Source organism: Papaver somniferum, chromosome 1 (assembly GCF_003573695.1).
Source record: "Papaver somniferum cultivar HN1 chromosome 1, ASM357369v1, whole genome shotgun sequence".
NCBI classification, from domain to species: domain Eukaryota; kingdom Viridiplantae; phylum Streptophyta; class Magnoliopsida; order Ranunculales; family Papaveraceae; genus Papaver; species Papaver somniferum.
The window spans coordinates 38,406,760-38,478,848 of NC_039358.1; the positions used below are offsets into that span (position 1 = coordinate 38,406,760).

The window sequence follows — 72,089 nt, forward strand, 5'->3', positions numbered from 1 at the left end:
AAATAAGATTATGAAGATTATTTTTTTATTGTAATTTCAATTATTCCACTAGGGATATTTGTAAATCATGTTAGGGATATTTGTGAAGGCCCGTAAGAAGTAAGGACAATAATTCAATTTCCACAAAATATTCGCTGACAAGTCATTCCCGCATAGTCCCTAGAGTTTTCTCGGAACTTGCTTTGATACTAACTATGACGAACCGGAAAATTACGCCTGGCGCGCCTGGGCGCCATGTGATGCTACAAACCATGCCTTAACACTTGGAAAATGCACGTCCATTTGCCCTTGCAAGCACGCACGTGGAGCATGATGTGGCTAACTTAGCTTTCATACTGTTCCAACTTACCATAGGACAAACGCATAAAGACTTGCCTCAACATAGGGAATCCATCATTGAATTTCCTATCTAGCTGAGTAATCATTGGCAGATGCACCCTAAATGCATCACTGGCTAATGTTGTACTATCCTTAGGTTTATGCAAGCTCCGCTACTTGCATACAGTTGTAGCTTACCTTCTTGGCTATGCCAAATTCGCAATTGATGTATATGCCAACTCCTTGTAGCTTGATAGGCACTGTGAGCATCTAGTGAATGGTATACAACTAGCCTCATCAAGTTTTGCCACAATTATCTTTTGCATCGCAATACCGAACTAGATGACATGAGAGGCCAATGTGCCGCAATCATCTCCCAATTAGATGATATGAGCGACAAAATGCTGGACCGGCAATGCTGCAACTCATTGCGGCTTCCCACGTATCCTTCCCTACTCAAAAGGATCAAGCACAGTCCGTAGTTCATGCATCCACGAAGGGACATAAGCTTAAGCCAACTCGTTTGCAAGGTTGTGGCCAAACAATAATGATAGTGGCCTGGTCCGCATAGGCCGTTCCGTCAAAATGCACAATGATTATGCATTATCTAGTCCGCTATATAGAATAGTGATTCCCTAGCATCAAACGACTTATTTTCAAGGCTACACAACTATAAGTGAGGCTTACGCATCATTTATACTCTTTCGGCTAAGCTATGAAGCTTACTTGGTGCATGGTCCGCATATGCACTTTCAACCAACTACCCCTCCCTATATATGTTTAAAAGACATTTTTACAACTTAGATTAGGGAAGCAAAAATCATTCATCAACTCCCCAAGGCCAGGTCGTTGTCATGTACTTCTGAATAACCAGCAATGATTGCCGAGCCTACTTGAGTGTTGCACAATGATTGTGCAGCATTCCTCTGTCATCTCGCTCCGGCGTATTGCACAATGATTGTGCAATAGTTACTCTGGCATACTGTCTTTACAGGAAAAATATACATCTACAACTGGAGTTTTACAACTCTTTACTAAACATCGTAAAAATTCCTATGTTTTACAACTGGTTTCAAAGGAAGAGTTGTCGTATCATCACTACCAACCCTTAGGAACAAGGGGTTGCGCTAAGAAAACAAACGACAACTCCTTAAGAAAAAGAGTTGTGACGACATTTAACTATAACAACTTTGTTCCATAAAGGTAGTGACTTAGCCTATCACAATTCTCACAAGAATTGTTGAAGAACACCAAAATATGATAATGAAAAATAGTGTTAGAGGGGAGATTCAAACAAGAACCTACTGCATGGATGTCTAGCTCATCAACGATCCTTACAGTTCACAAGTTTTGCTTTTTTGTGCTTTGTTTAATAAAAAGGTATAACAACACTTATAAGAGTTGTTGAAGTAAAAATATAGAATATTAGAAAATGAGGTTGGGGGGATTCGATCCTCAACCTCTTGCATGCAAGTCTACACCACTAACCATACCTACATTGTCACAAGTTTTGTCAAGTTTGTGGTTCTTTATATACTAATTTTATGATAACCATTTTTAAGAGTTGTAAAACAAAATATAATGTTCAAAAATAATGCTCAGGTAACTGAGCCGCAAACAACGTGAAGCCTTCTCTGTAAACAATCACATACATTCTTCTCTATAAATAATAACATACATTCTACAATGACAATGCATATTATTTCATATCTATTAGTTGATGAAAGCATGGGATGAAACCTCAACTGCACTTTTAAGCATTGGCATCGCATAAGCCAAGTTGCAGCTCGATCTGTGAAGGAAAAAAAAGTTTGAAATGGATAAGGAAAGAATAGATATGATGTAATATGGAAAATAGGATTATTATAAAGTCTTAAGGAAAAATAAATTAATTAATGGACGACTGTAGATGGAAATGGATGGTTGTGATGAAAGTTTTTCTACATCCCCTTCCACGACTCTTAAGAAAAGTCGTCGTAAGGATACGGCAAATTTTTCTCACTTCTACAAAAATTTTCTCACTCTGGCAAAATATTTCTCACTTCTGCAAAAAAAAATTAGTAGTCCACTTACCGCCAGGTTTCGATCTCAGAGCCAGATTCATGCCTCGAAGTTGACGAAAACGGATATGTTTAAGGTTTGGGAGAATATTCCAAAGGAATCTTTCCTGTATATGGTTGGATTTATCGTTCTTACGAAGCTTTCGACTTATAGTAGTTCACTTACCTCCAGGTTTCGATCTCAGAGCCAGGTTCATGCCTCGAAGTTGACGAAAACAGATATGTTTAAGTTTAGGGGAATATTCCAAAGGAATCTTTCCTGTATATGGTTGGATTCATCGTTCTTACGAAGTTTCCGACTTATAGTAGTCCACTTACCACCGGGTTTCGATCTCAGAGCCAGGTTCATGCCTCGAAGTTGATGAAAACAGATATGTTTAAGGTTTGGGGGAATATTCCAAAGGAATCTTTCCTGTATATGGTTGGATTCATCGTTCTTACGAAGTTTCCGACTTATAGTAGTTCACTTACCGCAAGGTTTCAATCTCAGAGCCAGGTTCATGCCTCAAAGTTGACGGAAACGAATATGTTTAAGGTTTGGGGGAATATTCCAAAGGAATCTTTCCTGTATATGGTTGGATTCATCGTTCTTACGATGCTTCCGACTTATAGTAGTCCACTTACTACCAGGTTTTGAGCTCAAAGCCAGGTTCACGCCTCGAAGTTGATGAAAACGAATATGTTTAAGGTTTGGGAGAATATTCCAAAGGAATCTTTCTTGTATATGGTTGGATTCATCGTTCTTACTAAGTCTCCGACTTATAGTAGTCCAATTACCGCCAGGTTTAGATCTCAGAGCCAGGTTCATGCCTCGAAGTTGATGAAAACGAATACGTTTAAGGTTTGGGGGAATATTCCAAAGTAATCTTTCTTGTATATGGTTGGATTCATCGTTCTTACTAAGTCTCCGACTTATAGTAGTCCAATTACCGCCAGGTTTAGATCTCAGAGCCAGGTTCATGCCTCGAAGTTGATGAAAACGAATATGTTTAAGGTTTGGGGGAATATTCCAAAGGAATCTTTCTTGTATATGGTTGGATTCATCGTTCTTACGAAGTTTCAGACTTATAGAAGTCCACTTACAGCCAGGTTTCGATCTCAAAGCCAGGTTCATGCCTCGAAGTTGAGGAAAACGGATATGTTTAAGGTTTGGGGGAATATTCCAAAGGAATATTTCTTGTATATTGTTGGGTTCATCGTTCTTACGAAGTTTCCGACTTATAGTAGTTCACTTACCTCCAGGTTTCGATCTCAGAGCCAGGTTCATGCCTCGAAGTTGACGAAAACGAATATGTTTAAGGTTTGGGGAATATTCCAAAGGAATATTTCCTGTATATTGTTGGATTCATCGTTCTTAAGAAGTTTTCGACTTATAGTAGTCTACTCGCGGCTAGGTTTCGAACTCGAAGCCAGGTTCGGTATCGAAGTTGACGAAAAGGGGTGTATTTAATTAAGGTTTAGGGGAATATTCCTATGGAATCTTACCTGTAAATGGATGAATTCGTCGTTCTTACCAAGTTTCCCGTTTATAGTGGTCCACTCACCGACATGATTCGATCTCAGAACCAGGTTATGCCTCGAAGTTGTCAGAAGAGGGTTTGTTTAAGGTTTCAGAGAATATTCTGACAGAATCTCGCCTGTTAATGGATGGATTCATCTTTCTTACCAAGTTTCCGGCTTATAATGGTCCACTCACGGTCAGGTTTCGATCTGGGAGCCAGGTTATGCCTCGAAGTTGCCAGAAGAGGGTTTGTTTGAGGTTTCAGAGAATATTCCAACGAAATCTTACATGTAAATGAATGGATTCATCATTCTTACAAAGTTTCCATCTTATAGTGATCTACATTGAGCTTCATATTTATCGGTTTTGATGATGTATCATGCTAAGTTTGAAGTCAGAACCCTCCCAAAGCTTATTCGTTCATAGTTTTTATGTCGTTATACCACATTTGAAGTTCGAATCGACACAGAGCTTCATATTTATCGATTTCGATGATGCATCGTGCTAAGTTTGAAGTCAAAACCCTCCCGGAGCTTCTTTGTTCATATTTTGTATGTCGTTATACCACATTTAAAGTTCAAATCAACATTTGAGTTTCATATTTGTCGATTTCGATGATGTATCATGCTAAGTTTGAATTCAGAACCCTCTCAGAGCTTCTTGGTTCATAGTTTGTAAGACGTTATACAGAATTTGAAGTTTGAATCGACACTGAGCTTCATATTCATCAATTTCGATGATGTATCATGCTATGTTTGAAGTCATAACCCTCTCAGAGCTTCGTGGTTCATAGATTGTATGTCATTATACCGAGTTTGAAATTTGAATCGACATTGAGCTTCATATTTATCGATTTTGATGATGTATCATGCTAAGTTTGAAGTCAGAACCCTCTCAGAGCTTTTTGGTTCATAGTTTGTATGTCGTTATACCACATTTGAAGTTCGAATCGACACTCAGCCTCATATTTATCGATTTCGATGATGTATCATGCTAAGTTTGAAGTCAGAACCCTCCCGGAGCTTCTTTGTTCATATTTTTTATGTCGTTATACCATGTTTGAAGTTCAAATCAACACTTGAGTTTCATATTTGTCGATTTCGATAATGTATCCTGCTAAGTTTGAACTCAGAACTCATCAGAAGTTTCATGGTCCATCTTTAGTAATCTTATAACCTGAGCCTACCAGTGTGAACTAAATCTACTTCATGACCTGTATGACTAGTCGAAATTACTTCATGACCTATGTAACCAGTCAAAATTCAAACCGGAAGCATAAAGAGAAAGCACAAAAGCACAAAGAAACACACCAATTACTGTATCAAATCCATTTCTTATTTTTCAGCTTCATTCTTATACATTTTTTGGATTTTTTTATATCAGAATGTCGATAACAATGTCCTAAATTTATTAATATTTTTTTGGATTTTTTTCGTGTCGAAGGTTGATAATAAACCGAATACATGAGTTCGTATTAGCACAAAGAGAAACACATGCTTCCCAATCCGTATGAGCATCCCAAATACAATCTCAACCGTCCAGATCTTTTCTTAATCCGTATGAGTGGATCAAACGAAACATGGTTCGTCCATCATTTTCATTCGGATTCACTTTTTGTTTTTGTTTTCGGAGCATGGTTGTATCACCAAACCCTCCCTCAACCACTCGAAGCCACTTCCTATCTGTTCTTCTCTCAATCACCACCGCTGAAGAATACCTCTCCTCTCCTCTACAGATGACAGTCGGCGCACCATCACCACCGCTGCTCTTCTCTCAATCCCTTTTCTTCATCATATTCTCTCAATCTCTCTCTTTAACTCCCCCTTTCTCTCATCCGCAACAGTCAACAATATCTCATCAAATCCAGATATGAACCAAATTCTAATCAACCCCATCACTGGCGGTGATAGAAAGATGATTTTGGAGATGTTAATGATGAATTAGAAGATGGGTTAAACTCAGATTTGAGTTTGGTTTGATTTTGGTGGTGTTTTCGAATTGCTGGTAGAAAGATGGATGAGAGGTTAAAGGCTGGTGAAGAATCGGAAGAGAAGAATTTGAGAATTTCAGGAGCGAGGGTTTGGGAATAAATTGGGGGTTTCTCTCAATATGATTGTTGTTGTAGACAAGAACAGAAAATCTAGGGTTTGATGGGGAAGAGTATTGTCTCGGAGTTGAGATCGATGGGGTTTCATATCTGTTCAGTAAAGAACAAAAGACGAAGAAGATACAGATGCTGAGAAGGTGGATCTGTCATGAGGTCAAGAACAAGGGTAAGATGAAGTTTCAGAAACTCAAATGGAGTGAATTGGATGTATGGTTAGGACAGATGTAGCTCCAGAATGTGATTCTATGTGAGTTGTAAGCAGTATTGCAGAAGACCTAAGAAGAAGAAAATGGCAGTGGTGTTGCTAGAAAATATGATGAATAAGGTCAGCTCTTTGAATTGATTCTCTCTTTTTGATTTGGTTGATTTTGATTATAAAAATTTAATTTTGGATTTGTAAGTTTTGTATGTTGATTCTATAATTGTTGGTGTAAACAGGTGAACCAAGTGGGGGAGGATATATAGAAGGGGATTGAGAAAAAGAAGGTGGTGTTAGAGCATAGCTCGGTCAACCTCGCATGCGTTGCTATCTCAAGCATTTTTGTCAATGTTAGTGATCAAAACTATAAGTCTTTATTTCTAGCCTACATAGCTAAGTCTCGGACTAGGATAAAAAAGTGTAGTTGAGCTCAAGGACTTCATGGCGATTCATAATACAACAACGAATATCTATACAAGGAACCGTGGAACTTCATCAACAAAAAGGTATGTGGAGACTTGAACTTATCTATCACTCAAAAGTCTATCTCTTCTATCTCCTACTTCTTATGAGACAAAAGTCGTATGCTATATATACTAGATCATACACATTTGACATTTCGAGCTGAGCATTCATTGCTTATCTTTTATCTCGAAATCGTGTGTTGGTAAAGCATTTCTCTTTGATCAAGTTTATCTTCACCTAGTGACGAAAGTCATGAAAAGTTTCAATCACTTTGAGAATTGCTCTGACGTGAATCGTTCTGTGAATAATAGCTACATAGCGTCCTCTGAGAATGTCTCAATGATTTAAATGAGAGTTTAGATTACATAAACATGTATTCCTTGAACCGAAGTTTTCGAACTTTGTTGATCAAGAGAAACCGGGAGGATTATGGAATTGGCTTTCCAAGTCCGCGAACCCAGTCCACAGACTCAGTCCGTGAACTGTCGGAAGTTCTCGACCGAGAATTTCTGCTGGATTTTCCAAAATTCGTTTGTGTGCTAAGTCCGCGAACTCAGTCCGCGAACCCAGTCCGCGAACTGGCGGAAATTCTCTTTCCGAGAATTTCTGCTGAGTTTGGAAAACTCAACCGATTAACTTAAGTCCGCGAACTTGTTTGTGAACTTAAGAGGTTATGATCTAAAGATGTGCTCTGAACATGAAACATTAAATTACTAAGGAATGCTTTATGCAAACCGTGGCTATAATTTTCATGATCCGATTCAATCGAATCAAATCATCTTTGTTTCAATTGTGTCTTGTGTAGTTACATAAGATCTCATAGCAATTGAACAACTCTTTAACTAGTTCATTTGAGTCAATTGAACTAGTTATGGTGAACAACTCTAAAATCAAGTTAATGACTTAAAGACTTCATTGGGATTGTGAAGCCAGACCGATACTACTTTATCGTAGTTGTGTGATCTGATCTTGCATCTTCTATCGTACGAGTACAATCGATTGATTGGCTTGAGATCGTGAGAGTTCTCCGATAGGCAAGATAAAGAAGTCACAAACATCTTCGTCTCACTGTTTGTGATTCCTCGACAATCCGCTTGTGTAGTCAGGAAGGATTGCAGAGAGGTGATTGATTAATCTAGGCTGTTCTTCGGGAATATAAGACCGGATTATCAATTGGTTCCTGTGCACCTTGATTTTATATCAAAAGATGGAACAAAACCTAGGGTTTATCTGTAGGAGACAGATTTATCCTTTGATAGACTTTTCTGTGTGAGACAGATCTGTTTATTATCAAGTCTGTGATTTTGGGTTGCAACAACTCTTGGTTGTAGGTGAGATCATCTAAGGGAATCAAGTGCGCAGTATCCTGCTGGGATCAGAGGCGTAGGAGTACAACTGTACCTTGGATCGGTGGGAGACTGATTGGGGTTCAACTATAGTCAAGTCCGAAGTTAGCTTGGAGTAGGATAGTGTCTGTAGCGGCTTAATACAGTGTGTATTCATTCTGGACTAGGTCCCTGGGTTTTTCTGCATTTGCGGTTTCCTCATTAACAAAATTTCTGGTGTCTGTGTTATTTCATTTTCCGCATTATATTGTTTATCTTTATAATTGAAATAATACAGGTTGTGCGTTTGTGATCATCAATTGGAAATCAGACCTTTGGTTGTTGATTGATCCTTGTACATTGGTTTTTGGTACCGTCCAAGTATTCCTTGTATTTGATAAAGACTCGCTATTGTTTTTAGCTTGAGTAAAAATCAAATCAAGAGAGAGATATTAACTCCTTGAGATACTTTTATCTAGATTGAGTTTGACTGTCTGGTTGATTCTCTAACAAAGTATTTCGGAGTTAGTCCATATAGATTTCTAAGCGAAATATTGGGTGGTGTTGTTAGACCCCCGTTTTTTCAATTGGTATCAGATCAGGAAAACACGTTAAAGACCTTATAAGTCTGTGTTTGTAGCGATCTGATTATGGATGAGTCTATCTCTAATAACATACCAGTTTAGAAATTATCAGATGATTCTAAAAGCTTGGATTCACATGAGAGAACTGTCACATCTAAGTCAATATCCAAACATTCTCTTGATGTAAAAACTGTTGATTGGGAAACTCTCCTAGAAGAACAGTTGGATGAACTTTCTGATGAAGGTGATTCAGATATTGATAGAGATGTTGATGAGGAAGTCTCAGAGTATGTTAAGTTTTTGGATTCGTGGAATATGAAGAAGATTACAACTTCTCATGTCACACCTCTTCTGACTCCTCTCTTTCGAGAAAACAAGAAATTGAGAAGATGTTACGCATGTGTTTATTTTTCGAATCGTTCTACCGAATCGATCCTCAAGGATTCTGAGGAAAACCTACGTATGAAGTCACTTGAATGTGATATTCTTTATCAAAAGTACTTTTTGTTGGAAGAGAAACTTGCAGAATCTGAAGCAAGGTTTAACTCCCAGCAAACAAGTTTTGACGACAGAGAAAGCGCTTATCTCACTCGAGAAAAACGCCTTGAGGATGATTTAGCTCTTGATAAAATCAAGATGTTGGAAGATGACTTGAAAAAGTTCAATACTAGTTCAAGCAAATTAACCACTATGCTTGGAGCAAGTAAAAATCATCGTGATACACGAGTATTGGGCTATAAGGGAATAGATGCTCCAAGTACTAGCAAAGAGGTAAAATTTGTCAAGGCTAGTGATTCTTCTCAACAAAAGGTTTCCACTGATGGCAAAAGTGAAATACCTTCTCCGGCAGTTAAGGTTCAAAAGAGCAAAGTTTATCAACCTCCAAAGTTAGCACACACGGATCGAGGTAAGAACATTCCTTATGTTTGCCACTATTGCGGAAATAAAGGTCACCTGGAAAGGAGATGTCGTTTCCGTATAAAGAATGAGAAACTTCATGATGTTCGTGTTTGAGAATCACAGAAGTTGTGAAACCAAGATCATACGTTAAGACTGATCCTCTTAACGTTATAGGTTGTAATTGTCCAAACTCTAGGCAAAGGAATCAGTGCTATGATAGACCGTAGATTTGCCTATAAACGTCGTACGAATTATTTTCATAATCGTAATGGTTATCAAAAGGATAACTTCGTAAAGACGAAGACAAGATCCGATGCTCCCAATTGGAGAAAGACTAACTTGCAATAGAATAGTCAATCCAATTCTCTTCCAAGAATTCTAGAAGAGAGTGATGGGAAGAAGGTTCCGACTGTTCCTAAACGTACTCAGAAGTGGATACCGAAGAAAGACAATAATGTTTTGAGTGTGAAAAGGAATGATCTTCCAGAAAACTCCATGACTATGGAAAAAGCAGTATCCATGATGTTTGAACTTAACAAGTTTTTTTGGAAAAATGGAATTGGATGGGAAAGGTTCTAAAAGTGATCTCTTTCATGATAATCCAAAGGTCACTTGTGGTGAGCAAGACTTTGTTCACCCCAACGCAACTTGATTGTGTTGGAAGTGCATCCTCACCAAGGAATGCGCTGCTTTGTATACGGTGAGGGAAGCACAAGAATTGGGGCACAAATATTATGTTCGGTAAGGCGGTAGAATTCGATTGGATTCATCTAAAAAGGTATGTCTATAAACTTGAGCAAGATTTGTACTTTTATTTGCTTAGAATACTTATAATAATCTTGCTTATCGTTAATTTCTACCTAACTTGATCTGTGTTTAAGGTTCTTAAATGTTTAGGTTTGAAAATAATAGTTCTCGATGTTTGGACTACATGGTACACATATCAAGTATGCATAACAACATTTAAAATTAAAATCCAGGGGTTTAAGTTCGCAAACCCGTATGCATACTTGACGTCGATATTCGGTAAACTTGTTTTGTCCGTAACTTCTTCGTCCAAACTCGGAATGACCTCATTCTTTTTGCATTCTATTTCTTTTTGAATTCTATTCAAAATGAAGTTGAGAAACCTTGAATTTGGATGAGTTAATATTGGTATTTGTCCCATCTTTTGTTTTGAGTGTTTTGCTCCATTTCATCGCACTTGTTCCAATTCTCTTGGACTTGAGCACTTGGATTCTTGGAGTACTACTCTTCTAAGCTCATTTGTAGCTTTAATAAGAATATTTTTGGTGAATCACAAAGAAGGAAGTTCAAGAATGGGCAGTAGTACGCATTACTATGGAATTCTTGAGTGTTCACAATCATCTCATGTGAACTATGGTGCATAGTCGTCAATGACTTTGTATGTTCTTATCTGTTAAGGAAATATTTTTATACGCTTTTGGTAACCACTCTTGGTATAAATCCATGCGAAAAAGATTGATTCTACCTTCTAAGGGCAAAGATTGTTATTGTAGTATTAATCTGTTTGATTTGGAAGTGTTGCAATATTTTTATGGGATATGTATTGTTTACGTCCGTGAACTTGAAGGTCCCATATGTTGTCAAAAGTAAAGTCGTTCATGAATTAGTTTTCGTATTGATGAAAGGACGAATGGACTTTTGACAGATACAAAAGTTATGCCTATGCAGTCATTATTTGATGGAAAATAGGATAAAATCTTTTGTGTGACAAGGATAAAGTCTATTATGTCATTATGCATATAATGATAAAAAGATAGAATAGATCCTTGTATGTATTCCACGGTATTGATCTTCATTGATCCATTCTTTTTGTATTACCGTGAAGGCTCCATTGTGTGTCTTATGTTGAGCACGATACAACTAAGTCGATTATTCTTATTGGCTTTGTTGGTTGTTCCATAAGATGCTATATGTTGAGCATTATGAACTAAATTAATCATCTTGGTTGGTTATTTAGTTATTTGCTCCGAAAGTCTTCTTTAGTCGAGCAAAACTTTTGACAATTAAATTAATTACCTTCGTGATTAGTTTGGTTGTTTGTATTCCAATTAGATTAATTATGGGTTCTCTTGAAATTAGTCTAGTTGAGTTTTCATATATTCCACAAGTTCTTATGTTGAGTATATGAACGGCTATACTAACTATGTTCTATTGGTTGATGTAGTCGTATATTCTGTAAGGTTTTCCTTATGTTGAGTATGTGAACGATTAAGTTAGTCATCTCCGTATGATTACCTTAGTCGTAGCTCCGTAAGTTTACTTATGTTGAGCACAATCAATTAAATTGATCACTTTTGTGGTTTGATTTAGTTGCGTATTCCAATTAAATTAATCATGGTTACTTGTGATTAATTTGACTGAGTTTTGGATACAGAAAATCATTTTCCTATGGTTTTTGGTGTCCAATTAAAAATCCTTCTTTTCTTTCGAAATTAAGTCTCTCGGGAATGACATCAAATGGGGGAGAGTTCTTTTGAACTTGTGCTTAATGGTAATATCTTGCGGGGAGTGCGGCTGTGGAATTTTATAGGGGTTATCTTGTATCTTAAAACTCCTTGATGAATGTTGTTAACTTCGGCTATTAGATTGTCTAAATTAAGTTGGTATGTATTTTTCTTTTGGTCATGAAATGTCTCTTGTGGAAATTTCATTATGATCCCCTTCTTGTACCTTTGCCAATTTTATTGACAAAACGGGGGAGAAATATTGTAGTTCACACTACAAATACATATGGTTTTCGGATCATTGTGTAAGAGGGAGTGGTTTCCATGATCGAGATGGAGTATTGACTAAGGGGGACTGATACATATCACCGTAGTATTATTGTTAAAGTCGTGATACAATTGGACTTTGATGTTATATAATAATACTATGACACTGTATGATAATGATCGATAATCTCGATTTCTCTCATTGTTATAGCTACGGATCTTCAACAACGATGGTACTAAACTTACAACCTTTGGTATCATTGGAGTACTTGGAAGGACGAAGATCTCAAGGAACGTTGAAGATTAGACTATGGAATAAGACCCACTAAAGTTTATCTTTTTTGTATTCCATATGTATTAATAGTTTTGTCACTAAAATTGACAAAGGGGGAGATTGTTAGAGCATAGCTCGGTCAACCTCGCATGCGTTGCTATCTCAAGCATGTTTGTCAATGTTAGTGATCAAAACTATAAGTCTTGATTTCTAGCCTACATAGCTAAGTCTCGGACTAGGATAGAAAAGTGTAGTTGAGCTCAAGGACTTCATGGCGATTCATCATACAACGACGAAGATCTATACAAGGAACCGTGGAACTTCATCAACAAAAAGGTATGTGGAGACTTGAACTTACCTATCACTCAAAATTCTATCTCTTCTATCTCCTACTTCTTATGAGACAAAAGTCGTATACTATATAGACTAGATCATAAACATTTGACATTTCGAGCTGAGCATTCATTGATTATCTTTTATCTAGAAATCGTGTGTTGGTAAAACGTTTCGCTTTGACCAAGTTTATCTTCACCTAGTGACGAAAGTCATGAAAAGTTTCAATCACTTTGATAATTGCTCTGATGTGAATCGGTCTGTGAATAACGACTACATAGCGTCCTCTGAGAATGTCTCAATGATTGAAATGAGAACCATGTATTCCTTGAACCGAAGTTTTCGAACTTTGTTGATCAAGAGAAATCTGGAGGATTGTGGAATTGGCTTGCCAAGTCCGCGAACCCAGTCCACAGACTCAGTCCGCGAACTGTCGGAAGTTCTCGACCGAGAATTTCTGCTGGATTTTCCAAAACTCGTTTGTGTACTAAGTCCGCGAACTCAGTCCGCGAACCCAGTCCGCGAACTAGCGGAAGTTCTCTTTCCAAGAATTTCTGTTGAGTTTGGAAAACTCAATCGATTAACTTAAGTCCGCGAACTTGTTTGTGAACTTAAGAGGTTATGATCTAAAGATGTGATATGAACATGAAATATTAAATTACTAAGGAATGCTTTATACAAACCGTGGCTATAATGTTCATGAGCCGATTCAATCGAATCAAATCATCTTTGTTTCAATTGTGTCTTGTGTAGTTACATAAGATCTCATAGCAATTGAACAACTCTTTAACTAGTTCATTTGAGTCAATTAAACTAGTTATGGTGAAGAAGAACAAGGTTAATATGAAATGCTCATATGGTTAACCTTTTGGGTTACTATGTTGAACCAACATACACGTACACGTTTGGGCATGGTTTTCACGAAACCAGTAAACGTCTACCCAAGTGTGTGTGACAAGCTAAGTTTTCGATCTAATGGTTGAGAAATATTAGCTTGAATCTAAATCCGGTTTTCATCTAAAGGTGAATAAGGATTGCTTTATAACTAAGGCAAGACCATGATTTGAAGGCTATATAAAGGAGACATGTAGCATTGTGCAAAACTAATCCCCACACGTCTGTGTGCTACTAGTGCGCCCGCTAGAGTCGATATCCATTAACCTTTGATTTTCTTCTCTAAAATCAGGTTAACGACTTAAAGACTTCATTGGGATTGTGAAGCCAGACCGATACTACTTTATCGTAGTTGTGTGATCTGATCTTGCATCTTCTATCGTACAAGTACAATCGACTGATTGGCTTGAGATCGTGAGATTTTTCCAATAGGCAAGATAAATAAGTCACAAACATCTTCGTCTCACTGTCTGTGATTCCTCGACAATCCGCTTGTGTAGTCAGGAAGGATTGTAGAGAGGTGATTGATTAATCTAGGTTGTTCTTCAGGAGTATAAGACCGGATTATCAATTGGTTCCTGTTCACCTTAATTTTATATCACAAGATGAAACAAAACCTAGGGTTTATCTGTGGGAGACAGATTTATCCTTTGATAGACTTTTCTGTGTGAGACAGATCTGTTTATTATCAAGTCCGTGATTTTGGGTTGCAGCAACTCTTGGTTGTGGGTGAGATCAGCTAAGGGAATCAAGTGTGCAGTATCCTGCTGGGATCAGAGGCGTAGGAGTACAACTGTACCTTGGATCGGTGGGAGACTGATTGGGGTTCAACTATAGTCAAGTCCGAAGTTAGCTTGGAGTAGGATAGTGTCTGTAGCGGCTTAATACAGTGTGTATTCATTCTGGACTAGGTCCCTGGGTTTTTCTGCATTTGCGGTTTCCTCGTTAACAAAATTTCTGGTGTCTGTGTTATTTCATTTTCCGCATTATATTGTTTATATTTATAATTGAAATAATACAGGTTGTGCGTTTGTGATCATCAATTGGAAATCCGACCTTTGGTTGTTGATTGATATTGATTGATCCTTGGACATTGGTCTTTGGTACCGTCCAAGTATTCCTTATATTTGATAAAGACTCGCTATTGTTTTTAGCTTGAGTAAAAATCAAATCAAGAGAGAGATATTAACTCCTTGAGATACTTTTATCTAGATTGAGTCTGACTGTCTACTTGGTTCTCTAGCAAAGTATTTCGGAGTTATCCCATACAGATTGCTAAGAGAAATATTTGGTGGTATTGTTAGACCCCCGTTTTTTCAGGTGGAAAAGAGGGAAGAAGAAATTGGAGGAGGAATTGAGGAGATGGAGGGTTTGGTAGGAAAAGGAGAATCAGATTCAGGCATCTGTACAACGTAGAATCCAAGTATTGCAGATGAGTTATCAATTTATTAACTATAGGATTTACGATATAGAATGTGTTGTTGGATTTTGATTAATTATTGTCTTACAATTGTTGTTTGTTGTTGTTGTTGTAGTACCCAGGTCTGGAGACCGTGATGGATGGTTTTCTTCCAGAGAAATCACCATGTGATGGTGTTTTAGAGATGGGTATGCTGGTAGTGATTATGAACTGGTGTTGAAGGTTCGGAGTGACTTGTGCTCGAAGGATTAATGGAGGAGAAGAACAAGCAACTTGCTGCCTATGGAAGTGAGACGATGTAGAGGTTGTTTGGTGCGAATGTGCTTTATATTGGGATGAACACATTTGGGGAAGAAATTGGTATACATTTTGACCTTCTTTTCCTTTTCCTTCTAATTTAGAGCTCAAACTTGTAGATACTAGTTTTGTTAATGCTCATGTGTTGGTCACTTATGAATAGCAATTGATTTGATTTGTTCTTTGAATCTAGATTCTTGTCTTCTTGAGCTTGTTCAGCTCGATTTGTCATGAATTTATTTTGTATAACTGAATATGTCGGATCATTTGTTCTTTGATCATTTTAGTATACCTAGTATAATGTTAATGTTTAACATCTTACCTACAAACATGTGGAACTCTCTTTCATGTTTACAAGAACTCTCTTAGAAATAAGTTTTATGCTGCTAATGTCATTTATTATGAAGTGCTTTTAGGTACTAGGAATAGGATTAGTTAGTTTGTAGAGGAAAATGTAAATGTTGAATTTGAGTGCTACAGAACAATCCTGTTACTGAACTAATGTTGAAAAGTCGATGAGCCTGTGACTGGATTAGGGACTTCAGGTGAAACAACTTAGTTTGAAGAATCTGATGTGCAAGTTGTGACATGTACTGTCATGAGAAGATTATATGGGTTTGAACAGGAATCAACAAACTGCTTCGCTACTAGGATTAATGAAGGAAAAGAAGGTCGATAATAAACTGCATGATTTGATTATAATTCAACTTTGTGAACCCTAGAATCTATGTTTTTAGTTTTAAAGATACCTTTAAATTCAGCCGTTGGAATACGATGAAATTTTAGTATGTTGTGTTTCGTTAACTCATAATGATACAGTGAAAATTGAATGACGATCAGGTCTTGTTTACTACTGCCAAGATTGCATAATCTATGGCTACATTCTGCAGAATATATATCATGAACAACCTATTCTCAATGGGTACGTCTCATTATCAATATATCGGATGAAGCTGAATTTTTAACATGTTGTTTCTCTATATGTAATAAACCTTCTATAAAAATTTCATGAAGTTCTGATAAGTTTAGGTACCCAAAGTGTGTTATAATCGTAACTGAATTTTGTGTGTTATATGCTGAAAGCAACCATGTTGAAGTGTGTATATCTTTTTAATGAACCGTTAAAATCAAGTGAATTTTGGATATGTTATGGTTGGACATGTCAGGAAAGCTTTTTTCAATTTTCAGGGAAATCAGCTTAGGGAAAGTGGTACAATGTGTGGTAGTACATAGTACTTTTCCAAATTTTATTTCATAAAGTCTGAATTTGTTTGATAGAATGGGAGTTAAGGGTTTTTCAATTTTGTCCCTTTGTTTGACTTTGGATTTTGGTGAGATTTGAGATTTTGTTTTTTTTTTTCCTCTGGTTATTTTAGATCACATTGGGAAAATGAATGAACTCTTAGAAAGCTGGTTATGGAGATTAAAAAAGTAGAAGAGGAAGATGAAAGCTATATGGATGGTAAAAGAGAAGACCAAACCTAAGGTTCCATGGATGGCATCCAAACTCCAAGGCCAGTTTGTTCCAGCGGTTTAGAAATTAGGAGAAATTCCCACCCGGACTCACCCAGAAACATGTTGACATTCACCTGAAGGTCTTGTTTCTTGCACAAAAGTTGTACTTTTGCTTTTAATGCTTATAGTGGAGACGAGCAGGATCTATGTGAATAGCTGCTGAAATCAATTGTATTGCTTTACAAGGATCTGGCTGCTTTTGAAGTTCTTACTCATGTTAGTAAGCATTTGCATTTCTTTTCTTAGCTAGGTAATGCAATTGGAGTGGCAGATTAACTTGAATGAATGTAAATGTGTTACAATGGCAGGTTAATGTGAATGTAAATTACTTTCGGCAATTCGGTTTCAGCCCTAATTTTTTTTTCCAAAATATTTTAATGCACACAACTCCAAACAAAAGTTGTAGTTACACATTCATCTACTGAAAACAGATGTATTTACTTCCAATATTACAACCTTAAGGATGTTGTATTAGAGATTATGACTACACTAGACAAATGCCGTAAAAGAATGTATCATAATATAAATAAGAGTTGTGCAAGATTTTTCAGCCACTCTAACAAGTGTAGTAATAGTATTATTCACAATACCTAGGGAAGTTGCATTATAGAATTATACTACACATATATATTAAAGGTTGTGAAATCAAATCTTACAATATAAATAAGGGTTGTGTTAGGCTTTCAAAATTTTTTTGAAAGAGAATCACAATATTGGCAAAATATTGTCGAAACAGGAATCACATCACCCTTTACAACTCTTAGTCAAATATTGTAGAAAAGTTTGGACTTTCTACAACCCCCCTTCCACAATGTATGAAATGGAGTTGTCATAGGGGTACTATAACTCTAACTTGTAGTCAATGTTGATTTTTCCCGTAGTGTGTATAATGATTGTGCAATATTCATTTGGCATGCCCGCTCTGGCATGATGCATAATAGTTGTGCAATATTGGCTCTAGGCCAATAGCCATCATAATGCGCAATGATTACGCTGCAACTCCCAACATAGTGCGCCAATACTTGACGCGACATTGGCCTTTGGCCAATATGCCTACGCGATGTGCTTTACTTGACACTCTATTGTCCCTTGGACAAATGCATCTTACTACATAACTGAAGCTTTGTATGAAGCTTCATTTCAAGCCATGACGCATCATTTTGCATGCGCCATGCTGAAAAACTGGGTGTTACACAGATTCACGAACGTACTTCCTTTAAACAAATGTAAAACATTGTTTCCTAGGATGAAATCTTCACCATAACCTATTCACATAATCATAAAACTATATACAAGATTATGTCGATGTCATATCTACGAAGTTCAAAAGATAAGCGTTATACTTCATAATATCATTCCTAAATATTATGACTATAATGTTATGATCATGTTCATCTATTAGAGTATTTTATACAGCTTCACATGTTATGTTTTCAATATAGCACGACTTGAAAGATACGTTAGGAATGAAACAAGTTCAAGTCAATATTACTAACCTCAAGTGGAAGATGATATCGTCGTTTTAGTTCGTTACTTCTTCTCATTCTTCAGGTCTTAAGAGTAATACTTGTATGTCTCAACATTCCTAGACTTTCTAGTCTAACCTAAACGAAGTTGACTCTAGTATTTAATCAATCGACTTTAGATGAGTTTTGATACCAAAATATGACAACCAAACTTGACATACCAACACTTGGTGACTTCAAATGAGCTATGCTCTAACAATCTAGGATGAGTCACGTGAAAAGGCATATAATGCCTCGGAAATCGTGTGTAAAGTGTGAGATGAGATGAGGTTAAGATTCCTCTCTCCATGACCAGTCACATATGTTACGTGGAAACTGTACTATTATTTGAGGGTCCCTTTGTTGAGCATGCAGAGCTCAAGGGAGCTTATCCACGTCTTTTGATAGACGTGTACAGTTCAGGTCCCATTTACTAGCCGTGAGTGTGTTTGAGATGTTGAGAAATAGGTTTGAGCCTTAGGTCAGGCTTTTGCCTGAGTCTTATGCATGTATAAGACTCTTCATACATGATGGCTCAGTTCGAATGAGGCCATCTGAGGTTTGGATGACGCGACTGAGGCTATCTGAGATTTTCTAAGGCTGTCTGAGACTTTGCTGACGCAACTGAGACTGTCTAGGACTTGGCCGACACGACTGAGTCTGTCTGAAACTTGGAATACGCGATGTGACCGGGTCTCTCTGAAGTCAGCTGGACATATTTATGAGAGAAAGGGGGGCTTGCACGCCTAATAATGTCTCTGTGAGACTTCAGCTCACTTGTCTTTGACCAACGTATCTTGCAGAGATGTGCTAGGAGTCAATTGTGTCCGTATAATGGGGCCGACATGAATAGTGTATCTCGAAAGGATGTTATAGGAGTCTGTCGAAAGGGCCCAAAGGCAGAATAACTAACGTATCTCGCGGGGATGCCCTAGGAATTATTCATAATCCTCGGTAAGTCGAGTCAGAGCCTAGAGTAGATATGACCAGTGTATATCACGGTGATGTACTAGGAGTCAGTCATTGATCTCAAATGGGGTGAGTTGTGCTTGAAGGATATATGTATGTCTCGGCTATGGGTCATAGAGTCTACCGAGAATGTTTTTACGCATCTATAGAGCCTACATGACCAACAATATCTCATCGAGGATGTATACTAGGAGTCATGGCATCACAATCAGTTGCGTCTCGCGAAGACATGCTGGAATTGTGGTTGTTCTGGTTCATAAATCTGTCAGGGATGTTTTACGCTCTACAGAACCTATGTGACCAATAGTACCTCGTCGAGGATGTGTGCTAGGAATCACGGAATCACGACCAGCAGTGTCTCGCAGGGACCTATATTAGAACTCGTTGTTATGGGTGCCTTGGGGGTTAAGGGCTTAATCTCTTAAGTGAGAGTGGAGTTTTGGCCTATGGTCTTGAAATGACACTTTCCCCCTTATCCAAATTTCACCATCTACAAAGGGACACTCGAATTTCCCATGGCATAAGATTTGGTCTCTCAAAATTCTCCTGAGAATTAGACTATTTCTTTCGAATCTAGTTAACAACGCTCTGCTAACTGCGGTCATAATAACTCCTTATTTTCCATAAATCTTCTTCATGTATTCTCTCCGACTTCCAATCACCTGAATTTAATCACCACCTCTTCATGAAGTGTCCTTTCCCAAGCGCATTTTGGTTTTCCTTATATATATAAACCCCACCCCCGCGATCTATCTTGGGTTGCCTCTTGGATTAAATCCTGAAATTCGTTCCATTTTCAAATAAAACTGATACCATACTTTAGCCCATTTAAAAATATAGGTGCAACGTCCACTTTGAAAAATCACACATTCTCCCATAATTTTGACTGAGCAAACAAATAACTATTTTCAATCAACCCCAAATACTCCCATTTCAAACAATTCTCTTACACCACATGCACAACTTGTTCTAAAATTACCCTCAACTCATCATCTAGAAGATCTTTCCTACCTGCGTACTGGATACTATTCTGTGATGCGTCTTTTAATGTAAAGGACCTTTCTATGGGATACACGTTTCTTCTTTACTCAGCCGACCAAAAGGCTTTTATTCGTGGCTAGATCAGAGTGAGCTTCTTTAGATCTTCATGTAAAATCCCAGTCACTACTTCATGCAATAACTTGGGTGGCGAATACTCCGTTGTCAACAGTAAGCATAGTCACGGATAGTCAAGAACTATCGAATATCATAAAAAACAAAGCAACCAGTTCCAAATGGCAAACCGAAACACCATCAACCAATGCAAAGAGATTTCGAGGAAATCCCCATTAGCTTAATACCTATATATATTAACAAAAGTCACAACTCAGCAATAGATGCCCGACAAAATAGCTGGAATTCGAAGATCACAACATTGTTCAAGCATACATAAGAAAATAATTGACAAACTAATAATTTATGTAATGTTTTTGATAAGCAAGATATTACTAACTTGTTGTATTACATTCCTTAGTTTTATAAAGATTTCTTTTCGTTAATAAGCAACATAATTTTATGACATACAAAACCTTTTATTTCAAGGCAGATTAAGTTCACAAAACCTGTCACATAACTCAAAATAAGCCATGGAACTCAAAATCTGCACCGTGACTCAAATCTGCATCCATGATGTTATATTGACGCCAAGTTGTCTAAAATTTGCCCCATGCACCAGAAATGTTAACGATCCAAAATTTGGTTAGTGACATATTATGCAAATTGTTTTTACCTCTTTTTTGTTTCGCCATATCTTTCCCACTGTGCTCATAAGTGAATTTTTATTCATGAAAGAATTAAAATGCTGACGAATTTCGACCGACCACAAGGGACTTTCCACCCTGCTAGAACGTGCACAACTATCTATCCTTTTATAGTCGGTCTCCTCAGTATGACAATCTATCCTTTTGCAGTCGGTCTCCTCAACATGACAAAGTGGCCAAAACTAGAGATTAGATAAGTATCTCCCACACTCCGTGTACCAGATCCTTTCCTTATAGGGTCAAATCCAGACATACCCGTATACCTAATAGTCCAATACTTCACAACCGTTAATCCTTCCTCAATCTTATCAATCCCCGGTGATAAAACAATCCAACCGCTATAACACACACAGACGACACCCTTATAAAATACACCCCCGGCGTACCACATTCTCAATTCACAAAAGTCGAAGGAAAAAAGACGAACGAAAATCTAAACCTAGGGTTTTTCAAGTTCTCCCAAATATCTCCACTGCTACTACTGTAAGAAAAATTACCCAAACAATCTAGGGTTTTTGATAATAATTCTCGAAATCTTCTTGCGAATTGGTTCTTGAAACCCTAGAGTGATGGATTTTGATGATATTGAGTATTTAGAGAAAGGAGTAGAAGATCCAGAGAATTCAAAATCTGAAAATCAATCATCAGGCGGAAGAAAAGAAGGCGAGAAGAGTTATAGAAGTAGTAGAAGAAGAACCGAAGATGATGAAAATGGCGCTGATGAAGATGATGAGAGGGTAACGGATAGTAAGAGAAGTAGTAAGAGGTCTAGAGGAGAAAATGGTAGTGAAAAGAGAGGAGAGGTTGAAGATAGAGATAGAGAAAGAGAAAGATCTTCTAGATCTGAAAGACGAAGCGGTGGTGATAAAGATAGGCATAGAAGTAGCAGAGATTTAGAGAAGGAGACTGAAAGAGATAGAGGTGATAGAGGAGAAAGACGTGAAAGAGATGGTGGAAGGGGGGATAGAGGTGGAAGGGAGAGGGAGAGGGAGAGGGAGAGAGAGAAGGGAAGTAGCAGAGATAAGGAGAGGGAGAAGGAGAAAGAGAGGGAAAAGGAAAGATCTAAAAGAAGCAGCAGTCATTCGGGGAGACATCGTAGTGACACTGAGAAAGATGTTGAGAAAGAAGCTGTGAAAGAAGTTGTTAGGGGGAAGAGTAGAGATAGAGAGATTAGAGAAGCTAGAGAAAAAGAACGAGAACAGCGTGATAATGAAACAAGGGAGAGGGAGAGAGAGATGAGCAGGTAATTATCAGTTTTAAGTTTATAATTGTAGCTCAATTTATGATTTGTTGTTGATTCTGTGCGCATTTTAAGTTGTCTTAGATGAATTTATGATTGAAGTTTTGCACAATCTCATATTGTGTAACTTAGGGCTGAGAATATTAATTGATGATGTGCACATTACGAGCTAGCTTAGGTGTTGGACAGTTGACACTGTGTGTTTGAATTATGAATTTGTGAATTCTTTCGGTTGTATCAATAGTCTAGTGTGTCTTGTATCTTATATTGAGGCCAACTAATTTCATGTGCTTACCAGACACAATGGTGTATACGAAGATTACTATACAAGGGAAATCGTGAAAAATGCCTTGCTGGTGGGAACGATGAGGATATAGTATGTATAGCTTCTTAGACGTAAGAATTTGGCATTGAAAGACTTTATGGCCTTTCACTGAAGTCTTCACCCTTTTTTAATTTTGGCGATTTCATCTGTCTATGAAATTGTAAATGGTTTTGCTGTCAATTGAGAAAGTTAATCAAAGAGCTGGAGAGTGTAAGTTCCGTATGAAAGATTTTGCTCAAGTTAGAAATGGGTTTGGAGTAGAGCTATTAGCGACTAGTAGTCAAATATTTTTTTATTAGTTTTTCAAGTATGAATATGTCATTTTTTTATATAATTGAACGTTTTCGCATGCAGGAGATTTAAGGATAAGAAAGAAAATATGGAGCCTGAAGCTGACCCAGAGAGGGATCAGAGAACAGTTTTTGCTTATCAGGTATTATGACATGTGTTAGTTCATTACGTAAGTGTTATCTCGATTTATGCTGTGCCTCTTTTGACACTTAAGATTTTAAACCTTATGTGAATTTTGATGTTGCAGATGCCTTTAAAGGCGACCGAGAGAGATGTTTACGAGTTTTTCTCTAAAGCGGGGAAGGTTAGAAAAATTAATAGCACATTTGATTCTATCCTGCGAAACGTATTTTCTTGGTTTAGTTGGTAGTTCTTTTGTTATCCTATATAGTATATATACTTGCATAAAAAGTTCTCTACTGTATCAGAATCACAGCCCCTGCTGTGGTGGATAATCATGTTGTATAATCTTGCATATCATTAATTGAATTGGCTATTGAAGATGTGTATTGCTTCCTTAATTTTTAGACTCTTGATGCATGAGACACCTCTCAAATTAGTGTGGATGCATTTCATTGAGATACATTTGCTTCTTATTGCAGTAAAGCTCCTCTGCCTTCCTTGAGGCGTAGTATAATGACTTTTTTGTGGCTCAACATACTTTATATTTGGTGAGTCAATATGTACATATGAATTGACTGATGATCATGTAGTCTGCCCTCCGTAGGTGGTACATTGTGTACCAAACATGTAAAGTATCGCTTTGTAAGTTTTAGCTTTCTATGGTTCTTTTTCTCTTTATGCAAAGACAGCATTTGAACAGTTAACTTTTACTTTTCAGGTTATCAGATGTAACATTGATCATGGACCGAAATTCTAGCTTTCTATGGTTCTTTTTCTCTTTTTGCAAAGATATCATTTGAACTGTTAACTTTTACTTTTCAGGTGAGGGATGTAAGATTGATCATGGACCGAAATTCTAGGCGATCAAAAGGGGTTGGGTATGTATATTTCCTACTTTTAAGTTCCGACTTTATGGCGTTATGGATCTTTGTGGGGGAGCTGTCTTGACAGTTGCTGCTCTCTCGTAATTTGGTTGTACTCCTGACACAAATTAATACTAGCAATATGATAATGCTGATAAAAGGTGCTGAGCTGTCTTGTGTCATGTTGTGCATTGTTCTGGCACTTGAGACCATAACCACAGCCATGGCATGGCCTTAAAATACCAGTAGTAGTTCTGTATGTAATTGGCGAGTGATCAAGGACCATTAGCATCAGTCTTTCGACATTTGAAAATTTTAGTTTACTATTCTGTTTTTCTCCCTTCTATCGACTTAAATTTATGAACGGGTGCTGGGTTATTGCAGGTATATTGAGTTTTATGATTCAATGTCTGTGCCAATGGCAATTGCACTTTCTGGTCACCAGCTCTTTGGTCAACCTGTAATGGTTAAACCTTCAGAAGCTGAAAAGAACCTTGTGCAATCTACTGCTACTCCGGGAGGATCAGCAGCTCTTGCTGGGCCTTATGGGGCTGTTGCTAGGAAACTCTACATTGGGAATCTACACTTTAACATGACTGAAGAACAACTTCGTCAGGTATTTTTAAAAAAACACTGGAGTTGGTTAAAAACCAAAAATTCATTTGATATGTTTATGTATTGTCCAGTCATCAGTGTGTTGAAAAATTATTGATGTTGTTTCTAGGTTTTCGAGCCTTTTGGTCCAGTGGAGCTTGTGCAGCTACCTCTTGATCTTGAGACAGGCCAGTGCAAAGGATTTGGTTTTGTGCAAGTAAGGATGGACCATGTTAATTTTTGTTAGTCAAGTTAATTGTGGAAATTTGTCCCTTTCTAAACATCCTTTTCTTCCTCCAGTTTGCTCAGCTTGAACATGCTAAAGCAGCTCAAAGTCTCAACGGAAAATTGGAGATCGCCGGGAGGGTTATCAAGGTCTGTGAGCATGTCTGTGAAATTTCTGATTCCCTGCATTGATTATTTGAATGTCAACTTAGTAGCAATTTGTCGTGCTTCTTGTGTAGGTTTCTGCTGTTACAGATCATGTGGGAGTCCAGAATGCTGGAGCTAATGCAGCTGACTTCGATGATGATGATGGTGGTGGCTTGGTGAGTAAATTTTTTTGTCAATTGTTGCTGTTCCAAATTTCGTAGTGTACTGTTTCCTGAGTTTTAGCCGTCTTTAAATGCTCAATTGAAAGATAATGCTGTTTCATTTCTCCAATGCAGTCATTAAATGCCCAATCCAGGGCAATGCTGATGCAGAAGTTGGATCGTACTGGTGTTGCTACTAGGTTTGTCTCTTTAGTTACCTCTTTCTTTTTTCTATGTATTTATGACTAAGCTGACCCTGCAAACATAATGCAGTATCGTCGGGTCTCTTGGAGTACCTATGGTTAATGGGCAAGGACCAGTTCAGCCAATTGTAGGCCTTCCTTTAAATCTGCAAGCTGGTATTGTTCCTGCACTAGCTGTCCCTACTCCCAGTGAACCCATTGGTAATCCTTCCGAATGTCTGTTGTTGAAGAATATGTTCGATCCCGCCTCTGAGGTTTGTTACCTTTCTTGTTTTTCTTGGTTGTTTTAGCTTTGACTCGAGAGTCACTGATGGAATCCATCGGACTAACACTATCAAGTTTCACAGACTGAACCAGATTTTGATCTAGACATCAGGGATGAAGTCCAAGAAGAATGTTCTCAGTTTGGCCCGGTGAAGCATTGCTATGTGGATAAGTAAGTATTTTTTGGTTTCCATATTTGGTGCCCATTGATTTCTTGTTTTTGATCTGTATTTTGACTATCTACTCTGGCATAAAACTATTCACAGGCACAGTGCTGGTCATGTCTATTTGAGGTTTGAAACGGTAGCAGCCGCTGCTAGTTGTCAACGCGCAATGCATGCACGTTGGTTTGCTCGCAGATTGATTGCAGCCATTTTCATGGTATATTTAGTTATTACTACTAAACAAACTAATCATCCACTATTGCCACAACTGACATTTTGTTTGCTTTTGCAGCAACCCCATGAGTACGAAGCTAAGTTCAGCAGCAGTGGTTGATCTGAAGAGGGGTTATGCTTTAGAATTCTTTGCCAATTTTGGATTAAGTTTTTTTTGTTTTTATGTTTGAAGTTCAGAAATATATATATTAAAGGCTAGCCGAAGGTGCAATGTCGATCAACCTGGTGTACAAATCTTGCTAATTTGTGATTAGTTGGTAATGCATCATTCAGATTATTGTTATTTTGTGGACATGCTGTTATGCTTTACAGGTTTTTCCCCAGTCGCTGTTAGTAGCCATCTAATCTTACCCTGTGTGTTACCTATTCATGTTAGAGTAGCAATGCATTTTAAATCCTTGGTTGCTGTTGCTAATATCCATGAGATACGCAACAAATGTTAGCTTTCGATTGGTTGAGCTAAACTGTGATAAGCTAAGTTTTTGATTGATTGAGTTGAAACTGTGAACCCAATCGTCTTGCCATATATCAATTGAGTTCCTAAGTATCTTGTAATGATTTCTTGCTTGCTAGTATTCTATTTATGGTATTGCAGTGGAATTATAGAATTTTTGGTAAAACAGTCTCTTTGAGGATTTCCAGTCTACCTGCTGAGCTATCCCAACCCGGCAACCCTCCTCGAGGCACCATCCTAATTCTGACCAAAGAACTTGGTCATGAAGTGATGCTTCGAAAGGGATTTTACATTCATTTGAAAGTGGGAAAGTGATGTCTTTCATAATGTGGTGTTGGTAGTTTTCAATATAATGTCGTGGATGATGATTTCTGTCACCAGGCTTATAAATATCAGTTTATCGATCAAAGCTTAATCTTGCAGAAAAGGATGACGACTTAAGACAATAACCGTATTTTGTCTTTCAACGTGGTTTGGACACTTAATAGCAAATATAGTACGGCTATTTAAATCCTCCTAGCTTGTTGAACTGACGGACAACTCACCCGTGGAATGTAGAAAACACAGCTGTACTGCAGAAGCGCAGCTTGTTCAGTTTCTTTTGGTTTTGGTTTATCATTTTGTTTCTTGGAACTCCAAATTAAGATATGTTGACTTGCCCGTGATTTGCATGATCTGGGCGTAGGTTTGGATTATTTGGTTATTGAAGTGGAGAGTACCGCGTCAGGTTAGCTTCACTGAGTAGCGATCCCCCCCACCCCACCCCCCCACCCCCCCCCCCCCCCCCCCCCCCGAGTCGATTTTCCCTAGGTCCAACTCATCCTAGTGAGCTAACCCAGCTGAACAACAATTTAATTTTTGAATTTGGAAGAATGTTTCGTGGCAGCGTCATCAGTAAATCAATCATCTTTGTACAAGTTCAGCACGCCCTAAACTTCAATTAATCACATCATGGTTGGAAATTTTATGCTTCATATGTAAGATCAATGGTTACTATTGCGGAGACCAGAGATTATGATGTAGGTTTTCGTTCTTTATCTTTGTATACCCCCAGAGGCTTTAATATCCTAGGGATTTCCTTCAAAGCAATTTTATTTGCAAAACCCTAATTCCTATTCTTCTTTTTCTCTTTCTTTTAATCATTGTTTCTGTTAGTTCCAGTCTTCTTATCACGTGTTCTTATTTTCTCTCCACCTTGTTTGCATATCTTTGCAGTGGCATCTAATTGTGCTCTAGACAGCCAAAGAAACTCTTCTTCTGTTGTATATGCCCTGTATCAGCCCTGAAAAATGAATTGATGTAATCCGGATTTTCCTCTCTCTTAGCAGGTGTAGATGTGATAATTTATGATGTTTGGTGCTTATTTTTGTGATTTATGGTTGGGGTAAGTGATTTCAAGGGAGAAGACTGAAACATCACTATTTCCATGTAGAGAAAATAGGTTTACTTGCATATACATAGCAGGTCAGTGCACACAAGCCTTAATTTTGTAGTTCTATAAATTTATTTAGGAGAATCCATTTGTTAATGTGGTTGAGTTGAAATGTTGTTTCGTGAGTGGTGTTTGATAATATTTCTCATGTTCACAAGAGATTTCTCAAATCTCAACCATGGTCATTATAATGTGCTTTGACTGTTGTTTATGCTTCTTCTGTAGTATGCTTTCCATTATATAATTTATCTTCTCATGATAATTTACGTGCTCCTATCTAGGCTGTTCTCAATAAGTTGTGCGGGAGCTAAGAGCATGAAGTCCGATAGAAATATGCTAGGTGAAGGTTGCAAGTGGCTTATATTCTACTCAACTTTTTGCAGTTATATATTGAAGGTACTTTTTTTTCATAGTGACCAGTTTCTATAATGAAGGTTCAAGTTTGAGGGTGAATGTTTGAACTTTTTTTTTTCCATAACTTGAATGCCTCTTTTTCAAAATGAACTGATGTTGCTCATCTATGAAAAACATAAACTTTGGTATACTGGTATAGTAGACTCACTCAATCCCTCTATTATTTTTTAGATTGGATTACTCATTCGTGCAGGTTGCTTTTGACATTTAAAAGAATTTTGTTCAAGAGGGTGCAATTTTTTTGAATGTCTCAATTACTTTTTTGATTTTTAAATATTCTTTTCAATTGCATTATATCAGATGTATTTCCATGTAAGAATTGATAAGGTATCATTTCATTCTGTACCTTTGGACATGATGTAGATGAGAAGGATAATGTCCAGTTGACGTGCACCATTTAACTTTTGTTGGAAGCAAATAGTGAATTTTCGGTATTGATTCTTGACTTATGTGTCTACACTAAATTTTGTTTATAATGACTTGCGCACCTTAACCTATTATGGTAATGTATTTATGAGTTATATAGTCAATCTTCGTCCATGGTTGCTTTACAACTTCAAATATCACAATTGTAATGTTCGTTCGAGATCCAGTAGTATATATGTATATCCCAGACAGATATATTGTATTTTTGGTACACCCATATTGTTGTGGGAGCACCACCAGAAAAGAATGTTGTACACTTACGCTGTTGTTATTCCTATTAGCAACTGATTCTTGATACTTTTCACTTTGCGAATAATTTTAACTGCAGTTCATGAGGTTTCGGGAAATGCTGGGTACAAGGAGGATGGAGGAATATTGAACGAGGTTATTGAAACTCTCGGAAATTTGACTGAATTTTTTGTATTTAGCTAGATCTTTAGAGGAGTCTGATTGCTTATACAAATTTGCAATATTTAGTGAATCATGGGTTCATGTTCTCTTTCAGGTCTCAAATCTGGCACAAACTACTCAACAACTGTTGACAAATGGTCAACTGTTATGAAGTTCTGCAACAAAGAATGCTCCGAGACTTAAGTTATGCGAGTTGGTATAGTACAACTTCGGAAAATTAGCTTCATGCTTTAATGGTATGGTAATGTATTGCATATGAGCTGGTTGATAATTACATGTTGGTTAGTATTCAATAATGTTGCTTTAAATAGGTGGATGTTGATATTCCGTAGAAGAAACAACGTCGACCAAACTCCTAATACACCTAGCTAGATATGCTCAGTTCAGTTTGGATGAGGTGAACTGAATGTACAAAATAAGCTTACTGTTTGAAAAGGTACACATTCGAGTTTGCATCATCTTATAGAACTCTGTTGTCGAAAATGTTTTGCTAGCCTGTTTTTGCTTTTATCCCCAATACTATTGCAAAAGTTTAGCTGTGTTATTTGACTTTGCAGAATTTTATTCAAGAGGGTGTATATAACTAAGGTGAAGTACTAAGGTGTTTTTTATTTAACTTATGTTTTGTAGCTAGGTAAAGACATCTTTCTCTCCAATTTTGTCAATATCAGAAGATCATTTAACTTATGGACAGGAAAATTGTTGAATGGTCGAGGGCTGATGTTTAGGTCGAGATATTCTAATAGATTTTGTATCAAATTTCTTCAAATTAATGTAAGAAATAATTTGCATGGCTAACAATTGTCTTAACAGGTTTATTCATAGGATGCACGACAGATATTTCAGGTCCCACAAAGTGAAGATAATTCAAAATGGGGCTCCATTGATTCATACTTGAGGTAGATTGATGATTCTTATTGCCTTCTCCTTTTCTTAGTGTTTGTGTTTACAATTAGTTTTAAGTTTTTAACCTGCACTATATTTCATGGTCTTGCAAGTAGGAGAAGACACATATAAACTGATGCACTGCTTATATATCCTAAAATTCGAGCTTCCGGTATCAAATGAAGTTGAGTAAGTTGCATTAACTTTTAACTGTTTGCTTAAGTTCCAGGAAAATAAGAACATATTTGAAGTGTAGCCAGTACTTAGTAGGCTCAAAGCCTCTTTTTGGTCGAACGTTCTCATTGGTAGTTCTGGCAACTACTTAATTCTTTTCCTACCTATATAATTTATATTGGCTGCTTATATCTAACTAACTGGGATATTTTACGGACACCATGATTGTGACATGTACTTTAAGGCACGATAAAGGAATGATCGGCGTCCTTAAACATGACTTTTAACGAAAAAGCTCTAAACCCATTTCTTATCTCATCTTTGTTTCCGATTAAATGTGTATAATATGCTTTACGGACGCAAGGTTGAGCAAAGATAATTAGGTAGCTGGATGATTAAATTAGGCATGGAATGGTAATGGAATGTGACCAACTTTTAAAAATGTTAGGTCATTATGTTTGATCTAACGCCATTACATAGGTAGTTCTTTTTCTTAATCAACTACAGCCTATGCAATCCAATGCCATATCCATTTCCTAGGGCCTCATGTTGGGGATTCATATCTAAATATTTAGATGATCAGCATCAAAAATGTTTGCAAGTGCGTGTTCCAGCTGCAGACCAGGGAAATACTTACTCATTATAAAAATTCTAAGCATTGACAAGTATTGCATGGACTGGTGAGAATTCCAAGGACCTCTAAATAATGTAAGGTATAACTCATATTTATGGCATCAGTTATGGCATAGATGAAGCCGCCACAACGGGTAGTGATGTACGCCGCATTGACTTTATTGGTGCATCTGATCATGGCTCTTCATTTAGAGAATCAACAACTCTATAAAAATTGTGATGTGAATCCACAAGATATATTTTGGAAGGTCCATTGGTATATGGTTAGGGGAAACTGGTACCGAGGATCGCAGATGCTCTATATTTGCACATTGATAATGAAGCTATTAGCTATTGTCTATTTTTCTAGAAGGAAGGTCCACTTAAAACTCTCAACTTGCATTCCGCTGATTTTCTTGGGTATATTCCCTATCTAAAGATTGCTTCATTGATACATGCCTCCTTTTTGTTTACTGCCGTTGAAAGTACTATGATAGCATCATATTGGACTTCTTTGTAGGTGGAAATGATTATCATGTTACATTACTGATGGGATTATCTGTTAAATATCTGGTAAGGTACACTACCTTTTTCATCATTATGTACACCATATATTTTGGATTATACTGTTGGGGTAATATGTGTGAATGAAGCCGAGATTAGGTAAACTCTTCGTGATATGCTTATGACTTGCTCATGTGCTCTATTATCATTACATTAAAACTAATCACATTAAGAAATGGTTCTTGCTGTCTTGGCTCAAATGGAAGAGCATATGACTTTCGACCATGATACTATATATTTCTTTTGTTGCTCGCTGCACCGAACATACGAATAAATCCATCAAAAAGCATAGAAGATGTGAGAAAACAATTTTATTGAGAGATTATCTTTAAGTTATGTAGCATTGTGGCTCTTCAATCCTACATTAGTTTGCTCTATCTATTATCTATAGTGTAATACTGTAATTTCTAAACCCTCTTGTTTATGGCTCTTCAATAAGAATCACCTTGTAGGAATTACCAATAGGTACTATTATGGTAGTCTTAGTTAGTAGCAGGTCCACCCACTAAAGCCCAGTAACCAGAGGTCCATAATAAAAAGAAAAAGAGGAAATTGGACCAAAATTTTTATCTCCTGGTCCGGTACACGTGCGGGATGTCATAATCCACTTTTAAAAATACCCAAACTACCCATTCCCTGATAATACATATATGTTTCTTAAAAAGAATCACCATTTTTTACAGATCTGAGTTCCGCTCTCCTCCTCTCTTTCTTCATCTTCTCAAATTTTGCTCCTGCTTTTGGGTTACGAGCTAGAGTTTTTATGAAGATCTCTTTTAAGATTTACAGGTATGTTATATAATATCTCTTTCTGTTTTTTTTTTTTTTTTTTTTCAACTGAATCTGTGAAGATCGGATCGTTTTGATTACGTTTCACCTTCTTCTTTCGGTTTTTGTTTGTTTTTTGCATTTATTTTTGTTTTGGTTTGTTTTTTATGAATCTTGATCGTAATTATTTAATTTTTTGGCTAGATTATGATGTTTTTAACATATTTGAACTTTCGATTTGATTATCTTATTGTTTTCGCTTCTTCATTTTATCAAAATCGTGCTTGTTTGTTGTTTCAGGGGTATTATCCAACAGTACATATGTTGAATACTGATACAAATTGCTTTTGATTCTGTTTTGTTCTTAGTTTTATCACTTGTTGTTGTTTGATTCATAAGTACATATCTTCGATACTGAAATAAGACTCTCTCGATTTATGGTCTTCTTCAATATCTCTCGCTTCTACCAAATCAGATGAAAATTTCTTTGTTGCAATGTTTATATTAGGGTTTTCACGATCTAATCGTGGTTGTATTTGATTTCGTCTTTTATCTCCGTGTCTAATTTGTTGATTATTTTACTAGATCTAGATGAATAATCAGATTGTTTGTTCATTTCGTTATTAGATCTGATTATACCAGTTCCATTTTTGTTGGTTTTAGATTTATTTCAGTTTGTTGTTGTGTATGAACCAGCCGTACTGACGGAAACCTAGTCTACTTTTAAGAAGAAGAAGAACAAGATGGTGCATCATTATGATTTACGTGGAGAATATTTGTTTTCTGTTTCCAGGTATGCTTTCTAATCATCTTGTTTGATTATTTTGTTCGGTTTTTTTTCTTTTGATTTGTTTTTTTATTGTATTATGATAATCAAATCGATTTGATTGACGCTTTTATGGTTTTTAGGTTTTTTACAGTTGTTTTTCGTGTATGAATTGACAGTACATATATGGCGTACTGATATAAAACTCTTCTAATTTTGTTTTATTTGAAGTTTTTCCAATTTTTTGGTTCGATCCATGAGTATGTATGTATAATACTGATAGGAAGTGCTATTTGCTGTGTTTTTGCTCCTTTTTTAGTCTTACCCTTCAGTACTTGTGTGAAATACTGTAATATGTCTTTCGATTCTCTTATTTTTCATAGATCTGTCACCTGTTGTTGTCATACTGTTGATTTGTAGTTCATGAATCTTCAGTACATATATCGCATACTGATAGGAAGTGCTCCTTGTTATGTTTGATTCAGTACGTATATGAAATACTGAAATAGATGCTCTTTGTTACGTTGATTCAGTACTGGAATTGGATATGGAGATGATCTGGAGCTGCAGTTCAGAACTTATTGCAAGAAATGACAGATTTTGAAATTGGTTCAGATTTGCAAGCTTGTGAAATTGGTGGTGGTCTTGATGAAGTTACAAATTGGTTGTGATGTGTGTTTGAAAGAAGGTGTGCTGCAAATGGATTTGGAGGAACATAGAAGGTTGGGTTGCTGATGTAAACTGAAGATACAGATGAGATAGAGGAGGAATTGTAGGTGGTGATTACTGTGAACAAAATCAGTGGATGAGATGTTCGTCTCAATGAATTTATGAAGATGGTAGTGCTGTTTAAACAGGGAAGAAGAACAAGTCTGTGTTGCAGCTATTTTGAAATGACAATGGTGTTGATGTAGCTGTTGCAGTTGTGGTTTACTGAAAACTGTGTATGTTTTCCACTGCTAGTGTTATTCTTTGCAGTATTTAAATTATCTTTCTTCAAATCAAATTTTGTTCCTTTGATAATTTTCCCTTCTCTCATTTTAAATTCAGGTTGTTATTAAGGACTTTGTCTCCGGAGCAACTGTATCGCAATTTAGAGCTCACACAAGTCTGATTTCTGCACTATGTTTTGATCCAAGCGGAACCCTTCTGTTCACTGCCTCGGTATATGGGAACAGTATAAATATCTTCCGCATTATGCCTTCCTTATTGAAAAATGAATCAGGTACTCCAAGCTATGACTGGAGTAGTAATCACGTGCATCTTTATAAGTTATATCGTGGAATGACAGCAGCTGTAAGTACTGAAAGGCTTAATATTCAGACCCTTTTTTTCTTGTACTCTACTTTTGCATTTCTCACTCCCATTTGTTACTTTTTGGTGACAGGTCATTCAAGATATAAGTTTTAGTCATTATAGTCAGTGGATAGCTATCGTTTCGTCGAGGGGGACTTGCCATGTATTCATCTTATCCCCTTTTGGTGGTGAGGTTGGTCTTCAAACACAAAATTCGATTAGTGATGGACCAGTCCTCTTACCAAGTCTAACTTCCCCGTGGTGGTCTACTTCATCTTGCACAATAAATCAGCATTCCTTTCCCCCACCATCACCTGTCACCCTATCTGTAGTATGCCGGATAAAGAATAACAGCTCTGGCTGGCTGAACACAGTTACTAATGCGGCATCCTCTGCAACAGGAAAGGTAACCCAACCACCAACTGGTGCTGTTGCCGTTACTTTTTACAATTCTTTATCCCGTCATCTTCTGCCCAATGCAGCAAGATAGAAGATTACTGAGAAGATGGAGCTGAAGGCAGTGGTGAATGGTTGACTGCAGAGGTGCTGGTGCTGCAATAAAGTAAAGTGAATTGAGGAGTACTCAGATTCCTAAGTAGTGTAGCAGATATGTACTCATATTTGTAAGCAGTGTGGAAGTTATGTACTCAAATCTATGGTCCTTTATATGTTTTAATTAAATTTGGACCTCCAAATAAATAAAATTCCGATTTGGTAGAAGTATGTTATTTCACACGTACTTAAACAGTGGGGTATATTAGTCATTTCCATGTTTTCAAATAACTTTGGACCTTAGAATAAAAGTAAAATCTAGTTGGACCCTGCTATAAATAACCTTATGGGTTTAGGACCAAACAAGAAATTACCAATAGGTACTATTATGTTTTTCTGATTTTTTCTTCCAAAGATATTGGATAATTAAATTAATACACAGATATAGGTTTTTGTATCAATTTTACCCCCAACAAATAATTGTATTACTTTTATGTTCTCAAAATTAGTGGACCGCCACTACTATTACATTATATTTTTAGTCTTCTTAGATGTATTTATTGATAGTCATATATGGTTGCTCTAAAATTTTGTGAAGACTAGTAGGTACTAGAAGATATTATGATTATGAAATAGTGGTGCATTACTTCTTTTTGAGACATTTTAATATTAATGAAGAAGGAAATTTCGAACACAAAAATATAAAAGATATGTGTATTACTTAAAAAAAAAAGTGTATTATTTTATTGTAACCATCTTTGATGCATTTGGATATGATCTTAAGCATTAATGAGTCAGTTATCTTTCCTTTAAAAATTAAAGTAAAAAAGTAAAGGAAGTATTCTTTTTTAATCAGGAAGGTCCAGAGTTCTATCTAGATCATTGTAAAGATTTTTGTTATAGGAAAAGCCAAAAATTTGAGGGAAAAGCTGAATTCGATCTAAGTAAGTTGACTCATATAAGGGGATAGAAAAAACACAATGCCGCCCCTTAGCTTTGGTTGGGACTAACACCACCATTTGCAAAGCATCACCACTAATAAACTCGTCGACTTGAGCTGTTTTTTTTTTTGTATTTTTGTATTTCTGTCATTTGAAAGATACCGTCAACCTGCATTTGATGTTTACTTCGTGTATCAAACCATTTCAACTGGTTACAATGGACGGTGGAAACTATTGTTTATTAAGAACTATTGATTATGCTTAATAAACAATAGAGGATTTTGGACAAGTAAAATCATACATAATAGTTAGGACACATACTCGTATGATCTAATTCTCGTCTTTCTCTTTTAACTCTGTGATGTTTCTATTTCTATCTAATCGCATGTTCTAATCTTCATGCACTATTTTTATCCTACATGCTCTTTAATGATATAGTTTCTTATTCATTTTATTCGTTTTCTCCATCTTTCATGGTTCCTGAAATGAGGGATTGTTTTTCTGATAATGAATGACTAAGTATCATATCGAATCATCGATCTTAAACTAGTCAAAATACATTGATCATTTAGGAAACATGAGAATTCATTTTATTGATGGAGAAACATGAAAGATGGAAGAAGAAGAAAGTCATTTTATATTTTCCCCACATTGACTAAAAGTCAAAGGGATATGACCAAAGTCAGCTTTCTCCAAAAACAGTTTGGCTTTTCCTATAGCAAAAATCATTATAAATTATCAAAAGTATCGTAATTGGAATTCGTTTCTATAAAATAATGTCAAAATGGTCAGGAATTTTTTTCACCGAAGTCAGGACGATCAAAATCCCCAAATTATGGGATGCCACATATATTCCATACAGATTCAGAAAAGTCCGGACTATCAAACCTAGAGCCTGGACCATAAATGACAGATAAGTGCCATGTAGGTTCATGAAGGCGCACACCTTTGAATCCAAATTCTGTACCTCGCAGTGTGGTCATCAACCCATTTCTCTTTTCATACCTACACCTCTCTTACACATCTATCTCGTATACCCCAAAGGCTCACAAATGGACTTGTGTTAGTTATTTGTTTGAATTAATGATGAAGATTAAGAAGGATTTGATGATTTTGGTTGAAATGGAGTTCCTCTATTCTCTTCTATTTCATTAAATTTTCTTCCTACTACATTCTCTCTCTTTTCTTGGTCCATATATGACCATAAAGATAAGATGACACATGGAATTCTATTGTCCATACAATTCTACTACTACAATTAATTAATTCTAATACTACAAATTTTACTAATTAATTTCATCACATTACTCAACATTCTCATCCTTAATGTGATGATCCAAAACTCCCACTAATTATCTAAAATTTTGAAACCTGTATTTGGGAACTTCCTTGGTGAATATATCCATCAACCGGTCTTTCATTCTAGCGATACTTGGACTCTATCTCACCATATTCAAACGCTTCACGAATGAAATGATACTTGAGTTTTATGTTCCTGCTTTACAATGCTCAACCGAATTTTGGACATAACAATTGCAGATTTGTTGTCATAAAAAAATTATGTGCACCCTTCTTGTTTCTCTTGGATATCTTCCATGATTATTCTTATCCATACAACATGAGATGTGGCTATTGATGCCGAAATGTACTCCGCTTCCATCGTGGATAGAGCTACGGTTTCCCAAGAAAATATACTCTAACCAAGAGAAAAAGCATATCCTGGTGTACTCTTCATGTCATCAATACATCCTCCCAAGTCTCTATCACATAGCCAACTAATTTGACATCCAAATTTCTAGAATACACGATTCCAAAATTCATTGTTTCTTGAATATACTTTAACAACCTCTTTGCGCGCCTAGATATAGATGACTAGGTAAACTCATGAACCTAGAAAGCATACCTGAAGAAAACATGATGTCTGGTCTTGTATGTGTAAGGTACAACAAGTTTTCAATAAGACCTCTATAGTAAGTCTCATCAACTTTTCTTCCTCCATCATCTTTCTTGAGTTCTCATTCACTACAAGTGGTGTTGATGTGGGGTACAACCAAGCATACCAAATTTCTTCAACACCTTTTCAGCATACTTAAAAATGAACACTCCATCTTCACTTTGATGGACTTCAATATCAAGGAAGTACTGAAGCAATCCCATGTTACTCATCTCATATTTCATCATCATTTCTATCTTGAAAAGCCCGAAATAGAACATCACATTAAGGAGGACATTGTTAGTTAATGTGAAGTTAAATATCTAATTAATATTAGTAGTAGAAGCTCACATTAAGGAGGAGATTGTTAGTTAATGTGAAGTTAAATAACTAACTAAGATTACTAGTAAGTTAATGAGTACACATGAGTGTTCCACATGCTTTGTATTAGGTCTTATGTATACCTAGTATATAAAAAAAGAGAAGAAGAGATAAAATGTAATCTAATAAAAATAGAACTCAATAGAAGAGGTAGAGCGAAGCTTATGCCCTCACCTCTTCAAGTGAAACATATATTAAATCCACACCAATCTACTCTTATAATTAATCATAATATCCAGCAAAATTCTACATCCTGGTTTTCTCATTCAGTGGAATGTTTCAAAAGGTAAAACGGTGTTAATTACTTCATTTTGCTCGCATCAAGAAAATATGTACCTCCACCAATTTCCCGTGGAGATACAAATGGTGGTAATTACTCCTTGTGAAGAGGGACTACTACTATATTTAGTTTTCAAACTTATATAAAATTAACTAGCACATACTCGGAGTTTGTAGGGATTGTTGTTCATTCATTTGTTATTCAATTCATTTTCCCGCAATAAGTTATTGCGGAGTCATTGTTGAAGTGTTCATGGAAAGAAGTTTTTTCATCAGCTTAACATGGATATTTTTTAATTGACCTAAACCAAGGTCGATCTTTGCAAGTTTCTTCTAAGAAACGTAAACCAAGGTCCACAGAGCTGCAATATTAAAAACGTAAACTGGCTCCAATATATGGAGATGATTTTGGCTGAGGACAACTATTTTATGTGGATCTAGGTATGATTGCTTTAGCGGGTATGTATTTTTTTTTTGGCTCCGAACTCACCTAGAAGCGACAATGGTTTTTTGCTTAATTATTTCTTGGAGTCTGATTATCATATGAATCTTTTTAAAGAGTACTTTTATGAAGATTTTAATTTTTCCAAAAGGTGATAAGAAAAAATTAATAAATGTTGTAAACTATTTCATTTAGATTTACTGGTCTTCGTTTCTTTTCTTTTATTTTTCTTTTAGAGGTTAAGGCTCACGCCCGTTTCCTGTTTTTTTTGGGGTTTTTTTCTTTCTTTAATTAATTGTGTCTACTTCAAAGATAATCATAAAGTGTCTCTAGTTTAAAGATTTTTGTTGTAACACTGAAGAAATTAATTGTAAAATCGTACGGTGATGATACTAGAGAATAGTTCCAAACTTAGTTCAAAGGAAAAAAAAACAAGAGAATTTAAAAGGCATGGTGTTTGTGTGATTAAAAATGGTATTCTTTGTAACTTGAAGATGGTGTTCATGTGATTATATGAAATAGCATATTTATTGTCAAGATCCAAATGACTGAATACCTCTTCTTTAATCTAACATTGATAAGTTAGAATATATTCCCTCTTATTTTATCTACCGCTGATGAGTTATCTTTAGTTGCAAATACTTCTGATAATTCCCAGGTCCGGAATTTGCGTTATGTGCATTTGCATTTTAACGCCTCGAAATTGTTAAATCAGAAAAATATGGTTGTTGGTTTTCCTTCTTGTACTTGATGATAGTGTTTTTGAAGGGTGAGTTTATGAAAACCTACACCGTTTGCCGTTTCGGGTTGGAAAATCTACGATACCTACCAAGTCTTTCGAATTGGTTCATTCTGATATTTGTGGTCCTACAAAAACCCCGATAATCACCACCTTTCGTGAACATAACCACCATCTTCACTCTAACATGGCATAAATGTCTACCACATTATACAAGGTCATCCTCTCGGACATCATCACTGCCACAAATCAAAGTTGTCTTATACTTTGAGTTGGACCACCACCAGAATAGATATTTCCGATCTTCTAGCAGCACCATAACATCTTGTCATATAATTATACAAGCTCTGAATGACTTGAATCAAACTACCTCGTTTCCATGATCACTTATTATCCCACCTTTTGTAGAATACTTCTTCTTCCTCGACACATCACTAACACTTGACATTGTTTACTGTGAGTTATCAATCAATTCCAGACGGATTTCAACAACTTCAAGAACCCACATTCCTGAGTGGTCTTCCATGTAAATAAAACATGCTACAATATTCATATGTTGTATGAACTATTTTACATACCCCCATGATGATTAAAAACACCCTCTTGGAAATATTTGAAGACGCCAATTGAACCAACAAACGATTTTCTCTTGTAAAGAAAATACCTTCAACACGAATCGTATTCACATCAAGTACAGTTGTCGAATATTTCTTCATGTATACCATTATTTTTTCGACCTTGACCGGCTCATCATCTTCACGAATTATATCCATCCGCTATGAACCAAGATTTTCTCTTCTTTAAAACCTCTTGTTCAAATTACCGAATCACTGTAATATTTGTCTATTCTTACCGTACCACTTGCATGCTTCCTTACATATAAGTTCCATGAAACATGCTAATTTAGATAACTTAGCTCGAATCCTTTACGTACATCTTTATATTAGAATGATTGATAATACTAGCAAGAATATAACAAGTACGATAATCGACAATCACACAATACACAAAGATTACGCGGTTTCCCTATCCATTGTAGGATACATCCATGGCCAAAACCACCTTGAGAATCTTTAATTTTCATAACAAGTTATATATTACAACGACGCACTTTCTATAATCAACTAGTTATGTAACCCATTAGCAAAAAAAAAACAACAACTTGGAAACAAAAAAGACATATTAAAAAGAGTTTACCTCTTCCTTTGTTATTCTTTCATAAACTTGCACAGTCATGGTTGCTTCGAATTCAGAAAAAAAATATAGATTCTCCCAGATGAACCCTACAAATCCCAGAGTTCTCCCATACCCGTTGTTTCTACAACTCACTCCTCTCACCTGGATTTTTCCTCATTACCAACCATTGTAGGACTTAATGGTTGTGACCCTCACCCCTTGTCAATAGGAATCCCATTGATAATTTCAACTCATCATATAAGCCCTCTTATATAATAGATACACGCATTAATTAGGAAAACCTAAACTTGAAAACCACATAACCTAGGAAACTCCTCATGTTAGGTTCTGGAGAATTGCGAAACTTTATGAGACAAGACCAACATTCACAAAATGAATAAATTGCTACATTTGCAACTACCTGTTGAGCAATTTAGATGTTTATACTTGAAGACTTGCACCAAATTTAAGCTCAAGGGACAGGATGTGATAATAGGGCCACTATTTCGATGATAAAAACCATGTTTTCCATGAAGGATCAAAGCACATTGAACTTCGTTACCATTTCGTTTGAGACGTTGTTGCAGAAGGTTCAACTGTGATTACATTTTGTCCAGCAGAACATCAAGTTGCTGATGGGTTTACAAAAGCTATTTCTTTCCAAAGTTTTCAAAATTCAGGTCTTCTTTAGGTGTCGGCGGATTTTGTATCAAGAGGAGTGATATATTTATTGAGAAAATTAATTAGCATATCTTTTAACTCATTCCAATACTGGTTTACTGGCATTGAGTTTGTTATCTAGAGTTTAGAATTTGTGTGAAAATCGAACTTCCTACTAAATGTTTGTTTTTATGTTATAAAAAAAGTGGAGTTTGTCAGTTTATCTGTATAAGAATATAATTCCAAATTATCTTACCACAATCTGATTTCCTCCATCGTGTTTTGTGTCTCTTATATCTTCGCAGTTTAAGCAATAAGAAACAAATCCAGTTATGACCAATTTACAACTAACAACTTGTTTGTTTTCTTCTGACTCACCTGACTCGTTTGGATCAGACTCCCCTGAATCTGACTAAAACAAATGACCCATCTGGATGTGACTCAGAAATATGAGTCGGAGGTTTGTTCCCATAAATCATAGATATTTTATAACCTGACTCAAACGGTTCGAATCATGGATTATGCCTGACTCAGATCACGAGTCAGGTCCGACTAAAAAAACACACACTCAAACATCTGACTCGGGCCGAGTCAGGGACCAAGTCAGAGACCCTGAGTCAACAGAAACATGCTCTGGCTATACCGAATGGTGAGAGTGTGACACGTGTTTTATCTGACGGTTTATGTTACATCTAAGCCAAACTTTTACTGCCGCCACCACACCTCGTCCATCATTTGCTGGTCTGCTTAGTTCCGCCGAAGAACACTCATTGAAGAAGAAGAAAAACTTGTCTGAATGGAGATATTCCAGGGGTTCCGCTGGAATTAGTAGCTCAGTGAGTTACGATTTCATTCCTAATTTAAATTTCTGTATGTAATTTTGTTATTTAATGCTCTTAATTTGTTTCCTTAAATAAATTTGTTACTTAGTGCTCTTAATTTGTTTGTTTATCAATTGAAATCCTCTAGTAATCTTTGCTGTGTGTCAAATTTCTAGTATCTTTTGAACTTTCTACTCTTATTTGTATCTTATTAGGGTTTTGTCAGTCCCTAGAAATGAAATTATGGAGGAAAATCAGAGTTTGGGTTTTGTTTTGTCTTCTATATCTATGCTGTTGAATGAAATTATTGAGTCAAATGGTGGTCCTAGGGTGTATAAAAGTTGGGTTAATTTTTTTAATTGCTTTGTTTTCTGTTCTTTTGTCCTGAAATTGGGGGTTAAAACTAAAAGTAGTTCAAATTAATTTGAAAATGGTTGATTGTTACATAATAGTATGTTCTGTTGATGGAGACATAGGTAGGGTTCGGTCTAAAATGTCAAGCAGCCTTGAGGAAAAGGGATAGTTTATGAGAATAAGATAAAACAACCACCAGAACATGAATATCCTCCTTGTGAATGAAATGTTTTTTTCCAGTCTGCAAGGGTCTGTCTATATGATGAAAATATCCTATTGTGTTTCCCTTTAAACAATGACCGAGAAATCTTTCGTTTCTCAGTGACTTTTGCGACCAAGTTTGGCAATAAAGAGCGGGTGTAGGTGTGACTATATGATGTAGAAGTGTGCCGTATTTCAACGAATACGTTACGATTTTTATTTTGGCCCTGTATTGTTTCGGTCTCTACCAATTGTATTTTTAACTGTCATTTTTTTTCTTCCAGTGTTCGTATTTTTTTCACTCTAAGCTTTTTTACCAGCACCTTTCATGTTCAATCATGATTAGTGTTTAGTTATAGTCTAATAAATTTTGTTTTCTTCTTACAGCAAATTGATTTTCGTGCATAAACTTATCTGCGATGGAGCTAGTGAGGGGTATCGCTAGATGGTTGACTGGGATGGGAGTTGAAGATTCACCTCCTAAGCGGTTGCGGTTGTCTTACAGGGTGTCTAGACCTACAGAGAAGGTAAAATACCCTTAATGTCAACAGTTATTGCAGTATGGGAACTTAAGAGGTTTAGTTTTATAGCAGTCTGTGATATTTTTGTAATTGGACTCACTCTTCCTGTGGATAGGCGGATGCCGTGTTTATCCAGGCTATTGGCTTATATGATGATCTTGACAAAGAGCTTAATAAGTTTGCAATGAAGGTGGGGAAGTTGTACGGTCGTCACTTTCCGGAGCTTGCAAACATTGTATCCGACAATATCCTGTATGCCAAAGCAGTGAAGCTGATGGGAAACCGTACAAATGCTGCAACTCTTGATTTTACTGAGGTAGTGCCTTCCTATTGATCACAGAAATAGTCAATGTAGCTTGTGTTATGAATAGCCATTTCAGCTCATATTTTGCATTTGTATAAACTTGTTACACCAGTCTCTTACCTTGCTGCGCATTGTATCGATAAACTATATATTTTTTAGTGGTTTTGAACTGTTTATTATATTTATTGCTTTTCCTTTAGGTTCTACCTCAAGAGATTGGGACTCATTTGAAAGCGGCAGCCATCATATCCGTGGGATCTGAGCTCAATGAACTGGAATTCTGTGACCAAGTGTTGTGTCTTTCAGAGTCTAGGGATCAGCTCTATGATGACTTGAAGATAAGCATGAACACCATTGCTCCAAATCTTACTGATCTTGTCGGAGAGCTTGTTGGAGCACGGCTAATTGCTCATGCTGGTGGCTTATTAAACCTTGTTAATTAATCTGGAAGCAAAATCCAGATTCTTGGTAAGCCTCTCTTCAGAGCTCGAAAGAAAAATGGTTCTACACCCTTATCTGGGATGCTTCTTTGATTGGTAAAGCTTCCCCTAGAAACAAGTTAAATATGGCTAGGTCTCTGGCAGCCAAGATTGCATTGGCCGTCAGATGCGATGCTTTTAGAGATACTCCTGATGACACCTTGGTTTTGGAGAATCGTGCAAAGGTAAGAGATATTGAGCTTTGTTCTTTTTTCTTTCAGAATTTGTCTTTTAAACACCTTTCTGATTATAATGCTCTTGAGCAGCTTGAAGAAAGGGTGAGGAGTCTGGAGGCTAGAGGATTGGTTCATTCTGTAAAGGTTTGATTCTTTTGCTCCAGTTTCGTCTTTAAGTATGTAGGTTATGAGGTGTTTATCATTTACTGATGGTTCCTCTAACTCTTTGTATATAGAGCCACAGTTCATCAGTTAATGCGGTACCAATGGAGAAAAGAAAGATAGGAAAGCAGAAATCTGAAAGAAACGAAGTTGAAAAGGAAGATAAAGCATGAGAAATCTAGGCAGATGCACGAAGCCAGACTGACATATTTTGAAGGTTTTTTCTTTCCCTCTTTTGAGTATCTCTTAATGAATCCAATGATGAAAAATGTAATGTTGGAGACTTGTTTATATCTCGATAACAGCTATCAGCATTTTCTTAGGATCCACATCATAACGAAAAACCTTAGTTAACATTTCTTTCTGTAAATATTTCATTGGGGAGAGTTCTATGGATTTATTGATGAACTTCGGGGTCTTTTAATTTGTAAAACTTATTTGGTGGATGCTGCACTCGGCCCTGAGTAGGGTTTTCTTTATTTTGTTGTCAGTTTTAAGTGCAGCTATAATCATACCCAATAACCACCTCAGTTGTTTTGCACGTCTCGGCACATGTAATGCCTTCATAGTGTACATACTTCGTTGTATCGATATCAAGCATCTCAATATGGAAGCTTTTAGCTTACCCTTCCAGCACCAGCAGCCTGAAAAATACACTGTACATACTTCGTAGTATTGATATTGCTCCTTTTTTTTTTCTTCGTATTGATTGGAACTGTTGGTAGAATGGAGCAATATCTTCCTCAAACCAAGTTGCATCCCGTTTTCCATTCATTTGCTATCTCTGATAGTGAATTGTAAGAAGACCCTCCTTCATTCACAGCTTGAATCATCAATTTCTGAAGTTGTTTTGCTCTAGTTCTCAAATGGAAATCCTTGTGATCATTATCTTCATTTCCTTCCTCCATTAACAACCTTACTAATTTCGCAATCTCTTCCCTACCCACAACTCCATTATCACTTTTTACCTTCACTCTGACGGCAACTCCAATCTCTTCTTCAAGCATTGCAGCGTTACTCCGTTGTTCTCCGTATAATGGCCATGCTATCATGGGCACACCATGGAAAATGCTTTCTAATGTTGAATTCCAACCACAGTGACTTAGAAACCCACCTACTGATGAGTGACTCAGTATCTCCACTTGTGGTGCCCATGAAGGGATCACCAAGCCTACTCCGTTGATCCTGTTTTGATACTCATGTGGTAAATATTCATCAGGATTATTACCCACACTCAAAGATGAGGAGGCTTCTACTGGATTCCGAGCCACCCATATGAATCGCTGTTGACTAAGTTCTAAACCCCAAGCTAGCTCTGTCGTCTGCTCAGGTGATAGTATTCCTTCGCTGCCGAACGAAATATATATCACTGAGTCATGCGGTTTCTGGTTAAGCCATTTCATATAATGTTCATCTTCTGCAAATGGTGCCCGAACAAGCGGACCGACCGGATATACACATGGAGTACCTAATTGTCGTAGGGTTGGATCTTCTCGCAATGCTTTAATAGTTTTTGACTCAAGATCTTGGCTTGTGTTTAAGAGAATCCCATCAGCTAGGGGAAACCTGCTTGCATGGTGTAAGAACCACTTATACCCCTCGATCTTGCGATTCCTAACCTGCTCAACTATGTCCGCTGGTGGAAGTGGTTTACAACCAGGGATTTGAATTGGCTCTTTGAGATGAACGAACTCACCTTGCACCTGACTATCAAGTATGGTCAGATATATCATGAAGGGGAATAAATCAGCTGCAGGACAGAAGAATATATATTTCGGTATACCAACTTTGTCAGCGATATCAAAACTGTCAGTAACGAAACAATCAGCTACGAGAACATTTACAGGGCTAAGACTAGTACTACTATCACTAGTGTCGTCGTCGACCTTCTTATTATCGAAACTGCTGAGAATGTAGGATTGGACATCAGGAAGAGATTCACGGATGATTATAGTGGTACGAGTGAAAACATCAGTAGAATCTGTTACAAAAGGAGAAATGTCTCTCGAGGGAAGGTGATAAACGTGAAGAGATTCGGGAAGAGGCTGTGAGTTGAGGTAATGAGATTGAGCCACAGAAGCTTCAGTTGTGTACACAAAAAACGTCACTTGGATGTCATGAAAGTTGCACAAACGCTTAGCTAGCTCAAGATGAGGAATGAGATGACTCATACCTGGACATGGAAGGATAGCTACGTGAGGATTATTAATATTATGAGGCTCTTGATCAACATTTTTAATCATTTTCTGATCTTGGATAACTTCCATGGAGAATGACTTTGGTTATAGAAATGGAGAAGCACTTTTACTTCTATGTGCGAACAGATGCACACTTGGAACTGCAGAAGAAGATAAGCTTTGTAACCGTACCTACCTTGTCTCTGACACACATATATATAACACGCGTAGATAGGTGAAAGGGATGGGCTACCACGCACGCATGTTGGTTGAAAATGCATGCAAGTATGACAAATTAAATACATGTGAGGGCAGACCCTAAATACCGTCAGTATCTTCTTAAAGTGATAAATACTCGGTAAGTTTGTACTGATGTGGAGGCCTGGTCAAGATCGCTAGGTGGATAACATTTTCGGACTCGTAAACTAATCTACCACAAACTTTTATGGCAGGGATTGAACCCCTGCCTTCCTCCTTACTGGAGTTGATGGGGTACCACTGAGCTATGCTCTTGGACCCGATAACTTACAACAATAACATCCTAAAAAGCACACCTGTAGGGATGCGGACAAAAATTCTTTGGAGCAAAGGCTCCTAACTCTGACCTAGACTATGAGAGCTGCCTCTTAATCATCTACTATAATCTTACTCGTTTTGGGCATCTTCTTTTCCTTGTGCTGCACAGTTCTAGTCCTTAGCTTTCTACCTAGAGATTTCATTGAAAAGAGGCTATTCATATGTGGAACTCCTTGAACTCTATTGTCTCTTGTGAGGGCAAACGGCTCAAGAAAAACAGCCTTGGCGTTGACCGAACTTGGTATACGGATCTGCAAGCCCCAGCTCCTGGGTTGATACTCCTCTTCTTTATCACCGGTATCATTAGTTTTCTTCTCCTTAAATTTGTATGACCAAATGTCCATTGGGTGATCTACATCTGAATGGACAAGACATAAATGTCCTCCCAGTACCTTGATTAGGTATCTGGGCGTCTTCGTGTTTCCACTAAAACATTGTGGCATAGACGGGAGCCATCGGAATTCTTCATCTGCTAAGTCAAAAGCAACGATTTTATTTTTCTCATAGTTTAACCAGTATAGTGATCCATTTGCAAGAACACCCCTCTTGCACAATAAGTAGCTGACTTCCCCGATGTTTCTCCAGCCTTCAGTGTTACGCCCAAGGGTGTATATCTCAACATCCTTTGGGGTCTGGCACAAAGTCGTATTCTCTATACGGGTAATGGATTCGTACGACTTTGTACTCATTACTCAAAGGATGGTAGCCGAATCCACTAATAACGTAACCAGATCTATGTTTCAAACGAGGAAGGTTAATGTATTCCGTAGTGGCAGGATTGAAGATGTAGACAGGATCATTGATTCTGTGATGGAATACTTATAAACAAACCAAACCATTTCAAGAATTAACAATTTGATCTACCCATGCATGTTTTCTTCGCTGATTAATGAAAGGGTGATCGTTCTTTGTAAAACCCCCGTAAGAGAACTCCTCAGGTGCAGACGTTGCCTTACCAAAAATCTCATCATAATCTCCATAGTAAAGTTGAAGGTTTCTTTTCCCGTATTCTCCAATCAAAAAAAGAAGACCCACTTTTTTTGTGAGAGAGGAGGTTTTCCCATGATTTGCATACGAGCTTGAACTTCAAAATTGGCTCCGGGGGCAGATGGGAAAAGATTTCTAATCTAACATCTTCGTTTAGATCCTCCTCCATGGATACCGAAGGAAAAAAAGAATCACTCACCTTAGACTAGTGTTGATGTGTATTCCAGATGATGTCTCTCCTTATTACAGAGAAAAAGGTTATGTTTTTATAAACTGTTTTCGGAAACAGATCCGGTTGGGGAAACCTTCTTCAAAAAGGAATTCGAATTTCACTATAACATCAGACATAAATCTTAGATACGGATGAATGATCACCTATCTTCTACATAATATCTGAATATCTTACAACGCTGATTCTTCTTCTAATAGGAAATATAATATCGCCTGTCTTAGTTTGCTTTCATCACTTGAATTTGGATCTCATCCATGCCTCCGGAGTTTCTCTGGTTTAGATAGCTTATACCTAAAGAAAGTAGATGGAGAATATGTTCCAATAGACTTGAAGAGAAATTAATTCGGAAGAAGAATATAAAAAAATTAAAAGAGGAAAAAAACCTTAATTAGAAAAAACATTCCCATTAGATATTGAGTTAGCAAATTAAAACAGTGTCCAAAACCGACAGCCCATGCCTTCACCCATGACTTTGCTTCAGTGCCAAGATCATCATCTGTTTTGAAAGAATGTTAGTGTTCAAAATTACGTGCATTTATCTCGGTCCATAAAACCCACGTCACGGCAGCAGGCATGAGAGACCAAACCCCCTTACTACTAGCATGAAAACCAACAGGCCAACATTTAGCTAAATCAAAATAGGTTCTAGGAAATGTCCATGCCCATTTGGAAGGTGTCAGCAATGACCACCCGTTGAGGGGCGTAAACGCTTCTAGCCACAGATTTCAACACGTATTGGAGGCAATGCATTTTGTCATTCGAGGGACGAAGTCCGGTCCAATACCCACACAACCCCAATTCCTAGTACATTATTTAGACAAACCTGAACCTCTAAGTCTCTAATTATTTTCAAATGATTCCAGTATCGTATCCGGAACCGGAATCCCATTAATCAATCTTTCGACGTGCTACACACTCACCTTCCCTAGCTGTCCATGACACGAATAAAATAGTGTGCCGTCCACGAACGCGTCTCCAAATTAATGTTCGTCAAGCAAACCTGAATTTGGATTATGTTTCTATAAGTACGTAGATCATGAAATTACAACAAATTTCCAAAATCATCAAAAATAGTCTATAGGTGTTTAAACGATGGATAGAACAAACTCCTTGATGAGCTTTATTATCACCTGCTTCCTCCTGATTCTTTTAGCATTTAATGTCCGTAAGTTGTCTTGCTTTCTCTTCCTCCTCCAAAAGTTTCTGTTTATTTCTTTCATTATTGAATCACTAAGTTGGTTTTGCTGTTATTATTTTGTTGATAATAATGAGTCGGCATACTCCGGCACCGGCACCGGCACATTTGATCTTGTCTCCCTTAATGAAACTGTAAAAAAGCCTAACTTGAGCGGTTTTGGGAAGAGCGATTTCGGAAATAACAGAAAGGCTGGATCTGTGCGTGTTGGGAATTAAGGTTGAATCAACAAGACGATGCTAAATAATTTTTGAGTAATCATTTACAATAAACTTACATAGTTAATATCGTTTTTTCACTGTTGTAAAAATGTATGTGTGCTCTGCATGAACTTATATACGGAAATGGGGAAATGTGTTCCGTTGTGTTTCCAAAAATCCATGATTTTGTCTTTGATTGGTGTTAGTTTTGCTATTAAGATTGAGACGCAGCCACGGAACCAGAAATTTATGCGTGACCATTAACTCCCTAGCCACCACGGCCTCCATCGCTGTTAATATTTTTTTTGCACCGGTTTCCTTAACATTCCGTACAATAAATAAGAAGAAAACTATAATTTGTGTAGAAACCATTATGTACTAATCTATGTTCATCCTTCAGGTAGCTTCTTAAGCATTTGTCCTGAAACCATGATAAAAGATCCTTACAATGCCCTCAAAACCCCATTTTTGTTAGAAAATTTAGTCTCAATCTCGAACCATACTAATCAGGCATACTCTTGAAATGCTTATATATAATTATAATCCTGGGTGAAAAGTAAGGGCATTACCCAAATTACGGGATTCTTTATCCGAAATCGGTACAGGCAGTCAGGCATATACATGTGATCGGTAGTCACATATAAACATGTGATCGATCTCTTTAATGTTCGATTGTGTCTTTGAGTGTGTGAATTTATTCGAAAATTGTGTTACCTTGATCTGAGATTCAATTGATTTGAGGTTGTTTAATTAAATTGACCATTATTAGGCATCCAGTGGATCGTATGCATGCTGCTTCATTCATCTGAATAATGTGATCAATCTGACAAAAATAATGCGTGCTGCTCTACGACCCATAGTCTACCCAAATCCTTGAAATGCAAAGAATAGTTTCACAAATCTATGGCGTTTCGACTTCATGTTTAAAAATACTTTTTTTTTTCTTTTACAAGTTTAGAAAATATGGACCGAACAAGCGTACAGTGAGAGTGTCATGTTTGCTCATGGGAAATATGAAGAGGCCACCGGATGATGAACGAGATTCTTGGATAATCATTCCCAAGGTATCCATACGCTATTATCAACTAAGTGTGCGATGATGCCGTGGTACGTACTTCCAAGATTCTTATGACTGTCTTTGATTTTGTACTTTATACACTACTTTAGTAACTAGTATTCCTCTAATTTTCTTATGTCCTGTTTCATGCAACAGGGGTTATTATAGATGCAGCAGCAAGAAGCAAGCACAGAGACTCTGTGGCGACCCGAACACATTGAAATAAACATAGTATATATGGTCACCATCCTTGCTGTAACCAGTAGAACTAGCAAAAAATACCATCCTTCTCTAGAATGGTTCCTCCCATCCTTACATCACTGGCAATTCATTTTCTACTTACAGGCAGTGGGGACAATTATCGCAAGCTATAAATGTTTATCGTAATATATTGAGGATGATGATAGTGATGACTGACAGTGGTGATTGTACTGCCAGCACTACCACTACCGTTCCTGTTTCATTTTCCTCTTGACATCTATCCATGTTCGCATTTTCGTCAACTTTCTCATTCGTAGTATGGACCTCCCACACGCATAAACACAAGGCGACAACAATAATGCATGGAATCCCAAGGTGCACTTAGACAATATAATACTGTTTGCCGTGTCAGTTTTAGGTTTGTTGGCGTTGGTTTTTCTTGTTTTTCTTTTTTGGAAGCATAATATTTATTAATAGGCTATTAAATGAGAATATGTTATACCCTAAGATGCGTTGATTACAAAAAAAGATAGGTAGGTGAGGAATCTACGACAACGCGATACTCGAGAAATTTGTAAATAACAGTCACTAATTGAAAAATATACATTTGCAACTGGAATTTTACAATTTTTTGGTAGAAGTCGTAGAACATCCAATGTTTTGCAATTTTTTTCAAAGGAAGAGTCGTAGAATGTCATCACCACTAATCCCCAAAACCAAAAGGTTGCGACAAGAAAACAAACGACAACTCTTTAAGAAAAAGGGCATCAACCATCCTTACATTTCACAAGTTTAGGGTTTTTGTATTATTTTTGTATGAAAATGTACAACAACCTTTATATGAAAATAAAAAAACAGTGTTGAGGTGATTCGAACATGAAACTACCCTGCGTTAATCTAACCTATCAGCCATCCTTACACTTCACAAGTTTAGGTTTTTTGTGCCTTTTTTCTAATGAAAATGTATAACAACCTTTATAAGAGTTGTGAGGTATAAATATAGGATGTTGAAAAATAAAGTTACAAGGATTTGATCATGAGCCTCATGCGTGCAAGTTCACACCATCAACCATGACTACACTACCACAATTTTTTAAGGTTTGTGGTTTTGTTTTTGTACTAACTACATGTCAACCTTTGACGACCTTTATAAGAGTTATAATGTTCAAAAATAAGGATCACTCACCTGAGCCGCAAAGAACGCAACGCCTTCTCTGTAAACAATCACAGGCATTCTGCATGACAATGCAGTCTGTTAAATTTTTGTAACAGATGGTTAATTTTTTCACTTCTGCAATATTTTATGCACTTCTGCTAAATTGTTTTCACTTCTACAAAAATTTCTGAGCCAGGTTCAGTATCGAAGTCTACTATGTGTCAGTGAAAGTTATCAACCAGCATTCCGGATTCACAATATTGGTCATTTTGTGTGTTTTTTTCATCACCATTCACAACCTTTATAAGAGTTGTCGTAGAGGTATAAACACTTCTACTAATTTTTTCTCACTTATGCTAAATTTTATTCACTTCTGCAAGACAATTTCCACTTTTACTAAATTTTTCTTACTTCTGCAAAAAATTATTTGGATCTCCGGTTATGCTAATTTTTTCTCACTTCTGCTAAAATTTTCTCACTTCTGCTAAAAACTATTTTCTCTAACACTCCCCACTAAATTTTAGAAATTTAGGCGTTTCGATATTGGGTAGAAATATCCAAATGAGGGTCTGTTTAAGGTTTTAGAGAATATTCTGATGGAATCTTACATGTAAATGGTTCATCTTTACAAGTTTCTATGATATATCCTGCTAAATTTGGAGTGAGAACCACTTCAGACATTGCGGGTTCATGGTTCGTATGCCGTTGAACCACATTTAAACCCAGGTTATGCATACAATATGCTAGAATAGGGTTTGTTTAAAATTTAGGTGAATATTCCGAAGGAATCTTACCTGTAAATGGATGGATTCATCGTTCTTACCAATTTTCCGAATTAAAAAGGTCCACTCAGGTCCAGGTTTCAACCTCAGAGCCAGGTTATGCATACAATATGCCAAAATACCGTTCTTTTAAATTTTCGGGGAATATTACGAAGGAATCTTACATGTAAATTGATGGATTCATCGTTCTTACCAAGTTTCCGACTTATAGTAGTCCACTCTTGGCCAGGTTTCGACCTCAGAGCCAGGGTATGCATACAATATGCCAGTATAAGGTTTGTTTAAGGTTGTCGGGAATATTCCGAAGGAATATTACCTGTAAATGGAATAATTCATCGTTCTTATCAAGTTTCTGGCTTATAATGGTCCAGTCAGGGAAATGTTTCAATCTCAGAGCCAGGTTATGCATACAATATGCCAGAATAGGGTTATTTTAAATTTTCGGGGAATATTCCGAAGGAATCTTACATGTAAATGGATTGATTCATCGTTCTTACCAAGTTTCTGACTTATAGTCGTTTACTCCCGGCCAGGTTTCGACCTCGGAGACAGGTTATGCATACAATATGCCAAAATAGGGTTTTTTTTAAATTTTCGGGGAATATCCCGAAGGAATCTTACATGTAAATGGATGGATTCATCGTTCTTACCAAGTTTCCGACTTATAGTAGTCCACTCCCGGTCAGGTTTCGATCTCAGAGCCATGTTATGCATACAATATGCCAAAATAGGGTTTGTTTAAAGTTTCGGGGAATATTACAAAGGAAACTTACATGTGAATGGATGAATTCATCATTCTTACCAAGTTTATCGATTTGGATTATGTATCATGCTATGTTTGAAGTCAGAACCCTCCTGGAACTTGCTGATTCATAGTTTGTACGCCATGATGCCACATTTGAAATTCGGATCGACATTGAGATTCTCAGTTATCGATTTCGACGATGTATCATGCCAAGTTTGAAGTCGGAACCGTCCCGAAGCTTCATGATTCATAGTTTGTTTGTCGTTACCGAATTTGAAGATTGAATCGACACTAAGCTTCATATTTATCGATTTTGATGATATATCATGCTACGTTTGGAGTCAGAACCCTCCAAGAGATTCTTGGTTCATAGTTTCTATGTCGTTATACCATACTTGAAGTTCGAATCTACTCTGAGATTCATATTTATCGATTTCGATGATGTATCATGCCAAGTTTGAAGTCAGAACCCTCCAGAAGCTTCATGATTCATATTTTGTTTGTCGTTATACGGAATTTGAAGTTTCAATCGACACTGAGCTTCATATTTATCGATTTTGATGATGTATCATGCTAAGTTTGAAGTCAGAACCCTCCCGGAGCTTCTTGTTTCATAGTTTCTATGTTGTTATACTATATTTGAATCTCGAATTGACTTTGAGCTTCATATTTATCGATTTCAATGATATATCATGCTACGTTTGAAGTCAGAACCCTCCACGAGCTTCTTGGTTCATAGTTTCTATGTCATATTTGAAGTTCGAATCAACTCTGAGCTTCATATTTATCGATTTCGATGATAAATCATGCTACCTTTGAAGTGTGAACTGAAGCTACTTCATGACTTGTATGACTAGTCGAAATTACTTCATGACTTATGTTACTAGTTGAAAACCGGACATAAAAAGAGAAATCACAATAACACTAAGAGAAAACAAGAAGAACACACAAAAAGCTTTATATTTATCGATTTCAATGGTGTATCCTGCTAACCCGAGTCTTCCAGTGTGAACTAAAGCTACTTCATGACATGTATGACTAGTCGAAATTACTTTACGACCTATCTGACTAGTCGAAATTTAACCCGGAAGCACATAAAGAAAACACAAAGAAAACACAAAGAAAACACACTTTCCTTGATCCGTATGACAGTCTTAAATCAAATCTCTACCGTCCATAGATATCCCTAATCCGTATGACCATCGTTTAAATCAATCTCCACCATTCAAAGATAGGTATATAGAAGATCAAAAGAAAGTTTCTCACACTTTCTTCACTTTCCTCTGTTATCTTCGTCTCTAACCTAATAAAACTTCCGCCTCCGAAAAGAACCCTAAGGTTAAGATCAAATCTTCTGTTATGTGATTGCACATTGAATCAATGATGATAATACAAAGGCTAAGATTGTGATTTATTTTCATTTTCACTGTATTTAGTCAATTCTCTTTACGTGAAACCGAGATTTGTTTTTCATTTTTGTTTATTTTGATTAGATTTGTTGAGAACCCAGACTGGATTTGGGGTTTTTAGTTAGATTCATGAAAAGGGTTTTGCTCAATTTTGAATCTCGTGTTTTGGTTTTGTTCAATTTTTAGATTTGTTGTTAGGGTTAGGTATGAAAAGCCAGTGATGTATGGATAATATTTGCTACTCTTGGTGGGGGTGAAAGCCCCATCTGATGATTATTTATCCACCAAGATCTCTGAATCATCTTCACATGTTTCATATCATCCCTAACCTTCTTCCTTTTTGATTTAATGATTTTTTTTTTGCTCTGTTTTGGGTATAACTAATTTCTTAGCTGATTTGCCTTATCTATTCTATACTTCTGGACGACAGTGTTGGCGCAATGCGAAATTGTGATGGGTTTATGGAAATGATTTAGGAAACAAGGTTGGTTATTTGAAAGTGAGGCTTTGATTTATTAAGGAAATGAAAATGTTACAAGAGAATTTTGTGTAGCAACTTTGAGTTACACTCTCTGTTTTACAAAGGCTCTTTGGCTCTTTCTATTAGATCTCACTCTTACTACTTACTCACTCACTTGAGTTGTGGATGACCACAAAGACCAACATTTGCTTCTATTTATACTACTTCATGACCAACTAATAAGAATACTCTAGACTCGGAAATTTCTAGAGCTAATTGACCTAGATCATTCTAGAGAAAGAATTCTCTAGATACACATGATGCAAAATGTCTCAGAAGACTCTAGAATGGGCTTGCACTCTTTTTATCTTAGAAGAGTCTAGATATCTCTAGACTGGGCCTATGCATTGAGATAATCCCATGGGAGTTTATAGTTAGCTATCTAGATAATTCTAGATTTACCATCACAATTATCAAATGTTTTTAACACCCCCTCTTAATCGTGATGTTGAGCTTATCTATAAAATGATTGAATTTATCCACCGTGACTGCTTTTGTGAAAATGTCCGCATTTTGTTCTTGCATCAGACAGAATTGGAGCTCGATTTCCTTGTTCTCTACTAACTCTCTGATGAAGTGATGTCGTAGCTCTATATGCTTCGTCCGTCCGTGGAACACTGGATTTTTTGTCATTGCAATTGTAGACATATTGTCACAGTAGATAGTTGTTGGTTCTTTTTACTTTTGTTGTAGGTCGGTCATTATTCTTCTTAACCATACTGCTTCACATGATGCACTTGTTGATGCTATGTACTCTGCTTCAGCTGACGATAGTTCCACCGTACTTTGCTTTTTAGAACTCCAAGAGATAACTTTTGTTCCCATACAGAAAGCATAGCCTGATGTGCTCTTTCGGTCTTCAATAGAACCTGCCCAATCGCTATCTGTGAAGCCAATTAAATCATTATCTTTTTCTCTTGTATACTTGATGCCAAAATCCTTTGTTCCCTTGATATACCGAAGAATTCTCTTTGCGGCTGCATAGTGTAACTTGCTTGGCTCGCTCATAAACATAGAAACAATACTGGTTGCATTGACGATATCTGGCCTTGTATTTGTTAAGTATATCAGTGAGCCGACTAGACTTCTGAATAAGGTTGGATCAACTTTTGTCGCTCCATCATTTTTTACCAATTTCTCATTGGTACCCATTAGAGTTGCAAGTGGTTTGCAATCCATCATGTTGAACCTTTTCAGTAAGTCTTCTGCATATTTTTCTTGGGAGATGAATATTTCTTCTGGAGATTGTTTTACTTGAATCCCAAGAAAATATCGCATAAGTCCTAAGTCTGTCATCTCATATTCTTTCATCATCTCCTTCTTAAATTTTTCTGCCATCTCTTGTTTTGTACTGGCATAAATTAAATCATCGACGTAGAGACAGACGATTAGAAAATCTGTACCTTGTTTTTTGATGTAGAGTGATGGCTCACTTGGACTTTTCTCAAATCCATTATCTCGTAAATACTTGTCGATTTTGTTGTTCCATGCACGCGGTGCTTGCTTGAGACCATATAGTGCTTTGTGGAGACGATATACCATTTTTTCTTTTTCTTTGCGGACATATCCTTGAGGCTGTTCGATGTACACCTCTTCTTCAAGTTCTCTGTTTAGGAACGTCGACTTTACATCCAATTGGTAGACCTTCATTTTTAGTTGAGCTGCCAAAGCTAACACCATTCGGATTGTTTCCATGCGAGTGACTGGGGCGAATGTCTCGTAGTAGTCAATTCCTGGTTGCTGGGAATATCCTTTTGCAACTAGCCTTGCCTTTGTTTTTGAATTGAACCGTCTTCATTATACTTTGTCTTGTAGACCCATTTCAGACCAATTATTTCTTTATCAATTGGCTGATTGACAAGCTCCCATGTCTTATTTTTCTCGATCACTCGCATTTCTTCGTCCATGGCATTCTCCATTTTTCTTCTTTTGCCGCTTCCTCATATTTTTTTTGAGGTTCTAGTGCTATAAATGCACAATTAGATGTATCATAAATATCTCTTAGGGAACGCACCTTTCTAGGTGGGGCACTTGCTTCCGATGAACTTGGACTTTGTTGTGTTGGACTAGGAGATCGGGCTTGCTGGTGGAGTACTTTCTTCTTGACGTGTGATCTGGCTCGTCTTCGATGAGTAGTGGAACTCGTGTTGTCTGCTTCATCATTCCAATCCCATGATTTGAATTCATCAAAATAACATCTCTTGAAATTACCAGTTCCTTTGTATCTGGCTTTAGAAGTCTATAGCTTTAGACTCTTCGCTGTATCCGATGAATATAGCTTTTCTCCTTTTTCATCGAACTTTTCTCTATGTTGGGATGGAATATGTGAGTATGCTACGCAACCAAAATTCTGAAAGAAGTTACCTCGGGCTTTTTTTATGCCAAGCTTCATATGGAGTTTTGTTGAGAACTGCTTTTGTTGGCGAACGATTAAGGATGTAGACCGCCGTGTTGACTGCTTGCCCAGTAACTGTTGGGTAGCTTCCTTGCTTTCAACGCTGCGAGCCATTTCCACGATCGTACGATTTTTTTTTCCGCGACGCCGTTTTGTTGTGGAGTGTATCGGACGGTAAGCTCCTTCTTAATACCGTTTTCTTTGCAGTAGTTGATAAACTCATTTGAGGTAAATTCTCCACCACGGTCTGTACGGAAAACTTTATTGGTGACCACTTTGCTTCTCTGCCAACGCCTTGAACTCTAGGAATTTAGGAATGCCTCGGACTTTTGCTCGAGAATACACCCACATCATCCTGGTATAATCATCCACGAATAGGAGAAAAATCTTCTGTTGTTGAGTGAAGTTGTTCTTGTCGGACCGCAGATATCGGCGTGCACCAATTCGAGGGGCCTTCTTGCTCTCCACGATTGTTTGTAATGGAAGTCTATGGAACTTCCCAAGAATACAACCTTCACATATTTTATCTCCACCGTTGATATTGGAAGACCAATTACCATGTTCTTTGATTTTAGAACCTTCAAGGATCTGTAGTTGAGATGCCCGTATCTCAATGCCATAGCTTGCATTCATCATATGATTGGTACTCATTGCACAATTTTCAATTGATGGCATAGATAAGGAAAGACAAAATTTCCTGACATTTTTACTTTTGCCACCAATTGTTTATTAATTTTCATAAATTGTGCATTCTCCGTCTTCGAAATGTAGTGAGTACCCTTTTCTTATAAGTTGTCCAACACTTAATAAATTTTGAGCTAGGCCAGGAAACATCAGATATGTATCGAGTTTTACCTGACCTTGTACGTACGGATATGACTCCTCTTCCTTCAACATTCTGGAACTTTCCATCTCCGAGCTTGACCGGTGGAATCTCTCCTCCAATTTTACGAAATATTCTTTGTTTCCTGTCATATGGCTGCTGCATCCGCTGTCGACATACCATATACCTTGCGCTTCTTGTTGCGAGGTGAGGCAGGAATAAAATACTTGATTTTGAGAATCATTTTTCTCGGAATAGTTGGCTTCATTATTTTTAAGCCAACAATCTTTTTCCATGTGATTTAAGTTATCACATTTGGTGCACTTGTACTTGCAATTTTCAGTTGCATGGCCAAACTTTTTGCAAACATTGCATCGGAGATTTGAGGAGTAATTTTTTCCGTACCTTTGGTTGTTGTTGCTATAACCTCCTTTTCCTCTTCCACGTCCGCGGTAGAAATTTTTGGGCCCTTGATTTGATGTCGACCCTTTCTCGTGAGGTGATGTTGATGATGATCCCCCTCTGGAGCTTTCTTTTCTGTCTTCCGTATTTTTCTTTTCACTGAAATTTATTTTTGATTGAAACGCCTGCTCCAATGGTTGCTCCGCGAACCTATTTATCCTTTTCTCGTGCGCCTCGAGTGAACCCATTAATTCGTGTACCGAGAGAGTCGATAAATTTTTTGGACTCTTCAATGGCAGCGACGATGTGATCGAATTTGAACGGTAAGCTCCTTCAAATCTTTTCTACAACTCTTTTATTTTCTATGGTATCTCCCTACTAATTTGATTTACTATACCAGTAACTCTTGAAAAGAAATTCTGGATAGTTTCATTTTCTTTCATAAGTAAATTATCAAAATCTCGCCATAAATTTTGTAGTTTAATGGAGATTACCTTTTCTGATCCTTGGAATGCTACTTTTTGAGAATATTACAGGTCTCCTTCGAAGTTTTCGCCACCGAAATTCGAGGAAAAATAGTTTTGCTTACCCCTTGTTGTAGAAATAGTAGTGCTTTAGCATCCTTCTTCATGTTTTCCTTGTACTCCTTTTTCTCTGCATCCGTCCATGACGATAGAGCTTCTGCCGACTCGGGTACCTTATAACCATCTTCTACAAAATCCCATAAGTCCTGTGAAATGAATAATGTTTTCATTTGTAAACTCCAATAATCATAACTCTCACCATCAAAAATTGGAATTAGACTTTGGGCATAATTGAAACCTTGAATACTTTGGTTAATTGCCATGGGTAGAGTTTTAGGACTACTGGGTTAGGTTTGCTCTGATACCAAATTTGTTGGCGCAGTGCGGAATTGTGATGGGTTTATGGAAATGATTTAGGAAACAAGGTTGGTTATTTGAATGAGGCTTTGATTGATTAAGGAAATGAAAATGTTACAAGAGAATTTTGTGTAGCAACTTTGAGTTACACTCTCTGTTTTACAAAGGCTCTTTGGCTCTTTCTATTAGCTCTCACTCTTACTACTTACTCACTCACTTGAGTTGTGGATGACCACAAAGGCCAACATTTACTTCTATTTATACTACTTCATGACCAACTACTAAGAATACTCTAGACTCGGAAATTTCTAGAACTAATTGACCTAGATCATTCTAGAGAAAGAATTCTCTAGATACACATGATGGAAAATGTCTCAGAAGACTCTAGAATGGGCTTGCACTCTTTTTTATCTTAAAAGAGTCTAGATATCTCTAGACTGGGCCTTTGCATTGAGATAAGCCCATGGGAGTTTATAGTCAGCTATCTAGATAATTCTAGATTTACCCATCACAATTATCAAATGTTTTTAACAGACAGAGACAGTATACTCCAGCGATAGATATTAGGAGTATCGGCTTCATATTTTTCTGAAGTATTAACAGGCTATGTTGTATAAGGCGCTAGGCTAGGCGAGGCGCCAAGCCGGTCCCCTCACGCCTTAGCTCCTAGGCGCGCCTAAGGCGCCCTAGGCGACCCCTTGTATGATATGATAGGTTTTATCAACTAGGTTTCTTTTATCAACTGAAATATGATTGTCACCATGGATTTATGAGGTATCAGTCCTCCATGGTAATGGATTAAAAGAAAAACCGAAAATGGCAACGAAACTAAATCCCATCCTATATTTTTCTCAGTACTTGGCTTTTGCAAATCGAGTATCTGTATCCCTATCTATGTTTCTTTTGTTTGCGAAGGTTAGAGAAAATAAAAGAGCTGGAATATATGAAAATAATTACAGCAAGATATATACAGAGTAACAGAGATGACTATGATCTCTACATATAGTTGCATTAAGATACACATATATTATTTATATATCAAATACATCAATCACGTTAGTCTCGATATTGATTGATCTTTTTACAGTCAAATTTTTCAATAATTACATCATAAAACCGATTACTATAATTTCAAATCACGTTATTCCCATATATATTATACTTCTTACCATCTCTTGATCACGCGAAGTGAGCCGAGATTGAAAGTATAATACTGAAAAAGGAAACAGAGTAATATTTATAAATTAAGTTACCATAACCGCTATCCATGGATTTGGAAATGACAACTAATCCAGTAGTCTACATGCAGTTCCTTGATTCACGTTAATTTTTTATTTTTTTTGATCGAGAAAGAAAGGATTTTATTAAAGAAGAAAGAAAACTGTGTACAAAAAGTTACAAGTAAGAAGAACAAAAAGGATATAATTCAACAGAATTGTAAGAGATTGATGGAGATTTTAGTGAAATAAACTCTCCCAAGAGAAGATACACCAGTCTAATCTAAAATTAAAGTCCCTGTTGAAAGCATTACTCCAAGATAGAATGGCTTCCTTTACCTCCACACTAACTTGAAAGGGTGATCTTTCCTTGTCCTCGAAAATTCACTTATTTTTTTCGTCCCATAATAACCAAAATACAGCTGCCGGAAGCATGTCCCATACTTGTTTAGCTGGGCCACGTATTCCTCATTTGGACCAAGAGGATGCTAATTGTAGAACTGAGTTTGGAGGATTCCATGTGAAGTAAGAGGGGGTGAGCAGTAACCATATTTGTCGGGCGAATGGGCAATGCAGTAATAGATGAGCCGATGATTCTGTAGTAACCTTGCACATCGGACACTTACTTGCCAAGGAGAAGTTTCTTCTCTGAAGCGAGTCTTGCGTAGAGATTTTATCCAAAGCAGCAGTCCAATAGAAAAAACATACCTTAAATGGGACATGATTGTTCCATATGTGCTTCTGCGGGAAGGATATAGGTGGTGACTGAGATTGTTGAGACAGTAGAGTTGTATATGCTGATTTAACGGTAAAGTTACGCGTGGAAGATGGAATCCAAGTTCTAGAATCAGGCGTGTTGGAGAGAGAGGGTGGATAAGTTGGCAGGAGACCCAATAGAGATGTAACTTGTATGATTTCCCTTTCCTTGAGATGTCTTTTAAAGTGTAATACCCAGCTCAGGCCATCGCTTGAGATGTGTTCCCTAATATTACCTTGTTTGAGGGAAGCGATTTTGAATAGGGCTGGAAATGATGCTTTCAGACATTTACCTGTAACCCAATTGTCGAACCAAAAGGATGTAGATTCTCCATTACCTATATGGAGCTCAGTATTTGTAGCAACTATGTGTGCCTGCATTGCGGTATGTTTCCATACATAACATCCATAAGGAGAAGCTGGTACTTGTGGGGACCAACAATCTTGTTGAACCTCATATTTGGTGGTGATTACATTGTGCCAGAGAGTGTTGGATTCTTCTGCATATCACCAGCTCCATTTAGCAAGGAGGGCTTGATTCATGAGTGCTAGTTGTTTGATACCTAACCCACCTTGCTCCATTTGTAGACACATTTGTTCCCACTTCACGAGGTGCATTCCTTTTCTTCCGCCGCTATCCCATATAAAATTCCTCATTATCCTTTCCAGGGTCTTTATTACTTCCACCGGAGCTAGATAAATGGAGAAGAAACATATCACCAGATTTGATAGAGTTTCCTTAACCAAAGTGAGCCTTCCCGCTTTTGATAATACGATTTTTTTACAAGGATAAAGTCTACTTTCAAACTTGTCAACCACCGCATCCCATAACGTTTTAGACTTAGATTTATCCTCCAAGGGTATCCCCAAATATGAAAAAGGTAGTTCCTCAGTAACACATCCAAGCCTTTCCGCCCAGTTTCGAATTTCTGGAACATGCCCTACCTGCATTAATTTGGTCTTGGCTTGATTAACCCTACGACCAGAAATTGCTTCTACACACTTAAGTACGCTCATAAAATTGTATAACTCTGTCCATGATGGGTTGAGAAAGAACACAGAGTCGTCAGCATAGTGGAGATGGGAGATAGTTGTTGCACCTTGTTTGATTGGAAAACCGTTAAAGAGCTCGTTGCCTTCTGTATTATCAATAACTTTTGAGAGACCTTCCATGGCCAATACAAACAGTAGGGGAGATAAGGGGTCTTCTTGTCTAAGACCCCTTGAGGCGGTGAAGTTTCCGAATGGCGAGCCATTAAGTAGTATGGAAAAAGATGGCGAGCCATAGCAAAACCGTAACCATTTCAACCATTTTGCTGGAAAACCCATCAACCTCAATATATACTCCAAGAATGACCAACTAACCCTGTCAAACGCCTTTTCTAAGTCAACCTTACAGATGAGACCTGGACATTTCGATTTAAGTCTAGCATCCACCAACTCATTAGCCACCAAAATCCCATCAATTATTTGTCTCTATGAAATGAACCCTGATTGTTTAGGGTCAACCAACTTTCCCATGAGAGGTTGTAATCTAGAAGATAAGACCTTAGAAATTACCTTATATGTGCTGGTTAGAAGGCTTATTGGCCTAAAATCCTTCACTGTCTCCACATGGTCTTTTTTGGGTATCAAAGAGATGTATGTCGCATTATGCCTGATATCAATGTAGCTTGTTTCTGAAAATTCTTTCACCATTCCCATGAAGTCCTCCTTTATAAATGACCAACATCTCTGGAAAAATGCAACGGGAAAGTCGTCGGGACCTGGAGCCTTCTCGTTGCCCAGATCCTTGATTGCTTTAACAACCTCTTCTTCTGTTATTTTGTCCTGAAGTAAGATTGATATTACTTGGACTTGGTCTGTCGTGAAACTCTTCAGTGAACAGATTAGCATAAAAACTTGTCACATGCTCGATAATACCAGCCTTATCCGTGGTGAGGGAGAAATTTATGTATAGTTGCTTTACTCTATTGGTCCTTCTTCTCAGAGAAGTTATTTGGTGATAATATGGAGTGTTTCTATCTCCATTTCTGAGCCAATGCGTACAAGCCTTCTGTCTGCTTGATATCTCTTTTTGTTTAGCGAGATTCTCAAAATTAACCTTTGCTTGGGCTCTTTTTATGAATAGGTCAGTGTCAAGAGAACTTGTTTCTGCTTCAGCTCTATCCAAATCACCAATAACTTGTAGGCATTCTTCTAGTTTTGGATCTAGTCTGCCGAAAACCACCTTATTCCACTCTTTCAGCTTCGTTTTCAAAGCTTGTAATTTGTTCCACATGACAGAGCTTGGAGTACCTGTAAAATTAAAAGACGACCACCAACGTTTGCGACTATCCATGAAATCGGGATGCTCAAACCACATAAGCTCCATCCTGAACGGGCAAGGACCCCACGATGGATCAGCAAGATCCAATATAATTGGTATATGATCTGAGGTTGGTCTCGTTTTTGCTAATTGCGAAACAAAAGGATATTTTGCCTCAAAATCAGGAGATATAAGTATTCTGTCGATTCTGGAGAGAATGGGAGCAGCCCGGCCATTTGTCCATGTGTATTTGGAGCCTTTTATAGGGATATCAATTAAAGAATGAGTTGAGATAAAATATGAGAATTTCTTCATACTCTTGGTTCTTCTTCCCATCACATTTTTCTCTTCACATCTTCTGATCACATTAAAATCACCCTCGATTACCCATGGTATTTCCCATAACCCACGAATATAATGTAGCTCTCTCCAAAAATATTTCCTGATAGCAACTTTATTAGGGCCATATACTCCAGTTAAGAAAAAGTGAAAACCGTCTGCAATGAACCTGCATTCAATGGATAAAGTGAATTCTCCTTCTAAAGATGATAGCACTTCTACTAAACTTGGATTCCATATAATAATGATGCCTCCTGAAGCTCCATGTGATGGTTGGAAAGTCCAACCCATCGACCTTGAGCCACAAATATCTGATATATCTGAATTGGTAACTACTGGCATCTTCGACTCTTGCAAAATGATGGTGCTGGGATTGTGCATTCTGATAACCTGTTGAACAACAGCTCTTTTAGCGCGAGAGCGTAACCCTCTTACATTCCATGACAAAATTGTAGTACTCATCTATTACTTTTAGAACCCTTTTTCCTGAAGGACCTTGCATTAGGTGCTGCAATGAGTTGATTTTCCTGAATAGAGAAATTTAATCTCTTTGATTCCCTGAGTAACTTCGCTGGAATAAGAGGCTGCAAAAGGGGACAAAGGGGGGGAAAGGGATGATAGAAAAGGGAAAGATAATGGGAGAGAAAGGGGAGATGTAGAAGAGGGACAAAGTGGGGATTCTCTCACAATTTTTATTTCAGATTGAGATACAAAAGAATCAGGGATGATTATATTTGGAGGTGGTGTATCTAGGGAATCATCTTCGGATTGGAAATTTCCACAAGCACGTTGCAAGTCAGTTTCTGAGTTCGTGTTTGGATGTTCAGCATACATGTTTTGAAGGTCAGGAAGGATGTCCTCAAGGTCATTTTTTGGGTTTGAAGGGTCAAAACTGCAATTGGGGTTTGAGATAACACTGTTGTATCAACATCAATCGGGTCCATTTGCAAAATCGCAAAATTTTCTACAAGTGGGATTGTTTGAGGAAAGATAAAGGGGGGGAACTTGGCTTGTCTATTGGACCATCTCTATAAATCAAGGAGAACAAAACAGATTTGGCACTATTGAATTGAGTGTCAAAGCTCATACCTGCTGTGGATTCTAAAAAGATTAATCGCAGGTTGATCCAATTTGAAGTTATATGATTAGCCAGAGACGGTACGGGAACCATATAAACCAACCATTTTGTAGCAGGGCGTGGACCAAGTAATCCAGCATCACGCGATTGTATCATGATGTTTCCACTTCGACTAAAAGAGATGTCAAGTTGCGGAGATTTCGGTTGGGGAAAAACAGTGATTAATGACTTATTTGGTATTAACGGTGTTGAGGAGATGGTAAGATGGGAAAATTCTATGTTTTGGCAATTAACATCCTCAGAGAAATCATAGGCAGATGAAGAGTTAATGCATGTGTTGGTTGTATCAAGTGATGGTATGGGAGGGTGAGGTACTGAGGTGATATGGATTGTAGGTATCTCTTTTAGAAGAACAGTTGGTGTGTTGCTTGATGAGATAGGTTGAAGAATTGGGATGGTTTCAGATGGAATGGGGTTTGTGTAGAAATGAGATTGATCAGGCCCATTAGTATGATAAGGAGAATGGAAACGGGTTGAAGGACCTGGTCCATTAAACGGGTTATATATATGGGAATGATTGAGCAGACCTGCTGACCATGAAATCAGGTCAATCATCAAAGCCTTTGTCTACTTCAACATTCAATGTATCGATTCACGTTAGTTATTGAATACTCAACTGACACAAGATTACATCAATCGTGGTTATTTCCTAAGTCTAAAATTCTTACCATATATTTTGATCATTGTTCGTGGTGATTGAAGAATAATATTGATTAAGGAACTTATTGAAGTTTCCATATTATGTATGCTAGCTGTAATTGTCGAAGAAAACTTAATCGCATCATTCCCGTTTATAATGTTTTCATGGTTTAATCGTTGACATTGATTTTGATTGGAAAATAATAGTCATTATGATCATTAATGAAGAATTTTGGTCGAATATCACGCCTTCGGCGCTTAGGCTAGCGCCTAACATTTCCATAAGGCGCTAAAAGCGCCTAACTCGCTAGCCTAAAGCGCTGGCATGGAATGTAGTGTAGAGATGGATTTCTCGGGCGCTGGTCCTATGCTTAGGGCGCCTTTGGCACCCAGGCGCTCGCCTTTTACAACATAGTTAACAGGGAAACCTCTGTTTCCTGGTAAAAATGTTGTTCACCAGTTAGATTTGATGATTGACCTGATTGGTACGCCCTTGTTGGATACTATTTTTTCTCTTATCTTACTGTTTGAGTTGTATTATTTTCTTAGAGATGATTCTGATGTCAATAGGTTTGTGTTCTATGTGTAGGTCTGCAATGACAAGGCCAGGAAATACCTTACCAGTATGAGGAAGAAACAGCCGGTGTCACTCGCACAGAAGTTCCCAAATAATTGAATTTGATGAGTACTACTATGTGTAAAGCTAATTTAGTTATTTCTTGATTGCAGATGCTCTATAAACACGAGTATCTTTTGCTGGGATTGATTAATAATTTAATTGTCATTCAGGATTTAGCTCCTTATCAGATTTCACACAGCCCTGTTTTCCTTATTTCCTTGATCAATGTTTATAGTATAAATATGTTCTCACATTTCTTTAGCCTTTTCTAGTCACGGAATTTCATGATTCGTTTTCTATTTATTTTTCCAATGCAGATTTGGAGTATAAATCAAGATGAGTACGTCCATGACTTAAAGAAGCATATCAAGGTCCTGCCTAATCATTTTTCTGCCATGGTTACTAATTCATTATTATGTGTCAGTATTATTGGTATCATTTCCTCACAAGTGTCTCACAATCATACACTTGGGGTTTGCAGGAGGTACATCTACAGTGGAAGTGGCCATGGCGATGGTGGTGGTGCATAGTTGTGGAGGTGGCAACGTGATGATGGTGGTTGGGAATTGTACACATATGGAGGAGGTGATGACTTTACTGGTGGGGTGGAGACTTGTAAAGTTATGGAGGTGGAGAAAATGCAGCTGGTTTTGCTGCTGGCTAATCAAAAGAAAGCTGATGGGTCTAAACGTCTTAGAGTTCGTATCTGTCTTGATTCATAAATATCTGCACAAATACTTCAGGTGCACATTTTTTTCATTTATGTTTGCTTCTTCGCATTGGAATGCAATTGTCAGTCCCAATGCGTTTTTAAGAATTAAATGATTTAATTTTCAGATGCAGTGGAACTGTAGGAACCTCCTGCCAAGGCAGCCGAAGCAAGGAAAGCCCCTGCATAGGGGTGTAAATAATACCCGAAAATACTCGGCCTGCCTGTATCCGTCCGAGCCCGTCTGTATCCGAAGTAGTTCAAAGCCTGTTATGGCCCGTCATGGACCACCCGGCCTGGCCTGGATTAATTTATTGGGCGGTCTCAGGCTTTGCGATTAATTATGATGCCCGACCTGATACCCGACCTGGTGCCCGGCCTGAAAGCCTTCTATGTGCCATTAATCATTTAATATCCTCTTAAAAAGACTTAAAAGTTACAATTTTATAATTGTCAATTTTGTGTCAAGAAAAAAAATAAAATATATAATTGTTTTTTTACTTATAATTAACCTTTTCAAAACATTAATGGTAATATATTTTCTTATTAGAAAGTTTATTGTACTCTAATTAATTATTTATTATAGGTAAAATTAAAAATTTGTCAGTGTAATTTAAATATAAAATAATACTATCACTTACGATATGCGATGTTGGAAAGGAAAGGATATTGTATTTAATACCGTTCATTTGAAAATTTAAACTTTAAAAAAAAAAATCAAAATAGTGGCCTGTCCGGCCCGATCTGGCCTGCCCGTATAAAAAGCGGGTTTTGGGCGGTATTTGGGTAGCAAATTATCTACTTGTGCCCGGCCTGTCCGGCCTGAATTTGTCTACGGACTCACAAATATTAAACCTGGCTTGCCCGGCCTGTCTTAGTTTTTGGGTCGGGCGGCCCGGCCTGCCCGAGTTTACACCCCTACCCCTGCACCTGCAACCAACTTAAATGGCGAATAGTGGAATGGTAGACTATTAGCTACAATTAGGCAGCAGTTCTGTCGTTCTTAATACTTTATTGTAGTTAATAAAAGATAAGCTTAATCATAATATGTGGTGCATTATTTTAAACCACTATGGTCAATACACTTTAGTTCTATTGCATGCTAAATGTTCAGTTAAATTCATTTAATTGGTTAACTGCATTTAGAGTATGCTAATAAGCTTGATTGTTTCTGTGACATTTAGGTTTCCTTGTTTCAAACCTAATTTTTCTTCTGCTGTATTGTGGATGCAGACAAAGCGTACGAAGAAGGACAGAATCGTTCTCAAGTAAGGTAAGCTGTTGCTATCCGAATGCATATTAATATTGCCTCTTGGCCCTCTTCAATTCAAAAAGTCTTGTTCGAGTCTGTGAATGGTTTGAGAAGGGAATAAATTAGTTTCGGGTATGGCTGAATTTGAGAAGGAATTAGATGAATGTTAGGATCTATAATATGCACTCTGTGAATGGTTTTGCAGAGAAGCTGTAATATTTGAAGCTCCAGGATTCAAGGTTTGACTTGTAAGAATGCCATTGCAGGGAAATGGTTGCTGCTGTAGCTGAACTGAAGGTGCCGTGTAATTCAAGTTGCAGGTAGTTTGTGTGGTTCTGTGTGAATTTTTGCCATGGACTAGGTGGTTGGAAGATACAGAAGATGGCATTGCAGTAGTGCAGGTTATGTTGCTGGTGCTCAAATGCTTTGTGCTGAGTTGCTCGAGTTTGAGTTCAAGATGCAGGGATTTGGAGAATTAAGCTGTTAAAGCTGATTATAAGGTAACTGTGGTGATCACAAGCTGATGATTATTAGAAGTTGTAGTTATACATTCATCTACTGCAAGTAGATGTTGTTACTTATAATATTCCAACCTTTAAGAATGTTTTGTTAGAAACTATGACAACACTAGACAAAGGTTATTAAATAAAATATAACAATATAAATAAGAGTTGTGCGAGATTTTTCAATCACTAACAAGTATAGCAATAGTGTTATTCACAACCACTAGAGAAGTTGTTTTATAGAATTTTACCACACAAAATAAATATCGTGAAATCAAGTCTTACAACATAAATAAGAGTTGTGTTAAGCTTCCAAAATAAAATCGAAAGAGAATCACAACTGAACCACAAGGTAGTCCAAACTTGAACCACAACTACGTTTACGACTCTTAACTCGAAGTAGTAGTAAATCGGTGAACTTCGGCAACACCCCCCCCCCCTTCCTTATATGTAGATTACTATTTTCCCGTAGTGTTTATAGGTAGATTTGTTAATCACTTATTATGTACGTCCATTGATATTCTAGCCCTACCCTGTATAAATTTATGGGTCCGTCTCTACACAAATGTATAAGTAAGACATGAGTTTTAGTCGGTAAGTACCTCTAATATATAATTTTCTAAAACTCGAATTTTAAATGATTATGAAAATGTAAAAGAAAACATGACAACAAGAGAAGAGTTTAAAATAAAATTTGATTTAAAGATAAGATTGTGTTTTAATTAAATTAGTAGGTTTTTTTTTTCTTTTCGAAACTAGGCATAGGCCCGTCCTGCCCCTGTCAGCGTAGCCACCTGCTCAGTGTTTAAAATAGCGTTAGTAAAGTGCTGCCCCACAAAATAATTAATAATATGAAGAAATAAATACTTATAAATGTAAATGAAGCTTACTAGGAGAAACTCATAAAATCTATATGAAACTAAGTTGTGACATAACATAACAAAGTGAAACTAAGAAGTTCTGAAACATAACAAAGGGAAACTAAGAAGTTCTGAAACATAAAAGAGGCAAAAGGGAAAAAAAAAGAAGTTCTGAAACATAGAAATGTGAACAGTGAAACTAAGTAGCTAGCCATATATTCAAAATGCTGCATTCCAATTGCTCTTGCTTTCTCTTCTTTATTAACTTGAGATAATATCTCTTGTTTAACTTCTGCAGGTACTTCAAGACATGCACCTGTACCCTTATGGGTGTGAGCCAAATGACTCTTAAACCTACTGATCCCTCCAGTGACAATCTTGTGGCAAAACTTGCAGTCTACATACACTGCTTCCTTTCCCTTGAGCATTGGACCTTTCACTTCAGTTCCATATTTCCAAGCTGGATCAGTTTTCATAGGCTTTCTACCTTTGGCTTTGGTAGGCATGATTGATGAATAGAAAAAAGAAGATGAAGATCAAAAGAAAGAAGGCAAAGAGTGATGAACAGAAGATGATTATCATACGCGATGATGATCACTAATGAGGAGAAAAAAGGAAAAAGAAGGGTCAGCTACTGGAAGAAAAAGAGGAAGAAGAAAGGGAGATAAAATATAAGGAGAAGAACAAATGTTTTCTTCTTATATAGATGAGAAGTTTAAGCCATTTATTCTAGGTTTTTTAATTGTACAAAAGACTACCCTTTTATTTACTGGGCTATGCTTAAAAGTCCCCTTTTTTTTTTTTTTTTTTAGTATTAACCAAATCTCAAAGCGCACGTTATGGGGAGTTTTGGAACTGGGGCGTTAAAAAGCGCGAGTCAGGGTGCGCCCCATAACGCTATTTTAAACACCGCACCAGTTTATTTTTTAACGAGTACTCCAATGTTTGAGCGGAGACTCGAACTCCTGACCTCCTATTTGAGAATCAGGCTCCTGGCTAACTGGGCTAATCCCAGATGGTTATTAAATTAGTAGTTTTAGAAGGGAGGTTATTATGTTAATCATAATTTAAACAAGGCAAAATGACAGGTTAGTATTTACTAAATTTAGGACACCCCTTCTTAAAAAAAAAACCGAACGAAATCGTAACTAAGTCTAACTTTAGGACACCCCTTTTATTGGTTATCACCCATATCCGACATTGATGGATCTTTCAAAAATAAAGCAAAAACGACAATAATGAGAATTCTGAGAATGGAATTTAATGAATATTTTGTTGGATATTGTGTAATCCAATGAGTAGTGATAGGAGACTTTCACATGATCCAAAGAAAACAGAGTTTTAAGGTTCAGAGATCACCTAGACATAAACAACTATGTTAAATTGGAACATAGAACTGTGAACTGGAGGCTCCAACGGGCCTAACATGGGGCTAATTCGGGTTATAGCTCGTTCCTATTTTTGTCCCAAAAAGAGTTTGTGTAGGAAAATTTGGAACAATTTTTTTGGCATCAATGTCTTTTTTGGACCATTGTTTTATTTTTGAAAAGATATTTAAAGTAAAACTAAGTCACCCTGTTTGTACCCAAAATTAATTTTAAACACTAAACACGATGATTTGATGATGATTATGCGAATTAGGGCTAGAAAACATAAATTAAAGATGATAAAGGAGACAAAAATTTAACATGATTCGGCAAGTGTTCCCTAC

The 72,089-nt window shown here is 37.1% G+C and overlaps 4 protein-coding genes, 1 long non-coding RNA gene, 1 other non-coding gene and 1 pseudogene across 21 annotated transcripts in view; 5 read left to right on the forward strand and 2 right to left on the reverse strand.

Annotated features, from left to right (window-relative positions):
• Positions 1-21,601: 21,601 nt before the first annotated feature.
• Positions 21,602-26,329, forward strand: LOC113283584 (RNA-binding protein 39-like). Its single transcript, XM_026532908.1, has 13 exons — positions 21,602-22,446; positions 23,123-23,201; positions 23,307-23,363; positions 24,005-24,060; positions 24,430-24,661; positions 24,770-24,856; positions 24,940-25,014; positions 25,104-25,187; positions 25,308-25,372; positions 25,446-25,629; positions 25,723-25,811; positions 25,906-26,020; positions 26,096-26,329. The coding sequence occupies exons 1-13, from the start codon at positions 21,773-21,775 to the stop codon at positions 26,135-26,137; spliced, it is 1,839 nt and encodes a 612-aa protein (XP_026388693.1). The 5' UTR covers positions 21,602-21,772; the 3' UTR covers positions 26,138-26,329.
• A 1,006-nt stretch (positions 26,330-27,335) lies between these two features.
• Positions 27,336-33,531, forward strand: LOC113283603. 16 transcript variants are annotated; one of them, XR_003327544.1, is made up of 13 exons: positions 27,336-27,510; positions 27,707-27,955; positions 28,205-28,319; positions 28,701-28,768; positions 29,092-29,147; positions 29,269-29,410; positions 29,486-29,610; positions 29,732-29,762; positions 29,988-30,073; positions 30,176-31,418; positions 32,093-32,198; positions 32,874-32,970; positions 33,477-33,531. It is a non-coding gene; the product is annotated as an uncharacterized LOC113283603 (long non-coding RNA). The 16 variants fall into 16 exon arrangements; XR_003327547.1 differs by having other exon boundaries at positions 29,269-29,610; positions 30,173-31,418; XR_003327543.1 differs by having other exon boundaries at positions 29,269-29,610.
• LOC113283595 (autophagy-related protein 18h-like) lies at positions 33,522-34,918 on the forward strand. The gene is made up of 3 exons (XM_026532920.1): positions 33,522-33,887; positions 33,994-34,239; positions 34,331-34,918. Exons 2-3 carry the CDS (start codon positions 34,141-34,143, stop codon positions 34,727-34,729), a joined length of 498 nt encoding a protein of 165 aa, XP_026388705.1. The 5' UTR covers positions 33,522-33,887; positions 33,994-34,140; the 3' UTR covers positions 34,730-34,918.
• A 7,103-nt stretch (positions 34,919-42,021) lies between these two features.
• On the forward strand, positions 42,022-44,816 carry LOC113327772 (annotated as a pseudogene).
• Positions 44,817-45,043: 227 nt separating this feature from the next.
• On the reverse strand, positions 45,044-46,567 carry LOC113288545 (anthocyanidin 3-O-glucosyltransferase 5-like). The gene has a single exon (XM_026537655.1). The coding sequence runs from the start codon at positions 46,565-46,567 to the stop codon at positions 45,044-45,046; it is 1,524 nt and encodes a 507-aa protein (XP_026393440.1).
• Positions 46,568-55,229: 8,662 nt separating this feature from the next.
• Positions 55,230-55,318, forward strand: LOC113341396. The gene has a single exon (XR_003355918.1). It is a non-coding gene; the product is annotated as a small nucleolar RNA SNORD24 (small nucleolar RNA).
• Positions 55,319-71,552: 16,234 nt separating this feature from the next.
• Positions 71,553-72,089, reverse strand: part of LOC113288718 (basic proline-rich protein-like) — a 14,204-nt gene continuing 13,667 nt past the window's right edge. Inside the window, exon 5 of the mRNA XM_026537872.1 lies at positions 71,553-71,587. Within this exon, the coding sequence (XP_026393657.1) occupies positions 71,553-71,587 (35 nt within the window). The remainder of the gene's footprint in view (positions 71,588-72,089) is intronic.

Coding starts and splice junctions, on each gene's coding strand:
- LOC113283595 (XM_026532920.1), top strand. CDS start 34,141: ATGCCTTCCTTATTGAAAAATGAATCAGGTACTCCAAGCTATGACTGG. Junction 34,240..34,330: donor ATCGTGGAATGACAGCAGCT/GTAAGTACTGAA, acceptor TTTTGGTGACAG/GTCATTCAAGATATAAGTTT.
- LOC113288545 (XM_026537655.1), bottom strand. CDS start 46,567: ATGGAAGTTATCCAAGATCAGAAAATGATTAAAAATGTTGATCAAGAG.
- LOC113283584 (XM_026532908.1), top strand. CDS start 21,773: ATGGATTTTGATGATATTGAGTATTTAGAGAAAGGAGTAGAAGATCCA. Junction 24,662..24,769: donor CTGAAGAACAACTTCGTCAG/GTATTTTTAAAA, acceptor TGTTGTTTCTAG/GTTTTCGAGCCTTTTGGTCC. Junction 25,015..25,103: donor TCGCCGGGAGGGTTATCAAG/GTCTGTGAGCAT, acceptor CTTCTTGTGTAG/GTTTCTGCTGTTACAGATCA.